The following is a 72089-nucleotide window of genomic DNA, read 5'->3' as shown; positions in this document are numbered from 1 at the left end:
GGACTTAAGTCAAATACTGCATTTTTAATTTCATCAGATGAAGGTACCACTTCAATCATTTTATTATCATCATCTTCTATAACTATTAGAGCATTGCTCGGTCGAACTCGCATGCGTTGCTATCTCAAGCATGTTTGTCAATGTTAGAGATCAAAACTATAAGTCTTGATTTCTAGTCTACTATAGCTAAGTCTCGGTGTTGATGATGGATTTTAGTTCAGGACTAAGATTGTAAAACCAAAAATTAATATGTTGACATCCTGCAAAGGATAAGGCTATCTGAGTGATGAATACTTCTTCACTTTACTAATTCATCTAGAATGGAGCATGTGGCAACAATCCCAGTATTCTGTGAATTAAATACACAAAATTCATCCAGGTTGGAGCATGTAGCCACAATCCCATATACCCTGTGAATTTATAGCATTATTGATTAATGCGTGACCATCCTTGTATTTCCTGTGTTGTTCCAGCAGAACTCTCATTATTAGTGCGGCATGACGACTGAGTATTGCTCTCATTAGAGTAACACGAATCTCCGAGTGTTAATAGTGAGGCATGCACGAAATACCCATACAGGCTACATCTCTCGGTGTGTTATACTAGCCCGATTGAGCATATTTGACTCTGGACTGTCCATATCAGTCTCAGAAACAATCACGACCACGCAAGTTGGCCGCATGATTTAACCAGCCTAGACGATCCTCAGCAGGAGCGGGCTACCACCTTAATGACCACCAGCGGTCCCGTTTATGCCCTGGTCGGTCGAATACGTACCACGCCTTCCAAACGACTACCAAACACCAGCCTGAAGTTTCATGTCCAGGCTGGTATGGAGCGGCTTGGAGGAGATCGTACGATCAAAGGCTGCCTACGGCAGTCTCAAATCCATCACGTCCGTCCAACTTCACTAGCATGTTTGGACGGCGTGGATCATCCCATGACCGGTTGGACAAGCGTTGTCATGTACACCGGCGGGCCCACTCTCTCCTTACCTGACCGACTTTCTCACCACCTAGCTAGGGAGGAGCAAACGCTCGCCCAAAGTTCGGTCGGCGTGATGCTTTAAGGGTCGCAGGAAATCCCACTAAAGGTCTTAAATTGATCACGACCATCCAACTTCACCAGCATGTTTAGATGGCTTAGATCAGACCCATAGCCGTCAGGCAGGTATTGGCATTTCACCACTGGCCCAATATGGGAAACACATGGTCGGCCTCCCCAAAAGAGAAGTGTAGCTTGCCAATTCGTCCAGCCAAAGTAGTGTGGACATGAAATCCTAATTAGGGTTTGCGGCATAACACGTGTCACAAATCAGTCGCGACCATCCATCTTCGCAGGCATAGATGGAGGGTGCAGATGTAGACTCAAAGGGTCCCAAGCATGTCAACACGATCACCGTGGGCCTGTCTACATGCGTGACCAATCGGCCAAGGCTGACCATGGATAGATGCCTCGATTCGTGCGCCCAAACAAGGCATGGTCACGCGGTTCCAATTGCAAACCGATCTCGACCACTCAACCTTGCCGGAAAAATCGAGTGGCTTAGATCACATCTCCATTGGACAGTGAGGTACGGACGTGTACACCGGCAAGCCGTCTACACGCATGACCGGTCGGTCTTACGAAAAACATCTCCCATGCATGGATTCGACCAAGCTGAAATTAGGTACTTGCGCACCTCCTAAACCCTAATCCGACAGTCTCAGATGTGGGTCGCAAGTCATCTCGTCCGTCCAACTTCGCCATCTTGGACGGACAGCCTAAGACAGGAGTTAGGCGACCAGTGAGGCATCACCACGATCACCGTCCACCACTCTTCCACACGGGGTGATCGGCCAAATCAGGGCTTGCCTGTATAGCCTCCAAACGATCACTTGAAGATGGCTGGACGTATTCGATGCATTACATGCATAGAATACACACGATATTTCATAAATATCGATTTCCTAAATAACTGAGTTATTTAATCTAGCATCACATGCTACTTTCTGTGGGTCCCACGATCCACACATTCGAGACATCAAACATGTCACAAACTGGGGGATACTTACTGGGGTATTGGTCTGGTGGTTTACAGCGTGCAGCGCACAACGCGTCATCACAAGAACGTGGCAGGAAGTCATGGACGGTTAGTGATGACGGTAGAAGTGGGCAAGACCGATCGTGTGGCACTAACACACGACTCCACTAATCCATCACTCCACTTCCTCCACTTCCCACGAGATACGAGGGTTGGGCTCAATGACTTGTATAAATAGGTTCTCCTCCCTATTTCCAGAACAGGACAAGACAGAAACCAAGTGTTGATACAATCATATCCAAACACCAGAACTGATAGCTTACACTCTGCAAGCCAGTTCAGCTTTCTGATACAAGTCATACACAGCCAACACCTTCACAATCTCAACACCTTCTTCGCTTCCCTCCCTAAGATCAACCCCATTTCCTTCACTTTGTGACCGAAGCACGTCTGGAATGGCCATTTCTTGGTTTAGGCCAGACTTGTACAGATTGATTTCTCGAATCACAAGCACTCTCGTGCAGTGCATTTATTTAGGGCTTAGATTCATTCCTCATCCACACCCCCCAAATTACGAAAACCGGCAGCAATAATTTTCACCCATAAACAATTGGCGACCACAGTGGGAGATTAATCTCTCGGTTGCGATCTCAAGATTTTCAAAAGATGGTTGGCCTCATGGATGATTCTACCGCGACGGATCTCATCCAGAATCCTTCAAATGGTAATGTCTCTCACCCTCCTTTGAACAATTATATTTATAATGAATTTTCATATTTCAGTACCCCCATTATCTCTATCGCTTCAACCGATGGAGAAATCCCAACTCTGGCTGAGCTAACATAGAGGCAAAAAGTTCTGGCAAGAAATGTGGACCTGATCAAAGAAGCGATAAATGACATACTCGATCTCCTTATCAAGATGACATCAGATATTTCTACACTGGGGACTGATCCTCGCAACGATCCTCCTCAAGTCAATATTTTCACTATGAACCAGAGGCCGGTGGATCAGGAAGCGACTTATTTAGTGGAAATTTTATGCAAACTTTTACATCTCTCGAAGAATCAGCGGGCGGAGACGTTTGCTGCAATTAACTAGACAGCCCTGGACGTGCACCTGGCTCCTTCACGCCCAGAAGTCTCGAACGCATCAGAAACATCTGTGAATAATGTTACATTCACAGAGGACGACATGATGGCGGAGGAAGGTCACAATCGGGCCCTACATGTTACTGCACGCATCAAGGATTCAGAGTTCAAGAGGGACCTCATGTACACGGGAGCGTCTTCGAATGTGATTACTCTCAAGACTCTCAGGAAAGCCAAGGTTCTCCCATGCAAGATCTTACGGCAGCCTACCATAATGACAGTCTTTGAAGGAAACCAGACCAGCACATACGGGTATGTCAATCTGAATTTATCAATAGGGCCCGTTCAGTCGAAAGTGAAATTCGAAGTCATCAAGAAGAAGTCGTACTATCACATGATACTAGGGAGACCATAGCTTCATGACAATAGGATCGTCCCCTAAACGTATCACCAATGCCTGAAGAGCATGCTGAATAAAGAAGTCGCTCATATTCCTGCATCATTGTCTCCTTACGCACCAATATGCGGAGTGGAACTGTTCGAACTAAGGGAAGCTCCGCGGGAAGGATCAGAAAAAGTTCATTACATCCCACTCCCCACGTGGAAGTCAATACAGGAGGAGGACCGACTTGCATCATTTAGGGCTAAGCCCCACGAAGCATCTTTGATGACGAAGCATTCTTCTTTATCAGGTGAAGCCGCGACCCATGTTCACACCAAGAGGGAGAGAAGATTTGTGGCAAGTCGTGACCATAAAGGGAAAACTGTATACCGACGTCGTTGTTAGCAATCAGCAGGGGAGACAATTACCCAGTCTCTCCGCCCAACGGAATGCTACAACAACGACGAGCTACAAGAAGAAGTGCTAGACGCTCCACGAAAACTGCAACATGGCACCAACTCCACAACTGAGGAGCTCGACGATGAGGAATCTCCTAGGTCTATCTCCATCAGCTCGACCTTGTGTAGGCATTCATACAATCTCCGATCCAAGCCGGTCAAACAATCTCTGAGGTAATTCAGGCACGAGATCAGGTGTTGCGTGGATTCCAAAGACTTGAACGAATGCTGCCCCAAAGACGATTTTCCTCTACCTAACATCAACCTGTTGGTAGATGCCACCAGCGTACACAGAATGTTATCCTCCATGGATGGATGTAGCGGCTACAACTAGATAGGATGTATGAGCATAATCCAAGACTCAAGATATCCTTACAATGCCGCTGCAGCGAACCGTGAAGGAGATCCAAAGCTTCATGGGCAAGGTGAATTACATTCAACGTTTTGTACCTGGGCTAGCCTAGATCGTTGCTTCATTCACTCCCTTGCTGAAGAAAGGAGCAAGTTTCGTTTGGACCGCAGTACAGCAGGAAGCGTTTCTGAAGATTCAACGAATATTGTCATCTTCAAATCATCACAAAGGGTTCGCCTATTATGTCATCCCGGACGAGAGCGGACCCGGGACATCTTCAGATCTACTGGAGCCGACACCTCAAGGTGTAATTGCGCATCAATAGGGCGGTACCTGTAAATCATGCTTTGTTAAAAAACCAGCACTTTTAGACATCCTCTGAACTCTGTGAAGCTGCTAAACACTCAGTTGCGACAGCACCTGCCCTGCTAGAAACAGCAATCCTGCCAGTAATGAAGAGCCTCATGATGTTCGTGGAAGCATATATTTCACCAACGGGCAATATAACCTTCAGCCTTTTGTAAGCAGTTTCGCTGAAGCAGTAAGAGGAAAACTACTGAGATGCAACATCTTGCACGTAAACTCCAACTCCAGTACCGCATGCACGACTGCCACAATGATGAAACAACGTCCAAGATATTCCATGTCTGGATTGACGGCAGCAACATCAATAAGAGACACTTTCAGAATTTCGTCCACCGTAGAAAATGTAGTTGCGTTACCAAAGGAGATTACACCTGGGACGTAAGAGACTTAAAGACGTCTTCATGTACCTAGCGTGACAACATTTATAAGTCGAAGGCTCGGTGGATACTCGTGGGCGGGGGACTGTCTCCCTATTTTCCATTCCAAGAGGCAGCATCGAGGAAGCTATCGGTTCCATCATTAGCTTCTCCCTCTGATGACGAGACAAGCTCTACCACTATATGAATACTTCCAATCCCGAGCATCACCATAACCACTACGGACAGAGTCAAGGACTTCTTCAACACAAGAGAGATGGTCAATCAAAAAGCATGTAATTCGCAAGGGAAAGTTAAACTGAAGCTTCCTCCAGCAGAAGCCGCTTCAACGCTCCCTCCAGCAGAAGCCGCTTTAGCGCTCCCTCCAGCAGAAGCCGCTTCAACGCTCTTTCCACAAGCTGCTTCAACGCTATCTGTAGGACCCACATTCACATTTGAGCACACAAGGTTCATTTTTGAGGAAAGCAAACACGCGGTGGGTCCCACATTCGAGTGAAGCAGGCAAGTCTGGTGTTTGGTCAAGCTAGCTGGGATGGTGTTTGGTCAAAGTAGCAAGGATGACACTCGAGCAAGCACATAAACCGTACGGTCAAGGCAAGCAAGATGGTATTGGGCCACGTCAGCAAACGAGGTCGGTGTTGCTCAAGTCCGCGAAGCTGGTATTGGTCGAGATCACAAGGATAATATCCCATCACGCAAGCAAGACTGATATCACGTCATGCAAGTAGGCTGGTTTTGGGTCACGTCAGCCCGGTATTGGTCAAGGTCGATCAAGGTCACAAGGCTGGTATTAGGCCACGTCAGCAAACAAGGCTGGTATTAGGCCACGTCAGTAAACAAGGCTGGTATTGGGCCACGTCACCAAACAAGTCCGATGTTGGTCGAGTCCACGAAGCCGGTGTTGATCAAGGTCATAAGGCTGGTATTCGCATGAAATAGGTGCACACAGCAGGGCCGGTTTTCAGTCGAAGCACAGGGCCGACGTTTGAAGAATGTACACGGTGGACCCGTGTTTGATCGAAGCATGCACATCCTCCCATGTTCGAAGCAAGCATGCTTACATCGGGTCCCACGTTCGACCAAAGCAGGCACACAGTGGACCCACGTTTAACCAAAGCAGGAAAAACAAGCCCACGTTCAATAAAGTAGGTGCATGATGAGTCCCACGGTTGAGTGAAGTAGGCGGGCCCACATGCCTATCAAACAGGTGCAACAGGGTGACGTTTGGTCGAAGCATATACATGGTGGGGTCCACATCCGTCCAGGGTTACATGCACGGTTTTATATGGGAAGAGGAGCATACAAGTTCTATTCCCTTCTTGGCTAATATACCCGATGGAGGAAACCAGTCCCACCAAGGTCGTCGTTACACCTGGCGTAATCCCACGAACGAAGCAGGCGCAACAGTCTGTCGATTAGGCACAGCCCCACGATCGAGCGAAGCATGCACAACAACCCCACGTTCAATCGGACAAAGCACGAAGCAGGCTCTCGACCGAAGCAGACATAGCAAGGTCGAGCGAAGCATACATAGCAAGGTCAAGCGAAGCAGGCATAGCAAGGTCGACCGAAACAGGCAAGACCGACATCATGCTAGAGGAACGCTCGCCTAGACGCCTCTTGAACGTGACATGCTCCAAGGACAAGACGACCCGTCTCTCCTGTAAACATCTAACTTTGTCTTTTGTCACCATCTACTGCCTACCCCACAATAATGCAACCATTATGTACTAGGCATGGGACTTAATGTTAATGGTGGATTTTAGTTCAGGGCTAAAATTTTAAAACCAAAAATTAATATGCTGACATCCTGCAAAGGATAAGGCTATCTGAGTGATGAATACTTTTTCACTTTACTAATTCACCTAGAATGGAGCATGTGGCAACAATCCCAGTATTCTATGAATTAAATACACAAAATTCATCCAGGTTGGAGCATGTAGCAACAATCCCATATACCCTGTGAATTTATAGCATTACTGATTAATGCGCGACCAACCTTGTATTTCCTGTGTTGTTCCCGCATAACTCTCATTATTAGTGCGGCATGACGACTGAGTATTGCTCTCAGCAGAGTAATACGAATCTCCAAGTGTTAATAGTGAGGCATGCACGAAATACTCGTACATGCTACATCTGTCGGTGTGTTATACTAGCCTGATTGAGCATATTTGAATCTGGACTGTCCATATCAGTCTCAGAAACAATCACGACGACGCAAGTTGGCCGCATGATTTAACCAGCCTAGACGATCCTCAGCAGGAGCAGGCTACCACCTTAATGACCACCAGCGGGCCCGTTTATTCCCTGGTCGGTCGAATACGTACCACGCTTCCCAAACGACCACAAAACACCAACCTGAAGTTGCATGTCCAGGCTGGTATGGAGCGGCTTGGAGGAGCTCGTACGAGCAAAGGCTGCCTACGGCAGTCTCAAATCCATCACGTCCGTCCAACTTCACTAGCATGTTTGGATGGCGTGGATCATCCCATGGTCGGTTGGACAAGCATTGTCATGTACACCGGCGGGCCCACTCTCTCCTTACTTGACCGACTTTCTCACGACCTAGCTAGGGAGGAGCAAACGCTCGCCCAAAGTTCGGTCGGCGTGATGCTTTAATGGTCGCAGGAAATTCCACTAAAGGTCTTAAATTGATCACGATCATCCAACTTCACCAGCATGTTTGGATGGCTTAGATCAGACCCATAGCCGTCAGGCAGGTATTGGCATGTTCACCACCGGCCCAATATGGGCCCCACATGGTCGGCCTCCCCAAAAGAGGAGCGTAGCTTTCCAATTCGTCCAACCAAAGTAGTGTGGACATGAAACCCTAACTAGGGTTTGCGGCATAACACATGTGTCGCAAATCAGTCGCGACCATCCATATTCGCAGGCATAGATGGAGGGTGCATATGTAGACTCAAAGGGTCCCAAGCATGTCAACACGATCACCGTGGTCCCATCTACATGCGTGACAAATCGTCCAAGGCCGACCATGGATAGATGCCTCGACTCGTACGCCAAAACTAGGCATGGTCGCGCGGTTCCAGTTGCAAACCGATCTCGACCACTCAACCTTGCCGGACAAATCGAGTGGCTTAGATCACATCTCCATGGGACAGTGAGGTACGAACGTGTACACCGACAAGCCGTCCACACGCATGCCCGGTCGGTCTTTCCAAAAACATCTTTCATGCATGGATTCGACCAAGATGAAAGTAGGTACTTGCGCACCTCCTAAACCCTAATATGACGGTCGCAGATGTGGGTCGCAAGTCATCTCTTTCGTCCAACTTCTCCATCTTGGACGGACAGCCTAAGACAGGAGTTAGGCGACTAGTGAGGCATCACCACGATCACCGTCCACCACTCTTCCACATGGGGTGATCGGCCAAATCAGGGCTTGCTTGTATAGCCTCCAAACGATCACTCGAAGATGGCTGGACGTGATGATATTTTAAGACGCTTAAATTCGTGACTTAATCAGTTAAGCCTTAAAACAGTGATGCTTCATACATGTTGAATGTATTCGATGCATTACATGAATAGAATACACACGATATTTCATAAATATCGACTTCCTAAATAACTTAGTTATTTAATCTAGCATCACATGCTACTTTTTGTGGGTCCCACGATCCACACATTCGAGACATCAAACATGTCACAAACTGGGGGATACTTACTGGGGTATTGGTCTGGTGGTTTACAGCGTGCAGCGCACAACGCGCCATCACAAGAACGTGTCAGGAAGTCATGGACGGTTAGTGATGACGAGAGAAGTGGGCAAGACCGATCGTGTGGCACTAACACACAACTCCACTACTCCACTACTCCATCACTCCACTTCCTCCACTTCCCACGAGATATGAGGGTTAGGCTCAATGACTTTTATAAATAGGTTCTCCTCCCTATTCCCAGAACATGACAAGACAGAAACCAAGTGTTGATACAATCGTATCCAAACACCAGAACTGATAGCTTACACTTTGCAAGCCAGTTCATCTTTCTGATACAATTCATACACATCCAACACCTTCACAATCTCAACACCTTCTTCGCTTCCCTCTATAAGATCAACCCCATCTCCTTCACTTTGTGACCGAATCAAGTCTGGAATGGCCATTTCTTGGTTTAGGCCAGAGTTGTACAGATTGATTTCTCGAAGCACTCCCGTGCAGTGCATTTTTTTAGGGTTTAGATTCATTTCTCATCCACACACCCCAAATTACCAAAACCGGCAGCAACAGCTTTCACCCATAAACACTCGGACTAGGATAAAAAGTGTAGTTTAGCTCAAGAACTCCATGGAAATCATCATACAAGATGAAGGACTACTCAAGGAACTGGTGGAAATTCGTCGACTAAAAGGTATGTGGATACTTGAACTTATCTGTCACTCAAAAGTCTATCTACTTTATCTCCTATCTTGAGACAAAAGTCGTTTTTCTATATAGACTTTGATTATACACATTTGCTATTTCGAGCCGATTTTATCTCGCCTATATATTTCTCGAAATATGTGTTGGAAAGCTTTCGCTTTGGCCAAGTTCATCTTTACCTAGTGACAAAAATCATGATATGTTTCAATCACTTTGAAAATTGCTTTGACGAAAAATGGTTTGTGAATAACAACTATATAACTTCCTCTAAGAATGTTTCAATGATTGAAATAAGAGTTTAGATTATATAACCAATGTTGGATATAAGCATTGTGTGGTAACACATATATGTATAAGTAATTTTTCCTTGAACTGAAGTTTGCGAACTTTGTTGATCAAGAGAACTGGAACAAGAGCCGTGAACTGGCGGAAGTTCTCGACCCGAGAATATCTGCTGGAGTTTGAGAACTCCTTCCGGGAACTTAAGTCCGCGAACTAAGTCTGCGAACTTAAGCTGGTTATATCTAAAGAAGATTGTTTGTGAACTTATTTATATTCACTAAGGAATGCTAAATGCAAATCGTGGCTATAAAGTTCATGAACCGATTCGAGTGAATCAAATCATTTTTGCTTCGATTGTGTCTTGTGTAGTTACATAAGATTTCCTTGCAATTGAACAACTCTCTAACTAGTTCATTTGAGTCATTTGAACTAGTTATGGTGAAGAAGAATATGGTTGATATGAAAGTGCTCATATGGCCAACCATTTGGTTAACTATTGTTGAACCAACAAATGTACATGTTTGGATACGGTTACACAAACCTAAAATCGTGCATTTCAATTGTGTGTAACAAGCTAAGTTTTTCGATCCAACGGTTGAAAGATATTAGCTTGAATCTAATCAAGTTTTCATCTAACGGTGAATATTGAATGCTTTTTTACCAAGCTAACATTGATTGCAAACCCTAATTTTAAAGACTATATAAGGGAGAACTCTAGCAACTGGGAAACCTCCCCACACCTCCTGTGTGATACTAGTTGTATTAGCTAGAGTCGATCACAAACGATGAGACGAAGATGTTTGTGATTTCTTTTTATCTTGCCCTATCGGAGATATAATCTCAAGTCAATTATTCAATTGAACTCGTACGATAGAAAATGGCAAGATCAGATCGCTCAACTACAAGAAAGTAGTTTCGCCTGGCTTCACAATCCCAATGAAGTCTTTCAGTCGTTAACCTACAGGGTCTCGAGAAGAAACCTAAGGTTAAAGGAGAATAGACTCTAGCAAAACTAACTAGTATCACACAGGAGGTGTGGGGATTAGTTTTTCCAATTGCTAAATGTATCCTTTATATAGTTTTCAAATCAGGGTTTGCAATCCAAGTTACCTTGGTAACAAAGCATTCAATATTCACCGTTAGATGAAAAACCTGATTCAACCAAGCTAATATCTTTCAACCGTTAGATCGAAACTTAGCTTATCACACACAAATCAAATGTATTCATTTTTAGGTTTGAGTAACTGTACCTAAACGTGTACACTTAGTTGGTTCGTAATTAGTTAACCAATGGTTAGCCATATGAGCACTTTCATATCAACCATATTCATCTTTCTCATAACTAGTTCAAATGACTCATAATAACTAGTTCAAGAGTTGTTCAATTGCTTAGGTCTTTATTCATAGACACAATTGAAACAAAATCGGTTTGATTCACTTGAATAAATTCATGAACAATATAGCCACGGTTTCCAAAGATTGCATTCCTTATAATTTATTGTTTTAAGCTCATGAACTACTGATTTGAGAAATAACCAGCTTGGGTACGCGTACGGGTATGCGTATCTTAGCTATCGGATTTGAGTTTACAAACTCAGCAGAAATTTTTGGTTCGAAAACTTCCGTGGGTACGCGTACGGGTATGCGTACCTAAGGTGACTGGTTTAATAGTTTGCAAACTTACAAATTCAGCAGAAATTATCGGTTCGAAAACTTCCACAGGTACGCGTACGGGTCCGCGTACTCAACCTGTCTCCTTCACCAATACCGCATGCACACATATGCACGCACTTGGTTTCTGGCACATGGATTTATACACTAATGTGCGAACACACTATATATGCTTATATCCATAGTTGGTAATCTCAACTCTACATTTCAATCATTGACGACTTTGTCTCAAGAGTAGGAGATAGAATAGACTTTTGAGTGACAAATAAGTTCAAGTCTCCACATACCTTTTTGTCGGATGAAGTTCCACTTGTTCCTCGAGTAGTTCTTCGTCTTCGTAAGATGATCGCCGTGGAGTCTGGAGCTCAACTGCACTTAACTATCCTAAACCGAGACTTTGTCACAAGTAAACTAAAAATCAAGACATATAGTTTTGATCACTAATATTGACAAACATGCTTGAGATAGCAACGCATGCGAGTTCGACCGAGCAGTGATCTAACAATCTCCCCATTTGTCAATTTTAATGACAAAACTATCAATACATATGGATTACAAAATAGATAAAACTTTGTAGCTTCTCGTCCACATGCTTGATCTCCTTGGCGCTTCAACATTACTCGAAAACTTCGTGTTTTCCAAGTACTCCCATGATTCCAAAGGTTGTAAGTTCAGCGGCATAGTTGTTGAAGTTCCGTAGCCATAACAATGAGAAAACAAAAGCTCTCGATCATTGTTATACAGTGTCATAATATTATTATACAGCATCAAAGTTCTCATATCACAACTTCGACAACAATACTATGGTGATATGTATCACTCCCCCTTAGTCAATACTTCGTCTCGATACGAAACCATTCCCCCTTACATAATGATCCGAAAACCATATGTATTTGTAGTGTGAACTACATATTAATTCTCCCCCTTTTTGTCAATGAAATTGGCAAAGGTACGAAAACGGGATCCTAATGAAGATTTTCATGGAGACACTTCAAGACCAAAGAAAAGTACATATCAACTTTGTTTAGATGCAATCATAAAGCCGAAGTTGAATGCATTCATCACGGAGTTTATAAAGATACAAGATAACTCCTCAAATATTCCACAGCCGCACTCCCCACAAAGATATGGCAATTAATCACAAGTTCAAAGGAACTCTCCCCCATTTGATGTCATTCCCGAGAGAACAACAAGAGCGACCTTACTTTTACGAGAAAAGAAGGATTTCTTTGGACACGAAAACCCACAAAATGATTTTGTATCCAAAAATCTCAATTGAACTAACCACAAGAGAACCTATGATTAATTTAATTGAAATACACAACCAAAATAACCACAAACGAATCTATGATTAACCTAGTTGGAAATGCTCACACAAGAAGACTTATGGAGCCGCATGGTATATACATAAAATATGGATCAGGGAAGATCAATACTGCGGAATATACAAGGATTCATTCTATTTTCATTACTATTTGCATAACGACATACAATAGACATAATCCTTGTAAACAAAAGATTTTAACCTATCTTCCATCAATAAATGACATAATAGGCTTAACTTTTGTTTGTCAAAAGTTCATTCATTCTTGTATCAATACATGCATATCGACATACAAACGAGATAACTTTTGACAACATATGGGACAATAATAGTTCACGGACGCAAACACACATATCCCATAACACATTGCAATATATAAAACCATAAATATTAATACTGCAAAAATCATCTTCCATACCAAACTTTAGAATTTAAACAAATAAATCTAAAAACATGAAGATGAAAACGTTGGACATAGCTATGTGTACTCACAATAATGGCTATTCCAAACCCTAGTTATCCTTCTTAAACAAAAACAAGAATAAAATTATTTTAAGAAGTTTCCTAGATAATAAAACATTTATCCAAGTTGTGCTATAAGATTTGGAACATAAACAAGTTCCTCATTAGATTCCTTCAGCTTGATCCTCACGAACTCGAGATTCTTTTTAGCGATCACGAACTGATCTTTTTAGGACCTTAAAATCTTAGAGAAGATTTCCAACCATTTGTTGTGATAATTGAACTGGTTGCTTGTATACATGATCAATTGCATGATAGCAATTTATAAGAACAGGGTTCTCATAAAACTCAGCAAACTTGTTTCTTTCGTTCTCAACTTCATTCTTGCACCCTTCCATAGTTTGCACCATTATCTCTGGAGACTATTTCTGTTACCGAACTAATACATACCAAGAAAAACTTCATGATATATATACACATAGGAAAACCCTAAGAGTTCACGAACAAAAGTTGATAATGGGCCAGGTATGCAAACGATCACGGTTATGAACCAGGTTCACGGATCGTCTAAGAAGGGGGGGTCTAATGAAATACTTTGACAAGGATCTTTAGATCAAGAAGGAGCACAGAAAGTTTCATTGTTTTAACAAGTCATGCTTTTCTCAAGAGTTTCTATGGATCAACTAAGCTTCATTATGAAGAGAACGCTAGAATAGAATTCTACTTAGAAGGACTTAAATTAAAGAAACAAACGAAAAAATACAACAACCATTTTTGTCAAGACGATTTGTATCTTGACTTTTATGTGCATCCTCATAAGGTTGACACAAGAATGCACAGTAAAAACTGGTTACGTTGTAGACAGAGCATGTAGCTCATCATTGTTTTCCTTCTCTGAATCACAGAGAGAATTAGCAGGATTAATCTCAAAAGAATTATTACAAGGAGAACAAGACATACCTGAAGATGCTTTCTTCCTTAATTTTTTGATTTTACGCTTGAGATTATTCACATTGGTTCTTAAATCTGAGGCATGATTGTTGATGTGAATGTGATCAAAATCTGATACTTTGGTCACAGCATAATCCTTGCCAATAGACGATATTCCTTCCTTAATTGAACCATTCTTTTTCCTTTGATGCCTTTTTCTTTTTACTGGAACATCAAATGTCTTAGTAGTCCTTATGACATCCTTTCCCCTACGATCGTAGAAGGAGTTAGTATCATACATATCAAAAAATGACTTATCACAGTTGAAAAATTGGGGGTCTAACAACAACACCAAATATTTCGCTTAGCAATCTATATTGACTAACTCCGAAACACTTTCTAGAGAATCAACTAGACATTCAGACTCAATATAGGTAAAAGTATCTCAAGGAGTTAATATCTCTCTCTTGTTTTGATTCACTCAAGCTAATAGAAATCAGCGAGTCTATAATCAAACACAAGGAATAACCTGGACGGTACCAAAGACCAATGTCAAAGGATCAATCAATATCAATCAACAACCAAAGGTCGGATTTCCAATTGATCGATTCAAACGCACAACCTGTATTATTTCAATTATATAAACAAATATAATGCGAAAATAAAAATAACACAGACACCAGAATTTTGTTAACGAGGAAACCGCAAATGCAGAAAAACCTCGGGACCTAGTCCAGATTGAATACACACTGTATTAAGCCGCTACAGACACTAGCCTACTCCAAGCTAACTTTGGACTGGACTATAGTTGAACCCTAATCAGTATCCCACTGGTCCAAGGTACAGTTGTACTCCCTACGTCTTTGATCCCAGCAAGATACTGCGCACTTGATTCCCTTAGCTGATCTCACCCACAACTAAGAGTTGCTACGACCCAAAATCGCAGGCTTTAACAATAAACAAATATGTCTCACACAGACAAGTCTATCATAGGATCAATCTGTCTCCCACAGAAAAACCCTAAAAGTTTTTGTTCCGTCTTTTGATAATAATCAAGGAGAACAGGAACCAATTGATAATCCGTTTTTATATTATCGAAGAACATCCTAGATTAATCAATCACCTCACAACAATCTTAATTGTATGGTAGTGAAACAAGATGTCGTGGAATCACAAACGATGAGACGAATGTGTTTGTGATTACTTTGTATATCTTTCCTATCGAAGAACTCTCACGATCTCAAGCCAATCAATATGATTGTACTGTTACGATAGAAGATGCAAGATCAGATCACACAACTATGATAAAAGTAGTATCGGTCTGGCTTCACAATCCCAATGAAGTCTTTAAGTCGTTAACCTATTTTTAGAAGAAGAAAACCAAAGGTTAAAGGAGAAACGACTCTAGCACGCAAACTAGTATCACACTGAAGGTGTGGGGATTAGGTTTGCACAATATTAGATATCTCCTTTATATAGCCTTTCAAATCAGGGTTTTGCCTTAGTTACAAAGCAATAAATATTCACCATTAGATGAAAACCTTATTTAGATTCAAGCTAATATTTCCCAACCGTTAGATCAAAACTTAGCTTGTCATACACAAATGACTGTACGCTTCTAGGTTTGTTAACCGCACCCAAACGTGTACATTGTTGGTTCAACAATAGTCTGCCCAAAGAGGTTAACCATATGAGCGTTTCATACCAACCATGTTCTTCTTCACCATAACTAGTTCAATTGACTCAAATGAACTAGTTAAGAGAGTTCTTCAATTGCAAGGAAATCTTATGTAACTACACAAGACATCATTGAAGCAAAGATGATTCGATTCACTCGAATCGGTTCATGAACTTTAATAGCCACGGTTTGCAAATGCATTCCTTAGTCTTTTAAGATTAAGTTCAAATCATCTTTAGATATATAACCTTCTCAAGTTCGCAGACTAGGTTCGCGGACTTAAGACATCGGATAGAGTTTACAAACTCCAGCAGAAATTCTCGGGTTCGAGAACTACGCCGGTTCGCGGACTGGTTTCGCAGACTGGGTTCGCGGACTTGGCTCACGCAAGTAGTTTGTCAACTCCAGCAGAAATTCTCAGGTTTGAGAACTTCGGCAGTTCGCGGACTTGGCACTTGCCATACTTCCGGTTCTATTGATCAACAAAGTTCGAAAACTTCGGTTCAAGGAATCCATTGGTTATGTAATCTAAACTCTCATTCCAATCATTGAAACATTCTTAGAGGACGTTATATAGTTGTTACACTATTTCTCGTCAAAGCAATTTTCAAAGTGATTGAAACATTCATGACTTTCGTCACTAGGTAAAGATAAACTTGGTCGAAGCGAAAAGCTTTCCAACACATATTTCGAGATAGATATATGCGAGGTATACTCGGCTCGAAATACCAAATGTGTATGATCTAGTATATATATATAGCATACGACTTTTATCTCAAAGAGTAGGAGATAGAATAGATAGACTTTTGAGTGACAGATAAGTTCAAGTCTCCACATACCTTTTTGTCGAGAAGTTCCACCGGTTCCTTGAGTATATCTTCTACTTGTATGATGAATCGCCATGAAGTCCTTGAGCTCAACTACACTTACTATCCTAGTCCGAGACTTAGCTATAAGAGACTAGAAATCAAGACTTATAGTTTTGATCACTAACATTGACAAACATGCTTGAGATAGCAACGCATGCGAGTTTGACCGAGCAGTGCTCTAACAATCTCCCCCTTTGTCAATTTTAGTGACAAAACTATCAATACATATGGAATACAAAAAAGATAATGAAACTTTAGTAGCTCCTATTCCACATGTCTAATATTCAACATTCCTCGAAATCTTCGTCACTTCCAAGTACTCCAATGATCCCAAAGGTTGTAAGTTTAGCATCACCGTTGTTGAAGATCCGTAGCTATAACAATGAGAAAGAACCGGTCTCGATCATTGTTATACAGTGTCATAGTACTATTATATAGTGTCAAAGTCCAATTGTATCACAACTTCAACAATAATACTATGGTGATATGTATCACTCCCCCTTAGTCAATACTCCATCTCACATGAAAACCACTCCCCCCTTACACAATGATCCGAAAACCATATATATTTGTAGTGTGAACTACATATTAATTCTCCCTCTTTTTGTCAATAAAATTGGCAAAGGTACAAGAACGGGATCATAATGAAATTTCCGTAAAATACATTTCATGACTGAGAGAAAGAAACACACATCATCTAATTTAGATGCAATCATATAGCCGAAGATAACAGCATTCATCAAGGAGTTTAAAGATACAAGATAACCCCTCTAAAATTCCACAGCCGCACACCCCTCAGATATGAGTATTAAGCACAAGTTCAAAAGAATTCTCCCCCATTTGATGTCATTCCCAAGGGAACAACAACGAGCAACCTTAATTTCAAGAGAAACGAAGGATTTTATTGGACACCAAAACCATGAGAATGATTTTTATATCCAACACTCAATCAAATTATTCATAAGTAAACCCATGAATAATCTAATCGGAATACATAATCAAACTAACCACAAAAGGTATCAATTTAATTCATTGTGCTCAACATAAGTGAACTTACGGAGCAACGACCAAGTTAATCATACAAGAGAGTGATTGGCTTAATCGTTCATGTACTCAACACAAGAGAACTTGTGGACTAATAATTAAATAACCAAAAAGATGATTAATTTAGTTCTAAATGCTCAACATAACGTACCTCACGAAAAACCAACCAAGCTAATCAAAAATAATCAACTTAGTTGTATCGTGCTCAACATAATACACATCACGGAGCCTTACGGTAATACAAAAAGATGGATCAATGAAGATCTATACCGTGGAATACACAAGGATTCATTCTTTTGCACAAGCATATACAATAGCAATAATCCTTGGATACAAAATATTTTAACCTATCTTCCGTCAAGGGTTGACAATATAGGCTTAAATTTTGTATATGTCAAAAGTCTATTCATTCTTAAACCAATACGTGAATACCGATCGTGAACGACTTTACTTTTGACAAAAAATATGGGACAACAAAGTTCACGGACGTAAACACAAATATCCCATAACAAGTTGCAGTATCACAAAGTCAAAAATATTGCAAAACATCATCCTCCAAATAGTTTTAGAGTATTAAACCAAAAAACCTAAAAACAAGAAGATGAAAATAATAGCTATGTGTAGTCACAATCATCGCTATTCAAACCACTAGTTATTCTTCCAACTAAGCAAAAAATAAGACATACTAGGCAACAATGGTAAATCAACAAGCTAAAGGAAAACAGACTCCAGTACACTTACCGAACACGAGCTAAGATCATATGGACGGTTCAGGAACTACACGAGTCATGGGGTCTTTGAGCTTGTGAAAGACAGCATTCATTGCAGCATCGGAGTGGTGATTCTCTTTGCGAATATCATTGATGCATGAATTTATGAGACCAATGTCAGTAGTAACCTTTTTCAACTCAGATTTCAAAGTATCAAGATTTTTCATAGTAGCAATGAGCTCTTGTTTTGCTTCTCCAAAGTATTTAAGAAAGTCGTGAACAACTTCAGCATAAATCATATCATCATTTTCAGCATCCTCATGGACATAGGCAAAGTAACATGAAGCATTGGGATGATCTTCGTCTACAAGAGTTCTTTTCTTCTTAGACTCGACAACAACTTCTTTGTCAAGGAATCCTCTTGCGAAACCACCATAGAAAGATGAAGAAGAAGACATATTTGATAACCCAGAAACCAACCTAGAGTATGCGTACGTGACTTTTGAAACTCACAAGTTGGTATATAAGGGTCTCTTAGAGAAGAGATTCTGGGGTTTTCTTAACAGTTGACTCGTGCCAGAACACGGGTATCCGTTCGAGTACAACATGACCCAGAAAAAGATGCCCAATAAAAATAAAAAACATGGCTTTTTAAAATAAAAAAATAAGTAAAAAAAGTTTGAACCTGGATGTAGCAAGAACCAAGATTCAACGGAGGAATTCCTAAAGAAAATAAGAAGTAACTTTAGACCAAAAAAATACTCTAAGCACAACAAATCTGCAATCGTTTCTCTATGGACGATAAGAAGATAGCTCAACTTAACAGATGTGCATGCCAAAAGTATACCTAAGTATCAACACATCTTACTCAACAGGGTTTTTATGAGTAAGCTCTTTAAACCTTGTGATTAATTAGCACAGGTATGAGCAATATGCTCATCAAGAGATTTGTGTTTGTGGCCAAGTTTCTTTTTCCTTCCGAGACGAGGAAATGATCCCTTGTTATGTGATAAATTATCATAAAACTTAGTGTCATCAAAATACGAGAATGGTTTAAGTTCTTACCAGAAGAATTTTGGTTTGATGAGGAAGACAACCTGTTGACTAATTCTTTATACCCTTCAATTATCTTCTTAAGATTATCTCTCAGTTCATCTGAACTTTCTTTCTCAATAGGAGCAATGTTATTTTCAGAGATCATCACACGATCTTCCTTTAGACGATGTTTATTTAGATGTCTGTTTTGTTCGAGTGTTTGAGGAACTCATTGAACTGACTTTCCTGGTAACTTACACAGGGTAGGTACGAAAACCAATTGGTTTAGACATACAAATATCAGTTACACCTTTAAGAATCAAATCTAAGTTGTATTGAAGTTGAACCAAGGAGTTTTTCTTCAACTTAGAGGTTCCCTTTTGTTTCACCGAACTCTTTGTTTCACAGACAAGACATACTTTCTGATCATCGGAATGATTAGATAGTACAGCCTTAAAACCATCGTTAGAAGATTTCCTCCCTTCATTTGATGTGCAGCCTTTTTAATTGATGGTGACTCCAGGAAGATTCGTTTTACAAGAAGGGGTTTCTGTTTTTGTTTCTGAACATGAACCATCTTTTGTGTCAGAAGTACTTGGTATATTAGATTTCTTTGAGCATCCTTGAATAGAGAGTTTACTCAAGCGATGTTCAATTTTCAAGGCATCTTTTCTGAGACTAGCTTCAAGAGACGTACACGATGACTGAACATCAGAGTTTCCTTTGGATTTGCAATCTCTTATTACACCAAGTAGAAAATCGACGTGATGTTTTAACCGATTAAATCTATCATCTTGGATTCTAGCAAGGTTTAGAATCAATTGACTCTCTTCAGCTGTTTCTCATTCAATTGAAGGGTTATCGGAAGAACACATGTCGGTGTTAGTCTGTCTCGTCAGTGTGGAAGGTTTATCTAAGCACAATATAGTATAACCCTTCTTTTTAGAATTAGACGAGATAGAACTTTTATTTCTGGTATTGCGTTTATCAGAGATAGTACTCTTATCCATAGAGTCAGATCGCTATAAACACAGACTTGTGAGGTCTTAATGTGTTTGCCTGCTCTGATACCAATTGAAAAAGCGGGGGTCTAACAACATCACCCAATATTTCTCTTAGAAATCTGTATGGACTAACTCCGAAACACTTTCTAGAGAATCAACTAGAAAGTCAGACTCAATCTAGGTAAAAGTATCTCAAGGAGTTAATATCTCTCTCTTGTTTTAATTCACCCAAGCTAATAGAAATCAGCGAGTCTACAATCAAACACAAGGAATAACCTGGACGGGACCAAAGACCAATGTCCAAGGATCAATCAATATCAATCAACAACCAAAGGTCGGATTTCCAATTGATCGATTCAAACGACAACCTGTATAATTTCAATTATATAAACAAATATAATGCGGAAATAGAAATAACACAGACACCAGAATTTTGTTAACGAGGAAATGCAAATGCAGAAAAACCTCGGGACCTAGTCCAGATTGAATACACACTGTATTAAGCCGCTACAGACACTAGCCTACTCCAAGCTAACTTAGAACTGGACTATAGTTGAACCCCAATCAGTCTCCCACTGATCCAAGGTACAGTTGTACTCCCTACGCCTCTGATCCCAGCAGGATACTGCACACTTGATTACCTTAGCTGATCTCACCCACAACTAAGAGTTGCTACGACCCAAAATCACAGGCTTTAACAATAAACAAATTTGTCTCACACAGACAAGTCTTTCAAAGGATCAATCTGTCTCCCATAGAAAAACCCTAAAAAAATTTGTTCCGTCTTTTGATAATAGTCAAGGTGAACAGGAACCAATTGATAATCCGGTCTTATATTCCCGAAGAACATCCTAGATTATTCAATCACCCCACAACAATCTTAATCGTATGGTAGCGAAACAAGATGTCGTGGAATCACAAACGATGAGACGAAGGTGTTTGTGATTACTTTTTGTATGTTTCCTATCGGAGAACTCTCACGATCTCATGTCAATCAATATGATTGTACTGTTACGATAGAAGATGCAAGATCAGATCACACAACTACGATAAAAGTAGTATCGGTCTGGCTTCACAATCCCAATGAAGTCTTTAAGTCGTTAACCTGGTTTTAGAAGAAGAAAACCAAATCTTAAAGGAGAAACGACTCTAGCACGCAAACTAGTATCACACGTAAGGTGTGGGGATTAGTTTTGCACAATACTAGATGTCTCCTTTATATAGCCTTTCAAATCAGGGTTTTGCCTTAGTTACAAAGCAATTAATATTCACCGTTGGATGAAAACCTGATTTAGATTCAAGCTAATATTTCTCAACCGTTAGATCGAAAACTTAGCTTGTCATACACAAATGATTGTACGCTTCTAGTTTTGTTAACCGCACCCAAACGTGTACATTGTTAGTTCAACAATAGTCTACCCAAATAGATTAACCATATGAGCGTTTCATACCAACCATGTTCTTCTTCACCATAACTAGTTCAATTGACTCAAATGAACTAGTTAAGAGAGTTGTTCAATTGCAAGGAAATCATATGTAACTACACAAGACACAATTGAAGCAAAGATGATTTGATTCATTCGAATCGGTTCATGAACTTTAATAGCCACGGCTTGAAAATGCATTCCTTAGTCTTTTAAGATTAAGTTCAGAAATCATCTTTAGATATATAACCTTCTCAAGATCGCAGACTAGGTTCGTGGACTTAAGACACCGGATAGAGTTTACAAACTCCAGCAGAAATTCTCGGGTTCGAGAACTACGCCGGTTCGCGGACTAGGTTCGCGGACTTGGCTCACGCAAGTAGTTTGTCAACTCCAGCAGAAATTCTCGGGTTTGAGAACTTCGGCAGTCCGCGGACTGAGTTCGCGGACTTGGCACTTGCCATACTTCCGGTTCTCTTGATCAACAAAGCTCGAAAACTTCGGTTCAAGGAATCCATTGGTTATGTAATCTAAACTCTCATTCCAATCATTGAAACATTCTTAGAGGACGTTATATAGTTGTTACACTATTTCTCGTCAAAGCAATTTTCAACGTGATTGAAACATTCATGACTTTCGTCACTAGGTAAAGATAAACTTGGTCGAAGCGAAAAGCTTACCAACACATATTTCGAGATATAGATAGGCGAGGTATACTCGGCTCGAAATACCAAATGTGTATGATCTAGTCTATATATATAGCATACGACTTTTGTCTCAAAGAGTAGAGATAGAATAGATATACTTTTGAGTGACAGATAAGTTCAAGTCTCCACATACCTTTTTGTCGAGAAGTTCCACCGGTTCCTTGAGTAGATTTTTTACTTGTATGATGAATCGCCATGAAGTCCTTGAGCTCAACTACACTTATTATCCTAGTCTGAAACTTAGTTATAAGAGACTAGAAATCAATACTTATAGTTTTGATCACTAACATTGACAAACATGCTTGAGATAGCAACGCATGCGAGTTTGACCGAGCAGTGCTCTAACAACAGTGCTCTTCTGGATTTGAGACTATGATGTTTTTAGTACGGAGAGAGATAGGCTTGATTACTTTTTGACGTCCATATGAGAATGTTATGAAGTTTTTCATTTCTTTTCCGAAAGCGACATTTCCGTTCAACATGACCATTGTTTCCACAATAGTAGCAGTTGAAGGTAGTGTTTTTAATGGATCTCTTTCGCCTTGTCTTCGAAGAATGACTATCTTTGTTTACAGGGACATCAGCTGTAATAGGTGATTCTTCACATAGCAAAGTGTTATTAGCCCTGACAAAATTGATCTTCCCAGTATTTGGAGCGTCTATTCCTTTATATCCCAGACCACGTGTATCACGATGCTCTTTACATGCTCCTAACATGGAAGATAATTTTGTAGAGATAGTGTTGAATCTCTTCAGATTCACTTCTAGTGATTTTACCTTGCTAACAGTTGTAGATAGATCATCCTTAAATTGTTTTTCTTTGGCAAGAAAAGACATTCTCTGTCGTTAAAGTATTTCTGTTGAGAGTCATACATTGCCTCAGATTCAGCAAGTCTTTCTTTCAACGCACAGAAACTCTTCTGAAGTTTTTCACATTCAGCAATCTTTGAATGGATTTCTTCATCTCTATCTTTGAGGATTGATTGTAAGAGTTTATAACCACCATCATATCCGTTAAAGAGTTTTTTTAGTTAATTGTTTTCACGACAGAGAGGAAACATATACTATTCCAGGTAGGCAGTAGATCCCCTTTTTGTTATGATATCATCAAAGAGTATGATATATTGTGAGACTTCTTCATCAATACCTGGTCCCTCGTCTGAGGCACTTTCATCTGAAAGTTCATCCAGTTGTGCATCTAGGCGATTTTCCCAGTCAACAACGGTTTCTGACAGAGGATAAGATATGAGATAAATCTTGGAAGTCTCGGAACTCTGAATAGTATCAATACTGGTTTTGTGAAGTCAGGGATATCACTACTGTCCATAGAGTCAGATCGCTTAAACACAGACTTGTAAGGTCTTGAACGTGTTTGCCTGCTCTGATGCCAATTGAAAAAGCGGGGGTACAAAAACCTCACCCAATATTTCGATTAGCAATCTGTATGGACTAACTCTAATATACTTTTAAGAGAATCAACTAGATAGTCAGACTCAATCTTAATAAAAAGTATATCAAGCAGTTAATATTTCTATCTCTCGATTTGATCTTTACTCAAACAAATGGAAATCTGCGAGTCTTTATCAAATACTAGAGAGATAAACTTGGATGGTACCAAAGACCAATATCCAAGTGTCAATCAATGTAAATCAACAACCAAAGGTTGGATATTCTAATTGATTGATGTTAACGCACAACCTGTGATATTTCAGTTATATAACAAAATATAATGCGGAATAGAAATAACACAGACACCAGAAATTTTGTTAACGAGGAAACCGCAAATGCAGAAAAACCCCGGGACCTAGTCCAGATTGAACACCACACTGTATTAAGCCGCTACAGACTAGCCTACTACAAACTAATTTCGGTCTGGACTGTAGTTGAACCCTAATCAATCTCACACTGATTCAAGGTACAGTTGCTCTCCTTACGTCTCTGATACCAGCAGGATACTACGCACTTGATTCCCTTAGCTGATCTCACCCACAACTAAGAGTTGCTACGACCCAAAGTCGAATACTTCAATAAACAAAACTGTATCACACAGAAAAGTCTACGATGACAGATAAATCTGTCTCCCACAGATAAACCTATGAGTTTTGTTCCGTCTTTTGATAAATCAAGGTGAACAGGAACTAATTGATAATCCGACTTATATTCCCGAAGAACAGTCTAATATTATCATCACCTCATAATAATCCAAATCGCATGGTAGCGAAACTAGATATTGTGGAATCACAAACGATGAGACGAAGATGTTTGTGATTTCTTTTTATCTTGCCCTATCGGAGATATAATCTCAAGTCAATTATTCAATTGAACTCGTACGATAGAAAATGGCAAGATCAGATCGCTCAACTACAAGAAAGTAGTTTCGTCTGGCTTCACAATCCCAATGAAGTCTTTCAGTCGTTAACCTACAGGGTCTCGAGAAGAAACCTAAGGTTAAAGGAGAATCGACTCTAGCAAAACTAACTAGTATCACACAGAAGGTGTGGGGATTAGTTTTTCCAATTGCTAGATGTCTCCTTTAAATAGTTTTCAAATTAGGGTTTGCAATCCAAGTTACCTTGGTAACAAAGCATTCAATATTCACCGTTAGATGAAAAACCTGATTCAACCAAGCTAATATCTTTCAACCGTTAGATCGAAACTTAGCTTGTCACACACAAATGAAATGTATTCATTTAGGTTTGAGTAACCGTACCTAAACGTGTATACTTAGTTGGTTCACAAATAGTTAACCAATGGTTAGTCATATGAGCACTTTCATATCAACCATATTCATCTTTCTCATAACTATTTCGAATGACTCATAAGAACTAGTTCAAGAGTTGTTCAATTGCTTAGGTCTTTATTCATAGACACAATTGAAACAAAATCGGTTTGATTCACTTGAATCAATTCATGAACAATATAGCCACGGTTTGCAAAGATTGCGTTCCTTATAATTTATTGTTTTAAGCTCATGAACTACCGGTTAGAGAAATAACCAGCTCGGGTACGCGTACGGGTATGCGTACCTTAGCTACCGGATTTGAGTTTACAAACTCAGCAGAAATTTTCGGTTCGAAAACTTCCGTGGGTACGCATACGGGTATGCGTACCTAAGGTGACTGGTTTACTAGTTTGCAAACTTACAAACTCAGCAGAAATTTTCGGTTCGAAAACTTCCGCAGGTACGCGTACTCAACCTGTCTCCTTCACCAATACCTCATGCACACATATGCACGCACTTGGTTTCCGGCACATGGATTTATACACTAATGTGCGAACACACTATATATGTTTATATCCATAGTTGGTAATCTCAACTCTACATTTCAATCATTGAAACATTCTTCTATAATGTTATAACAATCGTTATTCACGACTATCGTCATCAAAGCTATTTTCAAGATGAGAACGTCATCATGACTTTCGTCATGGGTAAAGATGAAAATGGTTAAAGCAAAATCTCACCAACACATATTTCGAGAAAAAGATACGCGAGTTAACTCGGCTCGAAATAGCAAATGTGTACGTATGAAAACTATCATACTTATACGACTTTGTCTCAAGAGTAGGAGATAGAATAGACTTTTGAGTGACAGATAAGTTCAAGTCTCCACATACCTTTTTGTCGGATGAAGTTTCACTTGTTCCTCGAGTAGTTCTTCGTCTTCGTAAGATGATCGCCATGGAGTCTGGATCTCAACTGTACTTAACTATCCTAGACCGAGACTTAGTCATAAGTAAACTAAAAATCAAGACATATAGTTTTGATCACTAATATTGACAAACATGCTTGAGATATCAACGCATGCGAGTTCGACCGAGCAGTGCTCTAACAATCTCCCCCTTTGTCAATTTTAATGACAAAACTATCAATACATATGGATTACAAAATAGATAAAACTTTGTAGCTTCTCGTCTACATGCTTGATCTCCTTGGCGCTTCAACATTACTCGAAAACTTCGTCTTTTCCAAGTACTCCCATGATTCCAAAGGTTGTAAGTTCAGCAGCATAGTTGTTGAAGTTCCGTAGCCATAACAATGAGAAAACAAAAGCTCTCAATCATTGTTATACAGTGTCATAGTATTATTACACAGCATCAAAGTTCTCATATCACAACTTCGACAACAATACTATGGTGATATGTATCACTCCCCCTTAGTCAATACTTCGTCTCAACACGAAAACCACTCCCCCTTACATAATGATATAATGATCCGAAAACCATATGTATTTGTGGTGTGAACTACATATTAATTTTCCCCCTTTTTGTCAATAAAATTGGCAAAGGTACGAAAACGGGATCCTAATGAAAATTTTCATAGAGACACTTCAAGACCAAAGAAAAGTACATATCAACTTTGTTTAGATGCAATCATAAAGCTGAAGCTGAATGCCTTTGAGAAAACTACGGTTTAGTCCAAAAATCAGTCTAAAAGTACGGTTTAGTACAGCTTGAGTCAACTAGGTATTAATTAGTCCAAAATATGGGAAAGTACACAAATAACCCTTATTACTTATAATTTAATCCAAATATTTACAGTTTAGTTCACTGTGACTCATGATGATGTCAGCAATTTTAAATAATATATAAATTATAAGAAAATAATTTATCTTTCGAACCACTCTTCACAAACTTTATATATTCAGAAATCTCTTTCCGAAATCTACAAAAAGAATACCCATATGACTATAATTTTCATTTTTTTGAAAATGTTAATTTACACTAGTGTAACTATGTTTGACAGGGAATATAGGCAATGAGTTAAAGTAATGAATACTGCATCAACTACTATCTTTGGATGACCTTTAATAGCAATTAACGAAGATTCAATGAGACATCAATATACTTGTTCAGGGGCGATAAGATGTGACCATCTGCTTCAGTAATTATTTTTCATACATTATCCATAGCGAGTTGCTTATCAGATTTTAATTTTTTTCAGAGCTGCAGGAAGTTGATTGTTGAAAACATTGTAGATTTTATCCCTACCTGGGCGTCTGCATTCAAATACGAATACTAAACAAAAGAGCATGCACCACTTTGTACAGATAACAAAAAAACAGATAGTAAAGAAAACTGCAGTTACATAAATGTCGTCAAGATGTTCTTTGTAAATTCCATCGAAAAGAAACATATACAAAACAAGATTCAGGTTATGTCATCCCATAAGTCACCCCCAATGTATGAGATTCAAGTCAAATTTTCGACCGCAATCATACATTGAATGTCAGGTCAAGGGCTTCATAATTCAAAAACTATGGTCAGCATCAAAAAGAATCAACATGTGCACAACTAAGTACACATTAACAATAAACATGTGTACAACTATCTACACATGTTGGATAAAGAGTGAATCTTTTTCCAGGCAAGAACAACAACTAACAAGAACTAGGAATAATTGTTCTGCAACATTTTGTTATCAGGAAAGCTGAACATGGAGATGAAATGAAACAGTTGTAATTAAACTCAAGCTACTATGTATCATGCTCCTACAGAAAGCTTACGAAGAAGAAAGACATTGTTTTACCTTAGCATTATAATGAGATTTCAATTTAAACATGCAAGATTGTGTTTATACTTCAACTAACAGAAAGCTACCATCGAAAATTTTTCCTAACAGTTGAAAACATCACTTGGTTCCATATTTCTGACATTGCAGCTACATGTTACTACCTAATGCCGATATTAACATAATCTGATACCTTACGTGAAATTAAACTTAAACAAGAAAACAATTAATAAACATCATGTGTACAATTATGTACACATTAACAATAAACAAGTGTACAATTATGTACACATTTTAACAGGTGTACAACTATGAACACATTGATAATAAACAGGTGTACAATTGTGTACACATTAACAATCAACTGGTGTACACTAACAGCTTTGGCTTACCTATTTCCCTACATAAAATACACTTCCAATGAACACACCACGACAAGCTTCTATGTCAATAAAAACATTATCTCAGCGAATATCAGGTGCTACATTTTTGTCTCACTTTGACAAAGACCAACATCAACTCTGATTATTAATCAGAGTTGCTGGGTTGTTGGGTTCAAAAATGACTTAAAATGTCCTAACAGTTGAAAGCATCACTTGGTTCCCTATTTCTGAAATTGCAGATACATGTTACTGCCGAATGTCGATATTAACGTAATCTGATACCTTATGCGAAATTAAACTTGAACAACAAAAGTATTAATAAACATCATGTGTACATATTAACAATAAACAGGTGTACAATTATGTACACATTTCAACAGGTATACATCTATGTACACATAATAATAAACAGGTGTACAACTTTGTACACGTTAACAATCAACTGGTGTACTCTAACAGTTTTAGCTCAAGTATTGCCTTACATAAAATACACTTCCAATTAACACACAACAACAAGCTCCTATGTCAATATAAACATTATCTCAAAGAATATCAGGTGCTACATTTTTCGTCTCACTTAGCATCTATTAGTATCCAGATACCTAAGCTCGATATCAATAAACTAGATGTGAATCTATATGAGCCCCTTGAGATCATCTAGCAAGTTAAGTACCAATCTAGCAAATGATGAGTAACCTCAGTTAAGTTTGAAGTTAGATGAACTACTGATGGTTCACATACCTGTCTCATGACTAGATCGGATAGAATGTTCTGAATCTCTAGATCCTGCATAGCCTTGGCCTGCACAACAAAAATAACACAATTGTTATCCAAACCAGAAGTTTTGAAAAAGAATCTCTTTTCTCGAGATGTCATCTACAAAAGAAGGTTGAAAGAACAGATCAGATCTTCTCTCACCTGTCTCTCCTTCAAATCATCAGCACTGACATCACCACGGTTCATTTTGTTAATTTTTAGATCAGATCTTCTCTCACCCGTCTCTCCTTCAAATCATCAGCACTGACATCACCATGGTTCATTTTGTTAATTTTTGCCACACATCTGCAATAACATTCCAAGACATCAACTTAGGAATGCAACTTGTACTGATTATTAAGAAGTACAATATTGTTTTTCCATATTCAAAATACACATATACGCTCATATAAAGTATGAACCGTCAACTGTCACATTGCTCATATTAAGGTTCTCGACAGCATTATCCCACATTTGAAAGAATACCAACAAAAATATCAACAGGTGTACAACTTTGTGCTCATTGAAAATCAACAGATGTACAACATTGTGCACATTGAAAATCAACAGGTGTACAATTATGTACACATTGAAAATCCAACCCATCATATGCTAAATCAGAAAACTTATCTGTCATTGGAGCTCTATTCAATATACTTTTATCGAAAGAGATGGGAACTCCACTTCCCATATATATAAAAATTAAATTCGGGTTAAAATTAGGCTGCAAGTCATTTTAAGCAATGGCGTCATACACAGCGAATTTCACCTAAAATAAATCTTGGGAAAGAAATGGTACAATGGGATGCGCACAACCAATAAGCTCTTTTTTTTACTGTAAAGGTTTTAGAGCTTGTGCTGACGATAGTTTTATGACCGGGCGTAAAATGAACAAAGTGGACCAAGCATATGCCACAGCTCAAAAATAAATGTTTTCGTGTGCAAACATGCATTCAGTGTTTCTGTGTTATACACCATTTCTTTCAAGACACTACCAAGTCTCTAACTCAATAAAATGCCTAAGTCACCTCATTTGGATTAATGAATCAACTGTTCAAGCTGTGGCAACTGAAAATGAAATAAATCTAGAAAGTTCGCGTTGCTTTGTATTAGGGAAAACATGTCTACTAAAAAAGTCTTGCCTATGCTCACATTGGATTCATGACACCCCTAAGAAGTAGCAAACAGAAAACAAACCCAAGGCACATCTCCCACTTGCATCCAATCACCATCCTTATCCTCATATGCTAGAACATATTTTGATCCATGTAGAAGATCCTTATGCTTGCTTTCTCTCCAAGGAGCCCTATGTGGCCCACATTGACCTGAGGCATACAAAAAAACATCAATAATCCATGATAACGAAGGCTTTTAAAGTTCAGTCAAAAATTAAATACTAGGTTAAGGTTCTTGCAGTCGAGACTACAAAATAATCTGCCAATAATAAAGCAGCTGAACATCTTGTCAAGAGAAAAAGATAGCTCATGATACTCTTAGTAAGTTCTCAAGTCCAACTTTTGCAGATAAGGGGCACCATCCATGCTGACCTTGACATACAAAGCACTAGGACCAGATTTTCCATCTACTTCCTCGCTGGTCTTTGTAGTAGTCGCCAATGTATTGGCAGCCAACCAACGACCTTGGCCCTGTCATGTGAGTAAGGTCGGTAACTAGCTTCATGGTAAACCAAATCCACTTATCTAAAACTCCATTTTTTTGTAACTAAAACTTACTTGGCAGCGGGTTGATTATTAGTGCTATTAGCCGGAAAATTTTGATTATGATTGACATCACTGGATACCTTGGGATGTGTAATATCTTTCAGCATGGTATTATCAACTATGGAGTGCTCTTTCAGTGGAACAGACTTTACACCCGAGTTAACATGTAATTTTGCTTGTGCCACAGATTGAGCAGTTTCAGAGTCAGACCCTGATGCAGGAAACATCCAATTTCCTTCATTGTACATGGTGCTTTTTACCTCTGAAAACTCATCATGGCATCAGAAAACCCTCGCTTGTTTCCAGAGATCACGGTCTTTTGCAATGGCAAGTAGGTAGAATCCTTCATAGGCAGCAAGGGAAACAAGGGCTTCTCATCAAGTCTAAAAGAAATAAGCTGAAGAAACAGAAAATTACATCAATTAATAAATACTGATTCAGATCGTAGAAGACATTAAAAAGTTCAGGACCTCAGATGACTCTATTTGTAGCCATATTGGAGTGGAAATAGTATGAATAATAATTTCAGATCAATACCTTTCCGTGGATACTTTTTTGCCAGCTTTCTATACAAACCACCAGCTGATCAAGTGCTACCCCAATGGTCTTAGCGCTATCATGAATTCCGTCCAGAGATGCAAGCCTTTTATTCATATTTAAGGACTAAAATCCCATATGCCACATACATTAGTGGCAAACCTTGGATAATCTTCATAATGAGCTTTCCCAGTTTTCCCATTTTTTAATTTATCTTCCCCAGTACGGCACACTGTAGTCTCATGTTTTCACAGGGTTTATTAAGTTGACACCAAGTGTTTTCTCATGTTGCGGTGTACCTTCTTGTACACTGGTCATAAACCATTTAAATAATATAAGACTACAAGCTCCTTGCAACAGTTCACAAAGAAACTATAAGAAGGAATATCTCCAATATATTGAATGGAAATGATAGCCAACAATCATTTGAAGTATTATTTTGAGAAAAAATCTGCCAAAAATAAGTGAACCAATAGGAAAAAACATCTATAAATTAGGATTGTAACACATGGAGAAATTGTGAGATACAACAATTACCACACTTCACTCTCCACTTCACAAGAGAACAACAGTGCTAGGAATATAAGAAACAAATTGGTGGATCTTCATTTCTCTTGGTTTTACACCTATTCAGGGAAGACCAGCAAGCAAAATTACCCCATAATTACGTTCACTACAAGGAAACATTGAAACCCATCTTGTTACACAATCATGTAACTTTAAAATCCATTCGACCTTGCTACTATTCAGAAAAGTGATTAAATGGAACAAATTCAACACACAAAATTTACCTAGTAGTTCTGGAATTTAGAGGTAAGCTAGGAACATTAGTTTACTACCTTGTATCAGCTATTGTTTTGTTTGATTCCTGCAGTTTCCTTCTCAAACAACTCAATTCCTTATACCTTATACAATAATTCAACCGAAGTTTTCCCAATAACGGGTAATGAAACAAGCAACAATTACTGAAATAATAATAAAAGGATAAAATCGAACATAATAAGAAGGAAGATCAACATGAGGCGATAATAAGTCTAAAATCTTGTCATTAATCAAATAACAAATATCATCTGAAATCAAAGTAATTAGGTTTTTGAAACCGTTACAAAAATTCTAAAATCGATTTCAAAATCGATAAACTAATAGTGGCGATCAAATCAAATGATAAGAACAGATTCAACTTATCTTTCAAATCACCTTCAATGATGAAATCCGCTGAAACTAAATCTCATCAACTTTTCATTTCAATTTCGAGTTGATAATCTTCATGAAGATGAATTGATGAAAATGATTTATGTTTTTCAAGTTGAACCGAGTGTTTGTTTAAGTATCATATTTAGCTTTGGAGATTGAACAATTCCAACGACACAAGAAGAGTAGGTTTTAGATGTTTTCTTGGGAGAGCTGGTTCCATGAAGATGAAAATGAAGAATGAACTGAATTACGATGAAGAAATAATATTATACTACCTCCGTACCATTATTAAATGACCTATTTAGTTTATAATTTTATCCCACAATTAATTTATTTCATTAAACAGGATAAATTTTTGATGGGGGTGTTCTTTGATGGGGGCATGAGGGACAAATCAGGAATTGACATGTGTTTTTCATATTAATTGATTCAACTAATTTTGCTTCCAAAAATATCAAAGATAAAATATAAACAATTAAAATAACCAATATTTTCTCAAAAAATAAACTTGTCTTGTTTTTTTGGAAACAAAATTTGTTGGAATCAATTAATATGAAAAACACATGTCAACTCCTGATTTGTCCCTCATGCCCCCATCAAAGAACGCCCACATCAAAAATTTATCCAAACAGGAGAATGTTTCTAAAATTTGGGATTAAATGTTAATTTCTACTTTTTCCTTTCTATTGTTGGTTAGGAATCAGCAATTCAAATAGGGCAACCAATCAATGCCTAAAGATATCCTTCAACGACCTAACCGGAGATTCAAAAGCTAAACCTAACTGAAGATTTCTTGGATAATAAAGACAGATTTTAAGAGAATTGTGCAAATGGCATCTCATTTCTACAAATTTCTCTGATTCCCCTACTTCTTTAATAGTGTTCTGATGCAAAAAGCCCACAAAATAGAAAGGGTAAACTAGCCGATCCTATTCAAAACAAGTGGGAATTAAGTGTTTGACCCTCACCTCACTCTTTATTACTCTAATGACCTTGGGCTTGAGAGGAGTTTCTAATTTCTGAGCCCACTTAAAACAGAAGGTCAAAAGAATAATACGGAGGGTCATTATAATAAAAAAGAGTGATGACGTCATCTAAAAAAATTTGTTTGTTCCAAAAATAACCTTCCTTCTGTTTTTTCGTTAATAACTTAAAACATATCGAGATTTTATTAGAATTCGAGAAAAGAGAGAGAACAGGGAGGATGATTTTTTCTACGAGATTGGTAGAGATTGTTAGTGATTTCTGATTTTATTCGAAAGAAGATCAAGGTTCAGTGATTTCTGATTTTATTCGAGAGAAGATCAAGGTTCAGTGTTCGATTCGAGAGAAAAACCATGATTCGATTCTAGAGAAGAGCAAGGTTTAGTGACTCGATACTTAATTAGGAGTTCAATTATATTCAGATTAGTTTTTTCAATTATATTGAGCTGATTGAAATTGTTTCAGAGAAGATTTTCAGTAAAAATTGAGCTCATTCTAATCAACGGAGACTTCAAAGATTTTTAGGTATTTTTTCATAATCATCTTCTTCTTCGTCTTTTTGTTTTTGTTTCTGATCTATAATATAAAATCATAATCGTTGATACTGAGAAGAAATAAATGTTTCTCTTAAACTGATTGTTGATGTTTAGAATCAGTACAATTTTTGTTTTTGTTTACTGTACATCTTCAATATAAAAACAGTGTTGCAATCTTGTGAAGATATTAGTCATTCATCCTAATTAGATAACATGTGCAATTACCTATAATCTTAATCTATCATACTGAGAATATCTTATTTGCGAAGATAATACACATTGGAGTCAATTGTATTAATCACACTTTCTAACGTGTTTCTTATAGTGTATTATATTCACTTGTTGTGTGTGTGAAGATAATAATCATACTTGTAAATGGAAAAGAATAATTTGATTTCACTTAAACCAAATAAAACAGATGAAGAACAAGTGTATTATATTCACTTGTGTATGTGTGAAGATAATAATAACACTTTATTTCTAATATGGGATCATACCTGCTATGCACAAATTAAAAGATATATCCAAAGCTAACTTCTTTTTCTTTTTGTTTTTATGTTTGTTATTTTTTGGCAGAGGATATTTTTTCATATGCAATCATAAAGAGCGTTCCTGATCGTTATACTGTTAAGGTATTTTCCTGTGTAGTTAGTATTCACATTTTTTCATGTGCAGGAAATATACACATTTCAAGTTATATTTTGTATCTTCTATTTAAATTTTCTTTTCTTTAACTTTAAGGTATTTTTTCTTTTTATAGTGTGCTTCGTTCGCCACGACAACTTGTAAATGGATATTTCATGCTTCATCCATCCAAGGTAACTTATATCTGTTTGAAATTAAAACATTTTACAAAGAGCACACATGTGGAGCTGGTACTGCTGATTCTCGCCAATTTAAATGCAAGCGTAAGTTTGCACAAAGTGTGATAATGGACGATATAAGACACGATCCTCACAAAAAGAAGGCTTCATATAAACAAAAAATATTTGAATTGGATTATGGGATAGATTTAAGTTACCATCAAGCTTATTCCGGTCTTGAGTATGGAAAGCAAGTTTTATGGGGAGATGATGTGAAGTTATATTCAGACTTTCAATGGTATGTTGATGTTGCGAAGAAGTATAATCCCGGTAGTGAAGTTGTTCTTGAAGTTGATAAAGTATCCAAGAAGTTTGAGAGATTTTTCATATCTTTTGAAGCTTCTATACATGGCTTTAACTTCTGTCGTCCTATGATTATCCTGGATGCTACCTTTCTTGTCGGAAAACACAAGGGTGCCCTAATGATAGTTGTGGGAAAGGATGCAAATCAAGGTATTTTATTCATACTTTTTGTTTTTTGTTCAATAATATTGTATTTGTATTACTAGGCAATATAATTTGTTGGTTAAGGGGAGTTTGAGTGTTTAGGGTAACCATCCATGAAATTCCTATTACAAATACTCAAATGAAGTTGTACATAACTAGAATTAAGACCATTAAGGATGTTGGTAGAAGCTACAGGGTTAAGCCAGCAGGGGATGGTTTGTTTGAAGTTTATACATTAGCTCCTCCAAAGAAGCATTTAGTGGAGTTGTATTCTATGAGTTGTACTTGTCGAAGATGGCATGCTAACGGATTCCCATGTTCCCATGTTGTGCAATGCATTCAAAGGTTTTTTTTCTCTTATACGGATCATAAAGTAGTTGCGATATGATGTTGATTGATTGAATCACATTTTTATGTTTAATTTGATTGAATTTGGGATTTTTACCCTTCATGTTAGGATTTCTTTGTTTATAACCTGAAGTTTCTGATTGAATTTTTTTGGATTAATTTTTTTTAGTTAGTGGAAAATGTTCTGGATATAGACAATATAAAGAAGATATATCGTGTGAATAATTTCTTCACAAGGTAAATTTTTTAACATAGCTACTGGAAGGATATTATAATACTGTGTGAATAATTTCATCATAGTGTAAATTTTTTGGTCTATCTGTAAGTTTTGGTTCCTTTACAAGCTCACATTTATTTGAATGTTCAACTCTGTGTAGAAAATATTCGCACATTCAATCTATGTAGGATTTCTACACACATTCAATCTGTATAAGAAATTTGCACACATTCAATGAATGATAATTGGAATTTGCACACATATATATTCAAGAATCGTGTTCCATCTCAATCTTGTTCGTTTTTAATTATAAGAAGAAGCATGTTGAATAAGATGAGAAAGCAATCACTTTATAGTCTAACTCAGAATTATCCACCACCGGAAGAGAACAAGGTAAGAACGTTTGTTTTGATATTATGTTAATTTTCTCTTTTATTTCCCGTGTTGCAATTCACTTTACTAATTGTCATGTTTTGAATTTGGGTGACTCAGCCTCCAATTGTTGTTGCAATTATTTTAGAAAAGTATTTTGATGAATGTATACTGATTTTGATTTTGATGGTTGTTCACAAGGTGTTTTTAGGTGTAGAGACTATCCAAGAAACTGAGGAGATAATTAACGAAATGAAAGAAAATGACCCGATGCGGCTACTGAATCTAGAGGTTCTAAGGATAGTGTGTCGTATCCAGGTATTGTACATGATTTTCTTTTATCTTTCGTGGTCGTCGTTTTCATATCTAGAGATGTTGTCCAGTTCGAATTGTTTTTGTTGTGGATTTTTGATAATGAGGTGATGAAGACGTAAAATGTGGTGATTGTTGTTGCTGAGATTAATTAGATTATTGAAGCAATTGTGGTGATTTGTGAAACTTTCTGAAGGTATATATGATTTTCATTCTATGAAGACATTAATCACACCATTTTTTTTTTTGTAGATACTATTCACACAACTGATTTTCTGTAGAAAATATAGACATATCATCATAAACATGCATACAAAGATAGGAGTTGAAACATGCATTTCAACTATTTTCCATGCCTCATGATTTAACGCATCCATGTCTTTCAGTAATTAAAGACATAAGCAGAGATTTTTCTTTCACAATCTTGTAGTCATTGGAATGTTCAGGGTTAAGTGCTATGCTAGTGATCCATATATACTTAGTTGCAGAATCAATTCGGTCTCTGTTAGAAAAAACATAGAAGGTGATTCCAAAATAGTTGCTTAGGAAATCATCAGTTAATGATAATTAAGTATTTAGTAGGTGTTAATCTTTCTTTCTTGTCCTGCTAAATGTTTTGATTTACGAAATGATTTACGTGCTAGGCTTTTAGGACTAGCCCCTAGGATCTTACAAAGATCAACTCCCTTTTGGTACGTTTTAAACCTGCGCATCTGACTGAATTTGTTGATGTTTCTGCACAAAATAGATTTGTAGATATTTTCTACACATACCAGATCTTGTGGATATTATCTGCACATAGTGAATTATGGATATATTATGTAAAGACTAAAGCAAGTTTTGTTTCCACTCCCTCTTGGTATCTCTATGATTTTGTTCCATTTCTAAATTTACACATTAGACTGAATTTGTTGATAATTTCTGCACAAACTGAATCTATGAATATTTTCTGCACATAGGAAACTACAGATACATACTGTACAAATTAACAGTCTCAAATATGCAGTTCTTTGTTAGGACAATGGATTGACCATTAGTACTTGATTAGGGTTAAATTATCATACTCTTTTAAGCAGTTGTTAGCTAATAAATATCATCCATATTCTTTATCTCTTATGCGTTAATTAGATTTTATATGTGCATATTTTCTCCACATATTGAATTTGTGCATATCTTTTGCACAGATTGAAATTGTGTACATATTCTTAATATTGGTTCCGGATCTAAGAATATTCTATTGCATAAACAGGTATTGCAGGTCCAACGAATCAATAATACATTCATTCATCTGTGGTGAAACTGGATCAAGGATTTTCTGCAAATGCAAGAAACCTCTTCTGCAACTGTATTTGATCCATTGCTGGATACAAGGCCCGTCCCAGATTGTTGCATTTATTTCATTTTTCTATCTTTAGGAACTATACCAGTGGGGATGTGAAAACTGGATTAATGATCAAGCCTGGTATGACTGTATGAAAACTGAATTTACTAGTAAGTATGAAACTTATTATCATGTTATACAAACTGTATAAAAATGCCTGAGTATGCATTGAACTGAATTTTCTGATATTTTCTGCACGAAATGACTTGGAAGACAGAAAAAAATAGGTACATACCTCGTTTTGAGAAGCCAAGGAAGAAACGGATGTGTGGTAACTGTAGAAAGATAATTTTTCACAACAAGAGATATCCAGATCCTCCTGGCGAATCTCCAATCACAACTGGTAGAAGAAGAGGACATGGATTGGGAAAATACTTTGGCTTATAAGTGAATTTTTTAGTTTGAACTACATTTTTATATAGTTTTTTTTATTGTTTCTGAGATGTTAAATTTACTTTTTTGTTTACTTCAAAAGGAATAATTAATTTTTTTAGACTGGATTGGTTTTTATGTCAAGGTACTATGTGAAGAAATTATTCACAGAGTTTTCATGTGTAGGGATCATGCACAACTCTATTCTTCTCTGTTTATTTTTGAATAGTTATCGAAGAAACTATTGGGATCAAAAATAAAAATTGAACGTAACATCTTAAACAAACTTGAAAGGTATCTACAACTCTTTTTAACTTGCTTATATTATGTGCAGAAATTTACTCTGTGAAGAATTTATCCACACGTTTTATTCTTTGCAGTAACTATTCAAACATTTGTTTCTCTGCAGATTTTTCACATATCAACATGAAATTTTACAAAAATCTACATGAGCTAAAACACATGTATCTGCACAACAAGTACCAATTAAACAACAAGTACAAATTACCTAAAATTCATTCTGTGAAGATATTACTCACACCATTTTTTTGTTTAGATAATATTCACACAACTATTTTTCGCACATTTTCAAGTACAAATTATCTAAAATTTTCATTCTTTGAAGATATTACTCACATATTCTAATTGTGAATATTTCTGTTGCTCGCCAGTGGTACTTTTAGTTGGTAGATGAATGAACTGAAATTTCTCATCATGAAGATTGAACGAAAATAATATCTCCATCTCTTCATTAACAGTATTACACTTCACAACAACAACAACTACTACTACCCTGAAAGTAGAGTGCATGTGTGTGAAATCTGCGTGTTCTATTTGTATATCTAATGGTTCCCTTTACACAGACACACTAAACTAACCAAATAACTTTGTGACGTCGAGTCTCCATGATCAGCTGCTGCAACTTATATTTGCTACCGTCTAGAGTTTACTGCCTCTTTGATATTGAAACTTCACAATGCTACATATCTGAGATGAAAATTGATGAGGAGTTAACAACTTAACCTCGGTTGTAAGCAACATTAATACATTATCTCAACCATCATAGTAGTTGGAGCTAGAAGAAGTCTCGAGTGATGATTATTGTTACAGCCTTGACAAAAATTCACCATAATCTCCTTACTCATATGCATCGGTGTCCTGCATTCCAGTTTGCAAACCTAGAATGAGTGACAAACTTAAGTTTACCAATTGTGATGATATACACAACTGAAAACCGTAAAGATGTTCAAAAAATTTACACATTTTGAAAATTCATCATGTGAAGATATTACTCACACCATATTTTTGTGTAGATACTATTCACACAACTCTTTTTTGCACATTTCAAGTACAAATAAACTAAAATTCATTCTGTGAAGAAATTACTCACATATCCTAATTGTGAATATTTCTGTTGCTCGCCAGTGGTACTTTTAGGTAGTAGTAATATCTTGAAAATGTGCGAAAATATACAACTCGAAACCGTGCAGGAAATATTCACAACTAGAATATGTGTAGGAAATCAACACATGCACTCATATAAACGTACAAATTCTTCAAACCATAAAACTAAGGATGAAGATTTTCTCCAATTTAGAATTGTTCCTCGTATGCATTCTCTGGATGCAGCTTTTTACGACTGCAAACAGTACAACGGAGTTAATTGGATTTTTTTTTTTTTTTGAAAACTACTTGTTCAAGGTTATGATATAACAACTTAACATCAACAGTACATGGTTGAGTCACACAACATATACGGGCAGAGATGTATTACTGAGTTTTTTATGTTTATTATATAACTACATAACAAACTCGATGCAAATCAAGCATTACTAAAAGTCGTTTTATATGGCGTAGATGTAGATGAAGCTACAAAAACAAATACAAACATTTTACTTTTATGACTAACAATAAGAACAAGCTTAAGTCATCTTTGGATATATCCACAATTCATTGCGTGCAGGATTTATCCACAATTAATTCTGTGCAGGAAGCATCCACAAGTTTGAGTTGTGAAGAAAAAATTCACAAAAAGAGAAAACAAGAGCATTTTAGTATTTTTCTTTGCTAAATGTTTTCTAACATGTAGTTGTTCAGCATCTAATCAACTTTGTTTGCTAGTACCATTCAAGATTTCTTCCTTTTTTGAACTAGATTCAAATACTCCTAAAGAAACAAGCACAACTTTAATATGTGCATAAAATATACTAATTAAATGATTATTACTTCCGTATAGGTATTACTTCTGCGATTTCTTCATCATTTGGTTTATTACTCATCATATGTTTTTGTTACCAATTAAATGTAAATGAGTTTATTTCTTCAGTTGATTCTTATATTGAAAAATAAAATCATGATACTAAATGTAAGATGTTTTAGCATCAGTTATCCTATACATGATACAAAACATAGAAAAACTTCATGTGCAGCGCATATTCACACATTTTTGTATGAAAATCGAGATGCAAAATTCATGTGCATAAAAAAATCCTCGACTTCAAAATGTGCGAAAAATATACACAACTGGAAACCGTGGAGGGAATACTCACAACTAGAATATATGTAAAATCTTCACAATCATTATTCTTTGCAGCACATGAACAATCATCCAACACTCGATCTGTGGAGGAAATATGCATGAAATCTAGTATAGCGGCAAAGTACAGTTGTATACCATGGGAATCTAGTATATAACAATAAAAATAAGACATTAATAATGCAATAGAGATAAAAAGAAAGAAAGGGAAGAGATTTTAGTACTACCTTTACTAGCTGATTAAGGATAAACCAATTGCTAGTTAATACCCTTGCAAAAATTTCATCCCTACGATTCTTGTTCAGCTTTATATTCCTGTCCACAAGAAGGTCAATTTCATATACAATCATACAAGATTACTCCAAAATACAAGATAAGGAAAGTGAACTATCAAGGAAAACTAAGAAAACACGCATGAATCAAAACTTACAAGTTTGTAAAGCACGTTCAATTCTATGGATTCAAGACGAGATCGCTCCAAAGTTTGTAAAGAACGTCCAATTTTTGTGTGGAGATATTACACACATACTGTTAAACTTCAGAAAAATAAATAAATCAACATGAATACTAGTAAAACTTGAGACATTACAACATTGGAAAAACATAGATTTAATACCTTCTCCATCAGAAACATTAATATTCTTGTTACGTTTACCATTTTTCTTCTTATTGATGATTTCTACATAAACAAAAACAGATTTTAATATGTGACTAATATCTTCACAAAACATTCATTTTCTATCAGTACAAAGTATGTGAGTAATATCTTCACAAAAAATTATATCAAACTGTATTCGAAGATCATTCATTTCGTACAGATAAATGTAAACATATCAAACATGAAACCAATTCCGAAGATCCAAATTTCGCACAGAAATTCATCATACAAAAAATAAGATACAAATTTCAACTAAAACATATACCTCTTTCAGAAGATTCAGTATCTCTTTCACTTTCTTCATCTAATTCATTTTGACTTTCTTCTTCAATTAGTTTGTTCATCATCTGATTAGTTTGTTCTTCATCTGATTCACTATCTTCTACAATTTGATTTCTTTACCGTTTGTTAAGTTACCCCCCAGATTTCAATGCTCCTTCAGAATAAAAATTCAACTTTTAATTATCAAGTACAAGTAACATAAACAAGTAAAGGTTTTAACAACTAAAATACCTCTCTATAATTGCTTCAATGTTTGATGTTCTTCTGGATCAGATTCAGAATTCGTCTTTTTTCTAGGTTTTCTCTTTCCTATTTTTATGATGATATAAAAATCGTTTTTGACGATGGATTTCAGTAAACAATTTATCGAGAGTAGAAGTTAACAATTTCAGTTAACAATTTATCAAGAGTAGAAAGAAATTCAAATTTTTTTCTTTCTGAGAGTGTTTTTTCTTTCTGAGAGTGTTTGCAATTATGCAACTGGCGGAGAAAGAAATGGGGATATAACGATACATATCTTGAAATTTAATATTTTATTGAAGGTCATTTTGGTAATCTAACTTCTAATATTATGGTAGGGCCTTAAAAATAATTTACATATTTATTTATATGACCCTGGGGTCACGAGAGTAAAACCAGTAATATATAGGGTCATAATAATAATTCACTCTCAAAACAAATATACACATACATCAAAAAGACTGCGAGATAAAATTGGAGCTGTTAAACTCTTTTCCTACTCCTTTTTAAGTTTTCTTTTTGCCGTATAGATTTTGCATTACAACAATATGATTATGTCTTGAAATGCTAACTAGAATTATCCGCGACTTTACAAAATCTCATCCTGACGATGAACTAAGTGTGGAGATCCACTGTAAAAAAGGATCAGCTTAAGCACTTGTCATATCATCTTCACTATCATCACTCGCATCACTGCATTTCCAGACCCATGTGTTAGATAAATGCATTCGTAAACAAACACACATTTTTCGAATTAACAGACTGGATGGCAGGGTTCATTTAAACTTTTTTCCAGATGGGACGCAAGCTTTACATGTCAGCCATTTACATTAGTGATAATATGAAAACTAAAATATCTTACACAAGAGCTGTGCTGCTACACAATTAAGGCTTACAACTAACACAACTGAGCCTAGAGCTAAGAAATTCGAAACTCTGCTAACAAAAAATATGAAACTACACTAAAACCTCCGGCATCCTATGAGGCAATCATGCAAATATGTAATTTCGGAAAGTTTTGAGAGCCTTGAACAAATACCTATTTTCTGAAAGCTTAGAGAGCCGTCTGGAATCCAACCCTGTGATAAATCTTTGGGCAGCCTGGATATTCTCTGTACCTAAACACGGCAATTTTATAATTGATTAAGTGATAAAGAATGGAAAAAGCAGGGAGAGGGAGGCAAACAGTACCTTTAGTCAACTGGAAGACATGTAAAGCACATCTCTCAGCAGCAAGGCGAACAGGAGTACTTCCATCCTTCAAACACTCGGCCAGCGCAGGACCCAAACTTGGTACAAAGGCAACTGCAGAAGGATTCGCCTGGAAATATTTAAAGGAATCAGGAACCAAAACTCTTTAAAGATATCTCAAGCAGTGCAAAAATGGTAGGATTCCGTGTGAAGGACGATGTTATCCAGTACCTTTGATACTGCTTTTAAGCACGACAAAGCTCTTCTTCTTACTTCACTTGAATCATCCCGCAAAGCTGATGCCAAAAATGGAAGAAGTTCCAGCTGAGTACTGCGCTCACTTTTAGTTTGGTGAAGTAAAAGCCTTCCAAATGCCTTTGTTGTTACCTCTCGAATTGGGAACTGTTTGGATAAAGAAACACAGAATGTCAATAAACCAACCTACCAAGTTAAAAATAGAATACACTACCATTGACCAGATATCTGACCTGGTCATCTTTCAAAGTATCTTTGAGGTGATTAACAATGGTTGGGAAAACTGGAGCGAGGCAAATCAAAGATGGGTTGTGCCGAAGAATGGAAGAGACTGTAAGGACTGCACCATGCCTGAGCGACCAGGTTGGTGATGACATCATCTCTGATACTGTCTGAAGTAGGTCAAAGAGCTCGCTGTCATCCATAAACTGCAAAGATAGTTGTAAAATAGCTCATCATGTTAGTATGAAACTCATGAATATTCAGATAATGATCCCAGTCATGTTTACGGCATGCCAACATTAATCAGGGACTAGGCACAAGTATTAAATATTTCAAATATATTATATACCAGTCTCATTAGCTGGTGTTGCATATAAACTGTATTCGACGTAAACCCTTATAAATGGATAAATATATCATATAATTTCACTATGTCACCCACGTTTGAGAGTGGGTAAACCTCATACAGAAGTAAAATTAGTGGATATATTATTTTCAAAAGAACTTTAGTCCAACATAGAGTAAAGAGTAAAAACTAATGTGAGGAGAACACATGTTGGGTCAATGAGAAGCTTATTCATGGCATATCAATTAATTAAGACAACACATGTTGGATCAGGTGTATGGAATATTAAAAATTAACTTCCAAAATTTGAAAAAATATGGTTCAATTGTAAAGTGAGCTATGCAGCTGTCCCTCAAAAGTAAGGTTCTATCTGAAAACCCTTACTAGGGACTCAGCACCGCCTGGCGCCCAGACGAGTACGCCTATTCGCTAGGCGCAAAATGCCTAGGCGCCAGATTTTACCACACAGGCTTCAATATCTGCTGTACAAGTTCCTATATGTATTCTCATACCACAGAGCGTACCTCAGAGATGGTGCCCAACACCCTTGCAGCAAAACTTTGAACTTTATCATTATCAAGATTAATTAAATCTTTCAAAAGACCAACGGCACGAGATCTAACAGCATTGCTAACACTCTTTCCTGCATGCTTCATGACACCCTTTAAAGCAGCTAATACAGCTTCCTGTACTCCACCTTCTGATGTCTAAAACCAAGATAACATTTCGGCAGTTGGAAACTATTCTACTTAGAAATACAATGTATCGAAAGATGTAGTAAGAAACATAAACCTGCAAACTGGAAAGAAGGTCTGTCACCAAAGGATCAACCCTTGTACTAAGAGCACTAAGCTTTCCAAGTGCAAGAGCTGCACTAGAACGCACAGTCCTGTAATGTTAACAATTTAGTAAGAAGAAGGCATAGAAGAGCGTGAATATAAGTCCTCATTAAACTGACACATTCCACCTTGAGCCAACGAGTTACCAAATGCATACAGTATCATGAGAATAACGAAGAGGGACATGTTGCATCAAGAGCCTACGATTTAAAAACTCTGTACAACCTAGACAAAGACCAATCGACCTATAGCTAGAAGTTCACACATCCATACATAAAAATGGGAACACAAAATGAAATCAATGGAAGTGCTGCATATACTTTACAGTGCTTGTTTAGCAAAGAGCAAACAAGCAACTCATTCAAGTGTACGGGAAAAAAAAAAAAAAAATAGAAGCAGCTACACTGACCTCGCGCTATCCTGCAGGCACTTGATAAATGTTGTCTGGAGCTGAGGAAGAAACGGCTTAAGTGCAATCCCACCCTTGGTTATTATGATCGACAGGGTTGACAAAATGGCACTTTTCACTTGCCAAGGGAATCGATCGCCTATGATTCGAATAAGAGGCCTGTGACAAAAAGTGCAACAAAAAACTTAACACGGTACTGAAGCTTAAGACTGTAAATCACGATAATGTACAATCTTGGGCAGATGAGAATTATCAGAGAATAATTAGTTGAATTATGAAGGCATGCACCCATCATGCCCAGGATTTAATCTAGTACATACCCGGTAATGGGGACCACAAACTCTTTAAGTGCTTTCTCACTAGTCACTTCAATCAATTCTCCTAAACCTTGTGCAGCTTGTTCTCTTAGTTCTGCCGAGCCACTTACTAAGCCCTGCATATAAAAATAGACAAGTTATCATTTTCATTAAAAAAATTAGAAAAGTAATCATTTTCACTAAAAAAAAATCACAAATTGGCATCATAATATGGAAGAAGATTTTTGTTAGACGCCAGAACAGAACAGAATGACAGCCAAAATTAAAGAAGCCACAAAACAAGCATGCCAACACGTTCTGGTGCTCCACATCAACGTTTGTATTATCACAGATATACCTGGAGGAAGATCGGAATCAACGGCTGAAGAGCCTTCGGGAGACACAGTCCAGGTATAAGAACAGGCCCTCCCTGAAATCACAAGTAGTACATGAATCACAAGAGTTCAGAACTTCAAGAATGTCAAACTAAAACAACAGCACCGTGGTTAAAATTCCAAGTATATCCATATTTATAGGTGAAAAAGCTTTAAACTGTACCTTTCTTTTTCTACGTTCCTTGTCTCTAGATGTGGATATAGCATCACGTACTAATTTTATATAAGATGGCAATACTTCCTTTGGAATGGAACCAACAACCCTTGATAATGCTTCCCATGCAACCTGTTGGTTAGAAGATAAATTTCATATAGCTAAGCAACGTAAGATTATGCGAACCATTTAATTCCAAGCTATATGATTGTACCGCAACAGTAGCGGAATCCGAATCGCTAAGCAAAACAATAAGAGTTGATATCATCTCTGGAGCTTCATCAACCAAGTAGAGCTTGCTGTTTTTAAAGAAGTATCCTATCAGATATGATGAACCTCTTCTGATTAAAGCCTGAAGAAATTGTAAAAAAAATAAAATAATAATAACATTAGACTTTAAAATATTAGGAGCAAGAAGACAATTACAAACAGAGAAGAAAGCATAGCAAACCCACCTGGTTATCGCCAACACCTTTAAGAAGCTCGGAGATCAAAGACTCAACACCTTCCTCATCAATGACCAAAACAACTGTCTCTGCAGCCTTCTTTGCTAAATTTTGGATTTCCTAATGAGTTTTAAATGGTAAGAAAAGAGCAGTAATTAATTTCTTAAATATGAAGAGTTATCTAGTATCTTTTGTTAACTTATGTATCTTCATTCACATAGAACTTCTAATAAAATATCTGTGAGATCCATATTCCAGGTCCCAGAATGAGGTTTCAATCTGTAGTAGACAAAAAAGGTGGGAGCAGAACAACAAACCAGGAGCTGGCATAATTAAGAGCGGGTATCTTACCATGTCATCATCACCCATTGCAGGTATTAATGCTGGAAGAATGGTTCCAAGATGAAAGTTGATGCCAGATCCAGCAACTTCTGCTACAGCTCCCACAGCATGTGCATTAAAAGCGCTGTACAAATAAAAACGGCTTTAAAATATAGGAACTGCTCAAACGCAATCTGCCAAAACGAAAGCACTTACGTAAGAGGAGGATGAACCAGCTTCGGAAGTATATGAGGTAAAACAGCCGCTGTCCTGACGCTGAAAAGGACAATGAAATAATAATTATTAGGAAAAGAAGTTGGGGACAGTAGCAAATACTTATGTCATGGGCAATCTAAAGCAGCCACAGAAAAGGCTACCTCAAAGTCTGCCAAACGGAAATGGTTTGGCACTCTAAATATTGCAGCCACTAAATAGCTTGGGTATGAGACAAATTGATAATTTTGGCGATTGGCCCCAAACACCCCAGAACCCAGCACTTAACAATGTTGCTGACTCAACACACCACAGCGCTAAACAAAGTGATCGACTCTAAACACCCAAGCATTAATATACCGATATGGTGTAGTAAGCCAAGCCCAATGTTTCTTGCTTTGCTGCCTTACTTACCTAACAGGTTACACAGGAAGCAACAACAGCCACGAATACCCTACCTTAATATTTGTTTGAGTCCATCAAGGGCAGTATCAGAGGTTTCATCATCTTCCAAAGCATGAAGAAGTGTTGGGACGATTTCATCAATTGCTTGCATTCCAGCATTCTGCATTACGAGACCTTGTTAGATTGCATGATTCTTATATCTCCCGGAAAGATCAAAAACACATGATCTAAATAGACAAGTAATTGGCACCTTGTACAGCGTACTGAATGCTAAGCCAGCGGACTCGCGAACCTCCACGGTGCTGTTGAAATAAGGGAACAACATCAAAAATGATAATAAATAAAGTCTATTGCTCTCCAGAAACAAGAACAAAAAAACTTGTGCTTGCATCAACACAAAGATAACATGAAATTAAACCTATTTCTCTACAAAGAAAAAAAGAAGTCTGCAAAGAGGAACTAGAAAATAAATGATAAAAGACTGACACGACGCACCTATCACACAGAGCTGTTCTAATTGTAGGAATGAGCTGATCCATGAAACTCAGCAACTGGTTCTTGCCAGCACTAGCCATCACCTCACTCAAACCAATGCACACCCCCTGGTCGGCGATGAGCATCATCATAATAAATTAAAGCATACAAACATACACATACATTATGCACTCCAGAAAGGCAACTTTTACGAGCAGTTGTTACTTTTCATGGCAACTATGAGATAAGCCATGTAGTAGAAAGGTGGTTGGATGAGACTTTGGTGCTCTCTATCATAAACGGTACCATTGGCAAGAGAGCATAACAATGATTAAGTATGGTAAATGTTACATAATTCGCAAGTACCAAGACAGGCAAGTAGTTATATTATATGTGTAAAAGAAAATTTACTTGTCTTCTGCTAGTACTCGAGTCTTTTAAGCCATCAGCCAAAATAGGGATAATCATTGGAAGCACTCTTTCTCCAAGCTTCCTAACAAGCTCGCCAAGGGCTCTACCGGCAACCTGTGAATTCACGCCAAGCAGATGCTAACAGTTTAACTAACTCAGTACAGCAGTTTTTCCGACAAAATATGATCCTCAAAGATAAGCTAACCTGTCGCCTTTCAGCAGATGAGGATGCAAGGGAAGCAATTAATGTATTCATCAACACTGGCATTATCTCCTTGAGAGTCTTTGGAGTATTTGCCACAATGGTCTTCCACACATGCACGGCAGCCTAAAACCAAATAAGGAGTTAATCACATCAGAACGAAATTCATGAATGGCTAGCTTAATCAAACTGGCGAATTGGTAACTGATCCTGCAAGGAAAATATTTCGCTCAAACCAACAGAAAAACAACGTTCTCACCTGTCGGACAGATAAGCTGACATCGGTTCTAACCATATACACTGCCGCAAGGACTTCATTACGCTTCTCTCTACCCAGTACCTCGATAATAGCACGACCCTGTGCTTCTGTGCTTGCACCCTCATCATCGCTACCCCCCTCAAGAATTGCTTTTCCAGATGTCCCAGCAACCTTGGTAACAAAGAAAATAAGTTTAACGACTTGGAATAAACCGTATAGACAAAGCTATATTATAATGGAGCTAGTAGTTATTTCTCTTGTTTTGGGCAAAGCTATTTTCTTTGTCTACATTTCGTTATTGGAGATGAACGTTTTGACAGCTAACACTTTTTACAAAACATATAAAATGTCTATAAGAAAAAATCAAAAAGGTACCTACCTTGAACAACAGATCACCCAAAAGCTCAACTGAACTTTGCCGAATACGCCAGTTGTCATTGAAAATACCCTCTTCAACTGTTGGCAGTAGTAGTGGTAAAGACCTGATTTGACAAAAGAATATACAAACGTCAATACAGCATAAAAGTCATTGAAGAAGCTCCGACCGTGAAACCAAATTCAAAAGGCACCAACGTTGTTGCATAGTGTTCCACTAAAACATGACCAGCACTGAGCGCAGCATCACGTACAGACTCGTTCTCATCAGCAAGTCCTGTAAGTGAATATTGAAACTTCAGTAATCAAGCTTATAAATCAAATTTTCAAAATGCCCACAAAAGATAACGTATCTTACCATCTAGAATAGCAGGCAACACCTGCTGCAAGTAGTTCTGAAACCCAACACCTAATGACCTTGGGAAGTACTGCCAACAATTATAAAACAAAAAACGATGAGATACCCCTGTGAAAAAAAAATTGCATGTGCACCACCTCACAGAGACAGGCAATGGCCTCTTTTGTTATTAGTTATTAAGGAAAGTGTTACCTTAAAAAGAGTCAAATATCCATCACGAACAGATGCCCTCTGATGAGAACAATTACGAATAATATCTGGTAATAACTGCTCAAAGTACTCTTTCCCAAGGGCAGCTAAAACCTGCAAACAAATGGCAGATTAAAAAACTGAACAGTCTAGGCAAAAATAAGGCCCTCATATGAGCAAAATCCCATAGAATAACACTACTCAGCTATCTCTATATCTAAAGAAATAAAGGATCAACCTGCCATCCATTTGTATAATACACTAGCATGTAACAACTAATTATAGCAAGTCAGAGCCATAAAAGAACAGTTTAGCTCGATAGTATTAAACTGTCTTTTTCGCTTGTAAAGCTGACACCTTTATACCTTCTGAAAAATTTGTACCCTTAGTCGACAACCATGAAATATGTTCAAGACTCTTTTTTTTTTATGCAAATGCTCAAGACTCTCTATGTAGTAAATGAGAATGGCCCAGATACACAAATCAGGTTTTCCCAAATAGCTACAGATATTTAATTGTAACTCTTGATTTTTTTAGGAATGTTGAAATTTAGAATCATGCTAGATGCATTTGAAAATCTGGCTGAATACAAAGAGATTCTCTGACACAGACTCTCAATTAGGTTCAACCCTTGAACATATACAGAGCTGAGTACACTTAGAAACTCATGGAAGTGCAGGAGACAGTTCCAATCCAAGAGGATGGTGTTCAATTAAGGAAAGTAGAAAACATTCAGGAAGAGGGGAGGATAATGACTTTTATGTCGTGAACTTATTTCTGTTACAATGAGGCAATGAAATGAATGACATCAGTTAAAGCTTGAACCTTTGAACTATATGATTATTACCTCACTCAATCCTTGGGCAGCTCCGGAGCGCTCAACATTACTACTATCAGATTTATCAGATTTAAGTGTATCTAGCAGCCAAGAAACAAGATCTGGAAACCTCTCTTCTCCCATTCCTCTGATAAGAGATCCAAGAGCCCGAGCAGCAACACCCCGAACTTCTGGTATAGGATCTACAAGAACCTGTTTTTGTAGGGACCAATAATGAACACATATTTCGAGATAACAGCAGCAATATATCTCGAATGACATTTTATATATTCTACTCGAACATCACACCTTTTTGACTTCAGGAAGCAGCAAGGCTATGTAAGGAATCATGTCCTTCGGTTCCGTGACTAATGAACACATATTTCCAACTATCTGTGCTGCCTTCTTTTTAGTTTCAGCACTCCTCTGCCTCAATCCCCTATGAACTATAGGTACTAAGAGCGCCAACGAAGGAGAATCAATTGAGTTGATAAAAGTTGTCTGCCAGCCAATAAAAAATGGTATGTGAGCGCAATTGAGCATAGAAAATACAATGATGTCGAAAAAATTGCAAGCAGCCCTACTTGCAGGAGAATATCCAGAGAGTGTTTTGTATATTCGTTAGGATCACTGAGCCCCAGCAAAAGGTTAGGGACTAGAGCTGATATTTCAGGATTCTTTATCACACTCCCAACCTGACGAGAAGAGAAGAATTAGTCACCAGAATATATCAACTTTGTACTACGATTCTGAAGACAATTTATCACCTGCTGAAGTGCCGTTTGCCCTGCTGACTGAACTTTTGGATGAGTATCTGTCATAACCTGTATCCAAGGATAAAAATTTGCAAATTAGATTGCCAAACTATATTAGATTGCTATAAAATCATTATTCTGAATAGAAAGACAAAAAAAAAAAGTAGATGAATAGACCTCTGTAAGCTTGGGTACAATGCGAGGGAGGCACTGAGACAACTGTTGCGGAGCGCAGTAAGCCATTGCCCCAAGTAGTTGCACACTACTTTGCTTTGTTCTCCAGGCTTTATCCTCTAGCCCCTGAGAACATAACATAATCAAAATCAAAATGTTTATAGAGAAATTAAGCCCATGCAGCACGGTAAGCAGACAACCTATGAGACCTCATTCAGAATAGGCTGCATTCAGTGATGCTGATTATAGGCCTATATTACAGCCTGGATAGATAAGGTAAGCTATAATCACAACCATGCAATAGAGCAATCCCGACAACAGTAGAATAGAATATACACTAGAATTTTCAGAAATTTACCTTAAGGAGAGAAGGAAGAACAAGTTTCACTCCCTGACCACTAAGTTGTGACATCATTGCACGAGCAGCACATTCAGCAGCTTCACGCACAGCTAAAACTTGGTCCGAGAAAGATACTAACAGCAGCGGCAACATTTGAATGACGTACCTAAACCGAAACAAACAAACAGATACATAATTAAGATATAAGGACAAACTTGCAGTACAACAACAATACTTTCATTTGCCATGTGAAACTTTTACATACGGTTCAAACAATCTTCCAAGCTTCTCGCAAAGACACTCAAATCCAAGCAGAGCTCCTTCACGAGCTTTTGCAGAGTTCCTGAAAATCAACACGAATTAAAATGTTTTGCCAGTTTCACAATCTCACTACGCTGTAAAATACAGAAAAAAAAGATGAATAGGCCTTTAATCATAATTGTGTAGAGGCCATGTCAATGTACATTGTGCACATGTAATATCTCAGATTTTCCCTAGACCATAGAGTGCACACATGGTTATCATATAGAAAACAGATTCATCTTATTCTCCCAACAGAAAAGTAATATTTTGAACCCACAAGGATGGAACAAACTCATCTCAAATTTTTAAGCACAACAATGCAATTTCCAAAGCTGCATCTTATCTATTTGTAGCAATGAAAAGTCACAAACCTATCCTGCAGCCCTTCTTGCAGTACAGACGTAATACCATATTTTTTCAAAGAAGAGATTCCAAAACCTTTGACTACCCCAGCAAGTCCAAATGCAGCACCACGGCGCTCCCCATACTTATCACTGCGCATCAACTTATCCAACAGGCCTGAAACAAGTGCTTGGGCATCTTCCTAAATTAATGAAAATTTACAAACACATAAATATACTGAATTCCAGGTAATATAATAACTGAGACCTGTAGCTATTTTACAGATAGTGTTATCAGTATACCAAGACAATAAAGGAAATAACAAGACTTGACTGTAACCCCCTTTAAGTTAACCTTGAAAAAGATTAATCATGGGCCCAATAAAATTAATTTGACCACTTCTATGGAAGAAACAATGAGCCTCTAGCCAATCATCGACCCATGACCAATTATTCAAACAGTAGTCCATATTATGGAATCTTGTTATTTCATATTCATGATGGTGCGCGTTAGAGGTGGAAGCTTTAGAAGATAGAAAACAGAGCAAATGAGTCAGATAATATATCAGTATGATGAAGCCCAGGTGTTCTAGGTTTAGTAGGGTCATGACCTAAAATGTCACTATAAAAATGTAATATGGTTTTACCTATTCGCAGTCACTGGAAAAATGGTATACATGAAGCAGACATGGCATGTTTTCTAGGGCCATTTCCTAGTAACATGACATGTAAAAAAACAATATGATAACTTCCACTAATTTAAAAAAACAACTAGCACCGCATGGCATAAAAGATAAATTCTGAAATAACTGTAACATGAATCAGAAGGAACATGACATGTCAATATCAATATCAATGCAAGATGACATAGCACCATACTTGCTTTGAATGCATGAGTGGTGATAAGCAACTAGAAACAGCTCGCTGAACCGCCTCTGATGGAGTGTTTAACACATCCAGCAACTTCACAACAACTGTGTTGACCTTAGGATCGTCCTGCCCAGAAAAAAATAAACATATTAGCATGCAAAAAAGTATTGACATTCAAATACACCGTGTATTTTAATATTGAATAGACAACAGTAGTTTCAAACCTTTGCCAAATGTTTTGCAAGAGCTCCAGTATATATCACAACTCCCTCACGTACTAAATCGTACTTTCGCTCATCAGACGCCTGCACACACATAGAAACTCAAAAGCATATCTATAGAATCATGAGATAATGGACGCATGCTCTACATGCACTGAAACTATCCCTTATGAATATTTCAAATAGCAATACTGAACCAGTGGTTCTGTACACAAACAGAATCTGATAAGCATCTCAGAGAAAATTATTCCAAGTGCGATAGAACATAAACGTACCTTCTTGTTCAGATAGTTCTCAAAAATAGGAAACAACAATGAAACATTATCCTTTCCGTGCTTATCAATAATCATAATTCCAGCATTAATCATTCGCGCTCGAACATCCGTATTAGGGTCAGCCTAGAATAATATAAATTATCCAATTATTACAAACGGTCCCAAGGATGTGTATCCGAAAATGTAGAAGGAATAATAGCAGTCAAACTTATAAACTCCAAAAAGTTTACAGTAGCTGCAACATTTAAATTACCATTCTGCATCACGTAAGAGAACAGTAAAGCAATCCTTACCAAGGCCCGTGATATAAGGAAAGTCATGACAACAGGAAGGTCCTTCGTTCTTAATACATCAGCTGCAGAATGTAATGCGAGAGCTACTCCCTGTCTACCGAGCCAACAAGAATCCACGCCGTCCTCTCCAGAAACAAGATCACGGATATATAGAGAAAAAAGGGTTGCCAGAGTTTCCTAAAGATAACACTGAGTCATGAGAAATATCTGTGTTTATCAAATAATATGCAAGAAGGGGGGAAAGAAAAAAGAGGAAAAACCAACCTGTATGGTATCTGGATTTTCATCCAAAGTGGCTGCCATTGCCTCGGCAGACGCTAGACGGACGTTATAGTTGACATGAGAAAGTGCGGTAAGCAGTCCCGAATAATCAGTTCCAAAATCATGTCCATAACGGTCCCAAACATCCTCTGCTACTTCTGCAACAGACTGTACGGAGAAATAATGAGATTAACATTGGTTGAAGAACGTTAATAGTAAAGGATGAGCAAAAATTCCACAAAGTACCACAGCAGCATACTCAACCATTTCAAAGCACAGTGCTGACAATAGGATCTCATGCAAAAAAAAAAAAAATGAAGAAAAGCAAAAAAAAGCAAAAAAAAAAAGTTTTAAACTTGCTGAGCTAGTTGTTTTTGTAGCTCTTCCACAGCTATTCATGTCTTAGCTACCCCCAGTAGTTATACGTTGGTTGAGTACTCAATACTTCAGTTGACATAGTGAGAAGTCAAAAACAATAAACCTAACAACTGATGCAAGCTGCAGCAGGACTGCCCCTATAGAATACAGTTAATTTAGATTCTGGTAACCCCCAAGTCGATGGAACTCATTCCCCGTTTGAAAGCCAGAGAAAACAAAAGTAAACTGCAAAAGGCTCTAAAACAGTGAAAACCAGGTGAAATTAAAAAGCACAAGAACCTCAAGCTGGTCCAACTTGAAAGACTTAGAAAAAAACTGCTAAGGCTACAAGTAGCTGAGTGTCAAAACCTTTTCTGCATCATGAAGAGCAATCCAAATGCTTGTTCCAACTTCAACATTCTGAGGAAGAGATCGGCCAGAAACTGAGGGGATGCATTTAATGGCATTTAAGCAAGCAAGCCTCACATGAACATCTTTTGCGTATACTCCACAGAGAGCCTGTATCAAATGTAGACGAAAAATCGCATTGGTGTGTTAACAGAGGACTAAATAGACAGAGAACTGGGTGGCGCTTACATGTGCAAGTTCTTCAGTTTGTAGACCCAAACATAGCTCATTCAACATTGGTCCAACTAATGCTTGATAAGCTGGCACAACGCCCAGAACATGATAAAGAACCTGCACCAGAGAAGATGAATATAAAGATCATGCTAAAAAACCATGAAAATTACTCAATGTTTAATAAAATTACAAATATGTAGAAATTAAGGGTAAGGTTTCAAGATGTAACTGATAACATTTGAAGCCTAGGAAGTGGTAATATCGGATCCAGGTGCAGAGAGAGTATGTGAAGCACATCATCATGAAGCCCTGTTTTCTTTGAAGACAACAATATCTGCTCCATTATCTGACATAATTTCATTTATGCAGATTAGTGTCTAAACCAGAACAGCATATTAACAAATGCAATCACGAGAAGAAAAAGGGTACCGGGAATATGAAAATAAAGCTATCTACTGGAAGAGGTCCATATTTGCAGGATGTAGATACTCCATTAATAATGTGCTCAAAAAGCCCCATGGATGGGCGTTTCCGGCCTTCCCCTTCACCGGCTATAGGAATCAGGTCCCATATAACACGTACTTCCTCAGTGGCAATAATACGCAAAGCAGCAGTAATTTCAGGGGCCCAATTACATAGAGGAGGAGCAACGCATCTTGCAAGTTTCAACATGGTTTCAAATGCTACATCCCCTACAATCGCTGACCGCAGTAGAGGACTAACAAATTTAACCTAACACCAATGACACGATATCAGGAAAAAATAATTGTCATTCTGATTAAAGGGAAAAAATTGTTCTTTGAACGGTATCAGAGAGGATATGATGGTTTATGTGTCTACCAGTGAAGGCAACTGACTGTGTGTAAATACAGGACTAGCAATAGCAATTTCTCCAAGAGCTCTCAGCATCAAACAAAGATTGCTCTGAATACTCTGAACTTTCTTTCGTATTATAGCTTCCTCTTTTAGTTGCAAGTCGCGCGCCTCTTCCTTTGCAGTCTTAGACTTATCTATATAAGCTCGATAGAACAAACAAACCACATATTACAATTTGATATGAACACTATATACAAGTTTCAATGACTAAAACAAGAACAATAACATACCAACTTTCTTTGCTCCCTTGCCAGTGTCCTTTTTTCCAACACCAGTAGCTTCTCGCTTTGTTGGTTCTTTCTGAACAGAATGACTAGGTTTAACATGTTCCTAAGAAAACACACCAAAAAAAAAAATCAGCATCTTTGTCAACATGTATATATATGTATACATACATACATATACAGAAACAAATAAAAGAAGAGACGACAGTACAGTATAAATGATCTCGCTTACCAGATCATCTTGGTCATCATAAACTCGGAAGCGACCCTTTGCTTGCTTTGTGTTCTTAGAAGCAACAGACTCTGCAATGTAAACACCAAGCTCACTGGAGAGGACACCTTCTGGGGTATGAAAAATCTGGAATCAAATCAAGACAAATGGAAGAAAACATCAGCTGTTATTCTGAAAATAATCAAACAAATCTAATTTATAAGACTATCACGATTTCAACAATTACTCATGCATCGTACATCAAGATCTGCAAGCCTGTAACATGCATGTCTGTTGGACGGCTTTTCATTAGGTCTTTAATTACTTCAAGGCTCAAGTTATGTACATCTATCTGATTCCCGAGCTACAATTACTACATAAGGACATACGTAACGCTAATTTTTGACTTCTAATTTTAAACACAGATTAAGGTTAGGAAAAGACCATCACATCATTGTTCTCCTGCATCGCGAGCTTCGAATTACTTTGGCATCCCAAAACTCCAATTTGAGATGAGATAGGAACAACTTTAGCCTACTTCTAAGAAGCTATTGGCTATAGCAATACCAAGGATTCACACCCTTTTTAACATCCATGCTACCATAAATCCAAGAGACCAACCTAAATTTGATTCTGAATCAACAGACTCCAAGTTCAAATATTTGTTAAAGTTGGTAATGTAGGTCAAACCGTTACTTCACTAAGTCCTTATTTTGGACAATTTTTTGCGCTATGAAAGATAGAAACCCACCAAATTTGATACTTCACCAAGTCCTTATTTTTGGACATTTGATACTCAATATCTAGAGACGAGATCGCCGAATAGCCATGCCCAATTTAAATAGGGAAACTACTTTTACTTGTAGCTGCACCATGTTGCCTATGGTTTTAGCGGGGGGGGGAACAGTCATGATTCCATTTTATAGGAGGGGAAGTGATTAAACGCATATGTCAGCATGGCCAGAAGACGTGCAACATGAGCCATATTCGAGCCTATCAAGCCACATCGTGAGAATATAGATAAAGATGTAAAACTTGGTTACCTGGAATAATAGCCAAATGACATTTGAAGAGCCTATGAACTATTACATGCCACTGAGGATAGGAAACCCATGTGAAGAGACTTAAAATCTTAAACTCTCCCGTGGTAAGAACGCTTATGGGTTCGAATCATTGTAATTTTATGAGGAACAGAGAAGATGCATTTTTTATATATTTCTATAAAGCATACTAATAAATTAAGCGCATAAGCTGAAGAAATTCACCTGAATATCACTTTCAGAAAGTCTGTCGTGTAAACAGCGTTCTGGAAGCTTGTTCAAATGCTGATTGCATACAAACGGGACAAAGTTAAAGAACATAAAGCAATAAGTATTCAAGAGGCCTAATAGTACCAGTTGAAGACAAGCTTTCGAGTTAAAAAATAAACAAACTAACTTTTTCAAATTCTATATAGGTGTCTTTAGGAACTATCGACATCAACGCCGATAGAGAAGTTATAGCTGCATCCTGTTCAAAAGAGCAAGGACTCAACAGCCCCATATGTCCAACTAGAACCTGTCATGTAAAAAAAAGAGCACTTGAAAGTTAAATGAGGAAGAAACCACGGGCTTGCAGTCCATATAAAATCTGAGAAGCAGAGTGCAACCCCATCCCATGTAGTCCCCGAACTAGCATGAATCCAAGTGACTGAAGAACAAGCTTATTAAAATGCAAGCACATGGAATGAATTAGAGTTTCACTTTTACCGCGCAGATGTTCTCCAAATTGGTAGAAATAACACTGATAACATCAAAACCATGTGTCTGCAAACTCCTGCTGAGCCTCTGCAAAAGGCAAAGGGGCAACAAAATTCAAAAACATGTCACTAACCCAAAAATATAAAAAAAAAAAAACAGGAACAGTAAGTTGCGATTGATGGTCTAAAAAACAAATGCCTATCTCATTCAAGTGTAACTTGATCAAGAAACCTGGAAAATGATCAGATATTCCGGGTTAAAGATATTGTTAGATCATACGGCACAGAAAAAATCAATTTCACACCAAATAATCAATACTGCGACTTCTGTGTGAACAAGAGAAAGAGAGCTTTGTATAAAACAAAAAATTGAAAACTGAATAAGTCACCAAAGATGGAAGCATCTTTACCTTCCATACTGCGTCTCTTTTCTTTGTGTTAACTAAGCATGGATGATGTGAACAGAATAAAAGTTTTCCACAAGCAATAGGTCCTGCATCAAGAGCTCGTGATGAAATGACAAGCAGGGCCTTCACTAAAACCTCGATGGATGGAAGGAAGGGCGCTTGGGCATCCACCAAAGTCTCTGCATCACTATACAGCAAACAAAACTTTAGTGATGTTGCCAATACATAAGACCAAGTACGTGACTACCTGTTCACAACGCTTTGAACACACCAGTGACTAATAATTTTAGTCAATATTTTCTCTTGAGACACGCAGACACATGGAGAGAGGGGGAGAGAGAGAGAGAGAGAGAGAGATTATTTTATCAAAAGCTGAAATATACAACAATGATGAAAAAAAAAACGTAAAGAGTGAAGACTATAAGAAATGACCAGAATAATCTGTTTTATGAATGCTGATAAATTTTAGACCAAAGATTCCTATTCTCTTCCAGTGTAGTTCCTTCTCTTTTTTGGTGCACCCGTTTAGGCAAGTAGGAGAAACAAACCTGTTATCAACACTTGCTAGTCATCTGCTTGGAAAATCACTGAGTGTTCCAAGATCAGACTTAATATAAAAGGTGTCCAATTTTTAGCCTATGAAGTAAATTCAAAAGCAGAAAATGGTGGATGCTCCAAAATACATGATATCCAACACTAACAGAAACTAACTCGTTAAATGAATCGCATGCTAAACAGTATTTCCTGGAAATCATCAGAGGAATCCGGTTAGAGTCCCGCCATTATTCCCTACTAACTCAAAATGCCACATTAACCAAATGCAGTTTCTTAACTACAACCAATTGGACTCTTTCTTTGACTATATGTGGGATATAGTCATCTCCCAACACCCATTAGACTATATGTCTAATATAGCCATCACCCACTACCCGTAGAATTCTACTTATGTAACTTGCACTATAAAATATCAACGGATGGATTCGAATTGTTGAGTCGCATTCAAATGAACACTTTCTACGCTTAAATCATTATCTTGTCTGTTTGTTTCCTTATCCATTTTTTGCCTTCAAATGTGAGAAACCGTCATCAACCAAATTCAAATTTCACAAAGGTGGCCGATTTACCTATAAGACTAGCTATTTACGGAAAATTTGAAGAGGAGCGCCAATACTTATGCCAAATTCTATAGTCTTGAGTGTACCTTAATTTAAGAAACTGCACTCGCTCCCCAACTACAGAAAGAAAACTTGTAAATTCAAGCAAGAGATCATCACTCAATTGTGGCGAGCCCGTGATGACCTTCTTCAGAGCATCATAAGCCACTTTACGCACATCCCAACTTGAGTGGCAAACTAGGTGCAGCAGTGACTGCAAAATGATGTAATCAGCAGTCCACGGATGAAATGAAATGCTTAATAGGAAGATGTGAAAGAACAAGCCTGCTAGTTAATTACTTACCTGTAACAGTGACCTCACAGAGAAGGTTTCCAGCACCCTGTAGAAGAGAGTAAATTAACAAGAAGCACTTTCAGATCATTATCAGGAAAGAGGGACTTGAGTGGATTTTATGTGAGTAAGAACCTAGGCAAATGCTCCACAAGCAACTCCTCAAGAAGTTCCACGCATGCAATACAATCGTCACTAGATAATTTTGAAACCTGAAAAGAAGCCAAGTATAAAGGCGGGAATGATCCACAAACAGATAACTACAGATGAAACTAAACAAAACAAAATCACTACTCATATACAGTCAAGCTTTATAGATTGCAGCACAAGGGTGTGTCTTTGGTGGACCATCATCTGTGTAGCCAAAATCGGCGCCTAGGCCCGATTAGGCACCGATATAACCCCAGGTGGCAGAAGTCCTCGGCAATTTCTGGGCCTTCTGCGCTTATCACCGATCTGTGGGTGATTAATTATTACTCGGCCGAATTTTGGGCACTGGGCATATTAATGGAAAACCTAGAGTTTTAAAACATTAAATGGGCCCATTCCAAAAAAAATTATCACAAAACCTAGGGTTTTAAAAGTAAAAGAAATTACAGGAGAAGAGAGAGAAAGAGACCGAATAAAAGTGTGCAGCCCCCTCCTGCTTCCTTTTCTCTTTTTCTCTACATTGGAAACTACTATTTAATTTACTTCTCCATCTCTTTCTCTTTCTCTTTCTAATACATCATAAGAATTTATTTACTTATACCCGTGTACTCCCCCGACTAACCCTACAAGTACCAGGTCTACTCAGCCGCCAGGCGACCATCTAACGTGTTATGCTACATAGACTATGATCATTCCATATACTAAGGGAACTTATCTTCCCTATGTTGTCTATCAAGCATGTGGTAGTACATTAAATATCACCTAATTTACTGAAGTAAATTGCCTTCTCTATGTTATATAGACCATCATCACTCCATATACTAAGGGAACTCATCTTCCCTATCTTGTCTATCAAGCACGTGGTAGCACATTAATATCACCTAATTTACTGATGTAAATTGTCTTCTCTATGTTGTCTATCAAGCAAGTGGTGGCACATTAATATTTAATTAGAAGGAATGTTGTCTTCCCTATGTTGTACAGCATTATACACGATAAAACATTTTGCTATCAATTAGTTTAAAAAACAAACCCAACACTTACAAGTGAAATGGAGACCACGGAAGGTTCATTTTGGGAAATCAATGTCCAGAGCTTCTCTTTTGACACCAGATCTTCTGAAAAGACAATAACATGAGCATTCTAAGATCTTAACGATACAAATACACAGGTAATTACTGACAAGGAAATAGCGAAGACTTCAGATTCGAACCTGCTTTGATATCAATTGCTGCAATCTTTGCAATTACAAAAAACGCATAAATTCCATCCAATCTTTGCGCTGCTTTGGTAAAACCAGTTTTCACGAGATGGACAAGGGGGGCTAACAAAGATGATACCTGAAGATAGGGTCCACAATATGTTGACGTAAGCTTACAGAAATATGGGCTAAGCAAATGGCCAGCAACATTATGAGCACTAAAGCATATGCAAGTAAGTTTCTCACCCGTACACAGATATCAGAGTTCTTGCATATGGATCGCAGTAAACGAAGATGTCCTCTTCTTAAGAGTTCCTTCTCCTTAAGGCCATTAGCAATAAAAGAAAGAAACTCTGGTTGGATAGATTCTGAGGACCTTGCAGCCAATGATGCTAATGCAGATAAAACTGCAAGTTTAACCTCTTCATTTCCTAATGAAAAGAAAATTGAGCACAACACTCGGTCACAGCAGACTAGACAAAAGAGGAGGGGGTAATAAACCAGAAAAATAGCAAGGGGAGGATACGCCAACTATAAAAAGGAGAACAAAAACAAGATGAGGGTTGGGATACCTACCGTCCTCTTTGTAACACGACAAAAGAAAACTGCATATGGTAGGTGTCAGGTTATTCATCGCTCTTCCATCAGGAGCTTTCGACAATTCTCGCAGTGCATTAATCATACCAACCCTCTGGTAGGGAAAAGCTAGTCTTCCTTCTGAGCCTGTGAATGTAGAAAAAAGTCCACACATCCTTAATGCAGTTTAAAGATAACAAACCTTCTGTATACGTAAAATGGATAGTAATCATGAAGTTGTAGAGCACCAGCACGGCAAAAAGAATACCTCCAATGACAGCTTTGATGAAGCTAAACATCGCTTTTATACTATCAGGATCACTCGTCTTTTTGCTTAAAACCCCTACAATAGCCAGAGCCCCCAGTCTTCTTCCTTCTTCAGCATGACGGGCCTGAGGTAGTAGAACCGAAAGAATTTCGGCAGCGTATTTACTCAAATCAAGATTGACTGACTTCAAGAGATCTCCAACAGATTCTAAGACAATCTCTGGGTTCCTTTTTAACATTTTTACAGATGAAGGGACCACAAGACTCTTCAAATCTTCATGCGACATATGCGTGAAAAGTGGATTAAAAGCTTCACTGAGTTCCTTTGATGGCTTATCTTTTGCACTTAGAACTGCTTTGACATAAATATCGAGAAAAATTGGCTGGACAAGCAAAACTTAAGAATAAGCATTTAATCAAACTCAAGATAAAGATCAGCAACATAGCAACAAACTCCGTTTGACAACTACGAAAGGATAACTGAACTCGAAAATGCAAAAACCAGAAATAAGTCATATATGGTAAACAGCGTAGATTGCTTACCTTGTGTTGCTCAAACTCGGTCTGCGATTTAACCGAAAAATCCAGCAACAAGAATATCAGCTCTGCACTATCCTTGCAAGGGATTTTAGAATCTTTTAGCTCCTCTACATAGATTTTGTACAGGTTCGGTAGCTGAAAATTCAAAGATCCAAAGATAAGAGAACCGAACTACTTGAAATTATTATGGCAAGGAAGGAAGCCTTTTAAAAACTCAAAAACAGTAGCAACAAAAAATGACCTGTGAAAATAAATGAAGAAATAACTGTCTGCAAGCCTTTTGAACTCGAACACAGCCTTGCAGAAGAATATGAAGTAGGGATGCCTGCGCAGTGGCTATTCTCCACAACGCATTCTTTGATACAGTGGTAAACTGACTCTTCGTCAGGAGTAGACAAGACCATTTGAGAAGTTTGTAACATCCAACATGAGACTTGACCTTGAGTTGCCTTTCAATGGTCTGAATTAGGGTGGAAGCAAAGCTCTTCATAAAGGTGACTTCACCTAAACCCTTGGCAATTACATCATCAACAGATTTTCTTGACTCGTGATCATCATACACAAACAGAGTTTGGAAAATGATATCAACCAACTGTGATGCAGTATCAGCTGACATCTCTGTGAAGTTCAAAAGAAAAAAGAACCGAAACTGTTATGAACCGTCATATGAGCAAGCTGAGTTCAGGATTAAACTCCAATGAAACATGTATCCCCATATAACCAACACTACATCAAGAGCAGTAAAATAACAGCATAAGATTACACTAAAGGTCAACCATCAGCATGGCAATTCTTTGCTGAAGCACGCCAGAGATAATTCTGTAATATCATATAGACAGGCGTTGCCTGCTAGCATAATATGCATAGTGTTCATGACAAGTGTAATATGCAGAGTGTCCATGACAAGCATAATATGCAGAGTATACATGACTTGATGACAATATTAGCTGGTGTTTCGTACATGCTTCACTCAGCTTATTATCCTCCCAATCACTTATTCTTATTATCCTCCCAATCACTTATTTCTAATGACTCATGACCATGTTTGTCTTAGATGTATAGCGTATTATCTGCTTATTACTTACATTATTGGAGTAGCTTTTTGACAAAAAGTATCTCAAAACTTTCTTGGATTTTCGCACGTCTCGGTAATTCATCTCCACTGTATAATCTAGTTGAGTACTAGCTATGTAAGTCATTTCTGAGTTTACTTGACTATCCTGAAAAAGTGGTTGACTATTTATTCTTTTTACAAAGTCGGACTATTAACATTATGTACGTTCACCATTGGTAGTTCCAAGTGAGCAAACCCAGGTAAACCTAATACAAATTTTTCACTATTTTTCATAAGACCTATCACTTAACAGCAAAAATTCACTCAGAAGCTTTGGGGTCTACTATCGAGAAAGATATCGGTACACTTAATATCAAACAAACTGTAAATGAAACTCACCTGAACCGTTTACGACCGATTTTAAATCATTTCGAAAGATCCGAACTCGTTGTTTAGTAGACGAGGTAGATACTTTTTCAGAAACGGACTTGAACACTTCCGCTGTTTCCGCCATTGTTTGAATTTATACTTCAAATCGGAGAACTGAAAGTAGAGTTCTGAATCAAGAAAACGATTTGGTTACTGAAACATTATTTTCAACAAGGGTTTTCGAAAATTATCGTGCGTTCGTCGCCAAGACTACTGCAGGGTCTTTAGTGTGAAGATGATGAAGAGATTTCGGATTTCTTTTTTTTTCCTCCCTGAAAGGGAAAATTAGGGTTTTAGGATGAGGAAAGAAGAAATCAAAAACTCTTTTATTAAGAGCATCTACTGCTACTGATAACGGGCGCAAATGCGGTGGGCTTAAACTGATGGCTTTATCCATTGCTGTTGGGCTAATCAGAAGTTTTGTTTTGAATGATTTTTTTTTCGGAACCATCATTTGGGGAATACAAGAAAATTTTGGGGCATATTGAATAAGACAAAAAAGGGTTGGAAATAGTGTTTTTCAGGATATCTCTTATCCAACCTATTTTCATAAATGCTAAAATACCCCTGAATGATTAGTGTTTAATTAGTGTTAATTTAATTGATTAGTTGTTAATGATTGTAGTTAGGATTAGAGTTTAATTTAGGATAATAATTTTCTTTTTAAATAGATTGAGTGAGTAGAAAAAAGAAGAAGAGAAAGAAGAAGAAGAGGAGGAGGAAGTAGAAAAAAAAACCTTTTTTTTCTTTGAGATTTTTGTGATTGTTGATAGATGTGTGATCCAAATTCGAGTGAGGAAGGTGAATCTTCATCACGTAAACCTAAGAAAATACATACCAAATACGATGGAGATCCGAAGATGGCTTATTTGTTGGATTATGAAAATGATTTTACCCAAACTCAATCTCAAGATCAACTTTTTTCTCAAGCTCAAGATGATGACTTTTTTGAGTCAATGACTTTTTTTGAGCCAAATCCTGAAGATGAGTACATGGATGAAGAACCCAGTGCTAATAATACACAGGTATGGTTGTAGACGTTGTTTAATGTCCGTTTTGTAGCTTGAATTCACCAAAAGTTTTGATTTTTGTATGTAGTTCGGCGCAACAGAGTTAGGTTCGGCAGATAGGTTGTATGCCAAACCTTGATAAATAAGAACAGTTCGGTTTGTGTGATTGAAATATTTATAAGCCGAACTGTCATTAAATTGTTTTTGCGCCAAATAATTTATGTGGTTCCGCTTGAATAGGATGTGCTAATATAAGTTGAACCATATACAAAAAAAATTATGAGTTACAGTGTAATGTTCGGCTCACACGTCATACAACCGAACAAATATGTTTTGTTTTCAAAAATTTCAAGTCTGATGGTTCGGCTTATAATATTATTTCCCAATACGCCGAATCCATATGTGACGAGTAGTTCGGCTTTGAAAGTCAAACACGGATGAGCCGAACTCAGTAGCTCGGCTTTCAAATTGTATTGCGAATGAGCCGAACCTAACCCAAAACCCATGCGATATTGTTGTAGATTGTTCCTGAAATGGAAACTATGGAGGATCAACCACCGGCTGTTGATGTCATTCATGAAGATACTAAAGATCACTTCCAAACTGACTTGGTAGGTAATTTAATTTATGTTTTTATTAATTTTCAAGTATGTTGTATTCAAAATCATTAATAAAACTTAACTTTTGTACTTGTGGATATGTAGACGTGGAAAACAAAAGAAGAAGATGTTTAATGGGTTGAGGAACATGGTTTGAAAATCAATTGCGTCCTAGTTAAAGGTAGACAAAGCCGAAAGGAGCGGGTTGAGATGGTTTGTGAGAGAGGCGGGAAGAAAGTAAGCAAGAAGAAAAAAGGTGCGGTGTATATTGGGAAGACCGGGAAAAAATATAAGACTAAAACAAGGAAGATAAATTGTCCCTTCAAGATCGTCTTCAATTGGAACATAAATGAAAGAGTTTTCACAATGAATAAAGATATAGATTGCCGTCATAACCACCCACGTCCAAAGGATCTTCATGGACATTATAGAGCCGGAAGACTCAAAGCTCATGAATATACGAAGGTAGATAAAATGACACGAGCACGTATGCCACCCTCTAAAATTCTTAGCAAGTTGAAGGCGGATGATAAGAATAACAAGACTACGTTGCAATAAATCTATAACGCGAGAAGTACTTTGAGAAGAAAGTATTTGCAAGGTAAGTTGGTGATGCAACAATTATTGTGGTTGGCGCAAAAGAAGAACTATGATTGCCAAAAGAAATTGGATGAATTCGGCCATGTGACACACCTTTTTATTGCCCATCTGAAATGCGTAAAGTTGGTGTTATGCTTCCCACAAGTTCTCATATTGGATTGCACTTACAAGATCATTAAGTATGAGATGCCCTTGATGAACGTTGTTGGTAATACGTCAACCAAGTCACCTTTCACCGTTGATTTTTGTTTTTTGCATGATGAGTTGAAAGAAAGCTATGTTTGGGCATTGGAACAAGTGAAGTTAATCTTCCGGGAGGATGCTCTTCCAAAGGTCATGGTAACCGACCAAGAGGCGGCATTGATGTTTGCTATAAGGAAGGTATTCCCGAACGCGCAAAACTTTCTTTGTACCTTTCATGTATGGAATAATGTTAGGAAAAAATGTCAACCGATAATTCAACCGCTCAAATTGAAAGAGCTAGAGGTGATTGCTAAATTATCGGATGGAGAACGAGAAGTGAAGAAAAAAAATTCAAGAAAGCATATGAGGCTAACAAAAGGATGTGGGCATGTTTCTCCAACAATTGGGATGCTTTGCAATGGTCAATCACCGAAGAAGTGTATGAAGAAAATGTTGCAAAACTCATTGCGAATTGGGGCGTCAGATACCCGGAAATAATTATATATTTATGCAAGAAATTCTTGGATACCAACAAACATAGATTTGTTAGTGCATTTAAAAACCACCACAAGCACTTCGACATAACATTGTACTTAAACATCGTAACATTGTACCAACCAAACAGATAACATTGTTTTCTTCAAGTAAATAACATTGTGCTAAATTCAAACATTACTTAAAAACCAAATAATAAAAACCTAGTGTACTTCCATTTTAACATATTCATTCATTGAGCACGACCGCGTTTTCCACCACCACGACCTTTTTTACCACCACTTCCACTCGCACCTTCACCTTTGTTGATTACTCCATCCCAACGGTTGCAAAGATATTCTTGCTCTTCCACCACCATCTCTGCATTGCAATCAATTTTCTTCTTCATCCTCTTTAACACGTCTTTACCACCGGCCACCTAATTAAATTTAGTTACAACAAATAAGAAACAATATACAAAAATATTGAAAACAATTTTAAAAGAATGCACTCAATATACCATAGTCGGTAAGCCTTTGCAACATCTTCAACAATGCCCTTTGAGTTCTTCCTCGTCTTCGGATCCACTTCCTTTTATTTTTGCTTTCCCCTCTTAGCATCTACCAAAGCTTTACTTTCCCAATTAATTATTAAGGGATGTGAAATTTGGTTATACCAATCTATATAAGCCGGTTCAACTTCACAAGGATCGTCACGCAACTCTTCTAAGTTATCCCAACTTAATTTGTTCTCTTCCAATTTATCCCAACAATCAGTGGTAGGATCGGATCATATTCGGCATTCCATGAACTTTCCGTACTTTTAGTTCCCTTGGACCCCTTGGGCAACAACTTGAACTTTGATCCCTCTAGCACCGGAATCGTTTGGATAAATCCATATTTACGAAGTACTCGACGGGGATCAAACATTGTAAAGCCCTCGGGATAAAACAACGACCCGTAGTACATCCCCAATAGCATATCTTCATCCTCAACAACTTCATCATATTCTTCATCCTTTTTGTATGCAATACAACCTGTTCAACAATCAAAGAGTCTAACTTTTCTCTCAAAGCTATCAAGATTTACTTTTTATTCATCTTCTTATTTTCCTTGAAAATCCATTTGTCCGAGGTAGGGAATGTATCTACCCACTTGTCATCTTCCTTGGCAAATTTCAATTCCGGAAAATGGTCATATATCCATACCTACATCAACAATATGAAGGAAAAAAACCAAAACTCTTTTATTAGAATCAGTAGAATCGGATCATTGAAGATGGCAACTTTGGGAAACAGAAGAAAGTTCGACTTATATGGAAAACACAATAACAAGCCGAACCAGATAAGTTTATCAAATATAGTGTTATGATGCTTAGGTTCGGATTAAACAATTAAATTCGTAAAAGCCGCTTCTTGCAAGCTTCGGCTTGCAGAAATGCATTCACTAAATTGGAGGCAAGGGAGAAGAAGCGGAAGAACCCTAATAAAATAAAGTTCGGCGTAAAACTAAAACCTAATGTTGAGCCGAGTTTAGTCATGAAAATAGAACTAAAGTGTGTAAACTTACCTGAAGCATGGTGAAATAACCTCCAATATTTCTACTTGTAAACCTAGAGGCAGTTCCAAGTTGCTCGAATAGGAAAGAAAGGGTCGCGGTTCCCCAAGAGTACTTGTGGCAGCTTTTCAAATCCCTTAACAATTGAAGGTATTGAGCATTAACCTTGTTCCCACAGTTATTGGGAAATATAACACTTCCTAAAGTATACAACAAATACGCGGTAGCAGTGCGCCTAGATGTGACCTCGTCCATAACCATCTCTCCCTTTGAAATTTTCTCATTTGTGTCTCCAAAATACTTTTTCAAAGCGGTGAACTTGATTTTCTTCAACTTCTTTGTGCTAGAATCCACAAACTTCACCTCTTTAGCAGCGCAGGCAAACTCCAATTTTGTCTTCTCTTTTGGCCAACCTAGAGTTTCCCCAGCAAGTAAATACAACTCATCCCAAGTCATTTCATAAACCGTTGAGTTCACATTTTTCCCCTTCATTCTAAGACCACTAATCTTTTGTGCATCACCGGGAGTAATTGACATCTCGCCAAAGGGGAGATGAAATGTGTAAGTCTCCGGACAAAATCTCTCACAAAATGTTGAGTTTGTAACTGCATCAAATTCCTCTTGTGCATAGAAAATAGCAGGCCATAAACCAGAACCATGTACTAAAGCCACCACCTCAGGAGCCTCTTTTAAAATATCCCAATATGCGGCACTCTGGTGTCTAAGTACGCGTACTGCACCTCTGTGATCCGGAGTCTCAGAAATTATCTTCGCCCATGACTCCTTGTAGCCAATCAACACTCTTCCACCATCTTCCGGAAGACCATGGGGCAAACCATCCTCGTGTTCAAGTATAACATAATCATCACTAGGAATGTGCTTACCTGTCTGCCTTGATATATCAACTTTCTTTTTCCCTTTCTCTTGTTTTTGTTGGGTTTCTTGTGGTTCTTATTGTGGTTCTCCCTCTTCATCACCATCATCCTTATCTTCAAACTGTCACCCTCTTGTTGTACCGGCAAAGATCAAGTCGTGTTAATTCCCCATTTCCCTGCATGCAAGTTCTTAGTGCCACCACCTCGAGGTTTGGGAGTTTTTGAATTAGAAGGAGTCACTTCCATTGTTCTCCTTTTAAGCTTGTCTTTGAATTTTCCCGGATGGGTGCTAAAACAAATGATAAACCTTAATTAAATTTCCAAAATATATAAATATGATTCTACTAAACAATGTGATAAGTAAACTATAAATGGACAAGTTTATAGGAAGATATTAGCCATACACATAGTAAAGTTCGGCACATTCGATATTTATCAAAATGAGCCGAACAATGTGTCGAACAAGTTAAGTAATCGTATCCAAGTTCGGTTGATTAGCATAAAAATATTATAAGCCGAACTTATGGGTTCGGCTTATTCGATATTCAAAACATAACAAGTTTTCAGCCAAACTTTTCTTCGTTTGTAGAAAAACAATTAAGTTCAGCTACTAAATTTCAGACGAACACCACTCCGGAACTACCAAAACCAAGAGGAATCATCGATTGCATGTCATGAAATCAAGTTAAATACGAAAAACCAAGCAATGGGTTTGTGTGAAATACCTTTCTATGTGCAATTTTATGGAATCGGGGTCTATTTCTCGCTCTCCAACACCAATCAATCCACTATCCTCTTCATCTCCATCTTTTCCAAAAACCCTAGATTGAGATGCTACAGAAGCAACACCAAGATTCAGTACCGTATTTCTAGGGCATCGCTTAACACGAGGTGTCATGTATGTGTTTAATCGAGAACTTAATCGAACAAAGAAATTTTCAGAATTTTCAAAAATTTTAGAGAAGAAGATGAGAAGAAGAAGAGGGAGAGAGAAGGGTTTTTGGTTTTTAAAACTTTAATTTTTTTTCTTAAGTAACGGTTTTAGGATTAGTTAGTGGGTTAATTAGTTGGTAACGGTTAATTAGTGGGAGGGTAGTTAATTAGAGGATGGGTTAATTAGTGGGAGAGTTTTATGATTAGAATTTAATTAAGTGGAAGGGTAGTAATGTAATTTAAACTATGTAAGGGTATTACAGTAACTTAAGCATCACTAGGACACCCCTTATGATGGCATAATAAGTCTGTATGCCCCAAAATTTTCATGTATGCCCCAAATGAGGTTTCTTTTTTGGGCACCACTCCATTTGAATCCTCGAGGTAGGGGTGAGCATTTGGCGCATATTCTGCGGATTTAACCGGGACCAACCGTTCTTTTGCGAATGGATGTCCGGACCGTTCGTTAATGGGTTGGATGCGGGTTGTGCAAAAAAAACGGAAACACGGATTTCAACCGTATCCGTCCGCAAAATTGCGGGTGAAACCCAATCTGTATGAGTTATGGGCCGGACACGGGTGGGATTCTCAAATCCGCACGTTTACACGGTTTCTTTGCGGTTGGACTTCGCCATCCGCGGATTTACCAGCACCGCAGGCCACCCCAAGATTTTGAAAATCTAATGCCGTTGTAGGAGTTTAAGATCCTATATTTTCTAACTTAAATGTACGTGGCATCCTCAAAAATATTTCTAAGTGAATATATATATAATACTCCTTAATTAAGAAGGTTATTATTGGGGCGTCACATTCCATTAAAGGGGCGTCACCAAATATGACAAAAACGGGTCACTCATAAGTAATATTAAAAACCCCCTATCTTAAATAATTTTGTAATGACTAAACAACCCTTATTTAGTTAATTTTAATTAGATAAAAATTAAATTAATGAATTTTGTTGTATACTTGGTGAATTCTGGGACAAAGTTTTTGTGGGAAGAAAAACTGGTCGTAAAATAAACTTCTACGGTTGTAAATAATCCAAATCTAGACGTAAAATCACTTCTACGGTTGGAAATATTCCAAACCTGGACGTAAAATCACTTCTACGGTTGGAATTAAAAGGAACCTGGACGTAAAACGAGCTTCTACGGTTGAAACTAATTCCT

The 72089-nt window shown here is 37.6% G+C and overlaps 1 protein-coding gene and 1 pseudogene across 1 annotated transcript; both read right to left on the bottom strand.

Annotated features, from left to right (window-relative positions):
* Positions 1-28769: 28769 nt before the first annotated feature.
* On the bottom strand, positions 28770-31597 carry LOC113316078 (annotated as a pseudogene).
* A 10962-nt stretch (positions 31598-42559) lies between these two features.
* On the bottom strand, positions 42560-64989 carry LOC113318020 (protein ILITYHIA-like). Its single transcript, XM_026566147.1, has 60 exons — positions 64661-64989; positions 63449-63825; positions 63211-63342; positions 62669-63050; positions 62401-62547; positions 62071-62255; positions 61837-61963; positions 61668-61741; positions 60609-60685; positions 60486-60522; positions 60229-60395; positions 59031-59214; positions 58631-58708; positions 58320-58439; positions 58148-58207; positions 56904-57029; positions 56678-56777; positions 56412-56581; positions 56001-56303; positions 55801-55917; positions 55587-55688; positions 55359-55508; positions 54636-54800; positions 54372-54548; positions 54079-54201; positions 53807-53887; positions 53592-53708; positions 52743-52915; positions 52334-52411; positions 52087-52234; positions 51732-51854; positions 51567-51623; positions 51384-51494; positions 51109-51300; positions 50830-51012; positions 49986-50096; positions 49794-49863; positions 49634-49712; positions 49440-49542; positions 49061-49231; positions 48805-48927; positions 48600-48713; positions 48210-48316; positions 47965-48016; positions 47768-47874; positions 47313-47372; positions 47127-47241; positions 46785-46895; positions 46544-46681; positions 46339-46461; positions 46139-46210; positions 45805-45917; positions 45485-45643; positions 45029-45125; positions 44761-44943; positions 43902-44096; positions 43645-43815; positions 43414-43543; positions 43262-43340; positions 42560-42915 (listed from the first exon to the last, which is right to left on the bottom strand). Exons 1-60 carry the CDS (start codon positions 64773-64775, stop codon positions 42873-42875), a joined length of 7884 nt encoding a protein of 2627 aa, XP_026421932.1. The 5' UTR covers positions 64776-64989; the 3' UTR covers positions 42560-42872.
* Positions 64990-72089: the final 7100 nt, after the last annotated feature.

This window comes from Papaver somniferum, chromosome 10 (assembly GCF_003573695.1).
Source record: "Papaver somniferum cultivar HN1 chromosome 10, ASM357369v1, whole genome shotgun sequence".
Lineage (NCBI taxonomy): Eukaryota > Viridiplantae > Streptophyta > Magnoliopsida > Ranunculales > Papaveraceae > Papaver > Papaver somniferum.
This window is presented reverse-complemented; position numbering and strand designations above follow the sequence as displayed.

What these genes read in the sequence shown, in the direction of transcription:
- LOC113318020 (XM_026566147.1), bottom strand. Translation starts at nt 64,775, where the DNA reads ATGGCGGAAACAGCGGAAGTGTTCAAGTCCGTTTCTGAAAAAGTATCT. An exon ending in TTGCAAAACATTTGGCAAAG is followed by an intron (nt 53,709 to 53,806) that starts GTTTGAAACTAC and finishes TTTTCTGGGCAG; the next exon opens with GACGATCCTAAGGTCAACAC. An exon ending in CGGATTCCGCTACTGTTGCG is followed by an intron (nt 46,462 to 46,543) that starts GTACAATCATAT and finishes TCTAACCAACAG; the next exon opens with GTTGCATGGGAAGCATTATC.